Below are 72,089 nucleotides of genomic sequence, written 5' to 3'. Positions count from 1 at the left end.
TTGATTACAGAAGTAACATGACATCCCTGATGCATAAGATGACCCTGAAGACATCTTATCAAACTGTACTGTTCTGCTTTTTTGATGAAACTGTCTAAACCTGAGGTGCTGCATCCAGCTCTTGAACATCCACCTTTCTGCGCAGTGAGCTCCTCGTATCAAATGCTATTAAATCTAAACCCAACAGACCGAACTAATGAACAATGTTTTCAGGGCTGATTTTAATTTCTTTAATTAAAAAAAATTAAAGATGCTTCACATTTAACAACAGATCAGCTATTAAACCAATAAGAATACTTTATTACATGTATATTATTATATAAAATATTACACAATGGATTAAATATTAGCTAAATAGCAGGGGTTATTTTTGTCACTTTTTTAGCATTTTTGTCCTAGCTGACCCAGGTAGTAAGGTAGATCTCCATGAGCAGGATTGATCAGCACTGTTTTTAAAACTAATACATGTAAAAATGATCTATTGATTCAAATTAGAGAGCAAAGAAGCGTTATTAAGATGAGCAATAAGAGGATGAAAAGGTGGTGGGCAGTGAGTCTCAGGAGGCAATCGCTGCTGCTGCTGGGAAACAGGTGGATGAATCCAGCACTAAAGTGGATGAGTATGGGGCCAAAGACTACAGAATACAGATGATTATAAAGAACGACCACTCTGCACGACCCCTGTGGTGGTAAGACTGAACATACTTCATCAGGTTCTGTAACAAAACATTTTTTTTTTATACACATATTGGAATCCGTAGTTAAATAATCTGTAGTTAATGTGTTAAGTGGCAAAATTTTTTATCTTTTTTTTTTTTTTCAAACTTAAGGACGATTCAAGATTACATTTTTAAACGTACTCAACTAAAAAGTAACTACAACATAATTCAAATAACATGTTCTTTATTAGAGTGCAAGGCAACCTGGTTAATGGTTAAAGAAATCAAAGTTATTTTCATTGCACGAGACATAGGTGTGCAAGAAATATGCACCAAAAACTGCACTACACAGGAAATTGTTAACATAATGTATATGTAAAATAAATTAAAAACATATAAACCCAGATGTTGAGAAATAATATTCTAAAATAAGAAAACAGAAAAATACTTATCCCATTGGAGGTATTAATTTGGATCTAAACCAAGTCTATCTAGAAAATGATCTAGAAATCAATGTCTAGAAACTATCAAGAATATCTTACAAAGATTTGATGCCATTAACCTGGCAAAATCCAGTGCATCCTCAGACTTCTCAAAGTTCTGTACTGCCAGCCAATCAGACTGAAACTGTTGAATTCACAGAGTACTTGCCATTTTTGTTTGCAGTTATATGAGACTAATGTGTCAAGATCAGGAACAATAAACTATCTGTCTCATTGTCTCTATGTTTGATTGTCTTGTCGGCTCCTGATGGTCATATCTTCCTGGAGGCTTTCTCTCCTGTATATAAATATGGTCAGGACTTCCTTGTAGCCATAGCAGAGCCGGTTTGCAGACCCACACATGTGCACGAGTGCAAGCTGACAGCGTATTCTCTTTATGCCTCTATCAGTGTTGGTCTGCAGACTTCTCCATTCGAAGCAGTCTGACCATTCTCTGTTGACCTCTAAATTCTAGAGAATCCCTTCCAACTTCCTGGCTTCATTATGGTATGTAACAGTCCATTATCACAATCCAAGCAATTCATGATCTTATCAATTCGTACTGAATGAAATCAAGTTTTGTCCTGCATTTATTTTAGGGATGCATCGATTTGAACAAAAAAACCATATGCTGAAACCGATATTTCGCCACTTACCTAATTTTGTCATCAGATCAATGTTTTACTTTCGAATTATGCTTTAAAAATTTACAAAGAGGTACAAAAGCCTTTTCACTTTTCTAACAATAAATAATTTCCATTGAACATAGATTAGATCTGTTGAACACATGACAGGCCAACATTTTAATAGAGCCACAATGAAAGAAAAATAGATAAAAGTTCAAATGAAAAAAAATAAAAATATGATAACATGATGATTGATATGAAAAAAGGTTGTTTTTTACTTCTAAAACATTTTTGCACTTCTGATATTGCAGTTCAAATCAACAGAAATCAAAGGAACAAACCCCACTTAAATTCTGTATTATAGTGGAATAATGGACAATGCCATCCAGACCGCTAGAGGGCAAACTGACATGCTGAATGCAAAAATGCAGCCTTTTAAGTTTTATCAAGCAAGGCCATATTTTGCTATTTCAATCTTAATTTAATCAGTCATGCAGCAATATTGGATATCATACTTATATCTCAGAAGTCAAAGTCTGCTAGTTTCAAAGCAGATTGTACATTTAAATTCACAGAGTTTTTACAAAGTGTGATACAATTAATTAAAAATTAACCAACGTTTTGTTCCTATTGCCATTTTCATGCTTATAACCGATATTATGATGGTTCTAATTTGGTCAATAATTGGGCGAGAAATATCTGCAGCCGATACATCGGTGCATTACTAATTTATTCTCATTGAAAATCCTGTTTCACTTACAAATGACAAGTGAAATAGGTTGTAAACGCAGATTCATGTTGACTTGAATGTACTTTCGTCTTTTATTATTGTCTTGATTTATCCTACTGGAGCTGGTAAGTCACTGGTGGACGTAACCGCTGTATGTATAGTTTGCAAGCGCTGCCTGGTGCTGGGAAACTCCTCCTCAGTTTAAGATGTGGTCCACCATTGATGACTCCCAGATCTGTTGCTTTCTTTCCGATGCAAAGGACAAGCCCACTGGCTGCTCCATGTTTGGTCACACCACTAAATGCTCATGGGAGGCAGAAAGGGTCATGGAGTGGATGAAAAGTCAGGAGTGGGGTCATATTATACTAGATGAGGTGCACACTATCCCAGGAAGGTTGTGTGGGTTAGTACTGTCTCACTCCTAGTCTTTTTGTCGAAAGTAAGCCGGTGCACAATCTGCAGCGTTTCCAACATTGAATATGTTGTTCAGAGCTGGAAAAAAATAAATCCACATTGGCCTCTAAAACCTGTTGGTCTCCAATAGGTCTGCAACTAACGATTATTTTTATAATCGACTAATCTAACGATTATTAGAACGATTATACGACTATTCGGGTGATTAATGCAGCGATTAATTATTAGCTCTTAACTGACTATTCAGCTTGTGCCCAACTTTAAAGTTTGTATTAAACATGCTTACTAACAATAACAATACTTTGACAGGCAAGTTCTGCTCAAGTGGAACACCAGGTACGGCTTGCTCTATTTTACAACGACACTGCTACTGTATTTACTTATTTAGCATTTTTTTGTATTATAATACTCTGCAATCTACTTCAACTTAATCTGTTTGGAAAGTTTGGAGTGCATCTGGAATGTGAGCTGTTCTTTCTTCCTCTCCTCAATCAAGTGCGAGCTGAAGTGCTGCTCTCCCGCGTCATCATTAGCATTTCAAATGATCTAATGTTGTGTTAAATTAAATCGGATGACTATTCAACACTTTTTTTTATTGTTGACGTTGTTGATAATGTCGACTAATCGTTTCAGCCCTAGTCTCCAACCAGAAACTTAACCAAAAGTTTGACAAGACTGATTTAGAAAACAAAGCTGCCTTGCCAAAAAACAATAGCACACTCTAATATTTTGTTGGACTGCCTTGGCTTTAGCTTTGGTTATGGAGCGCATTTGTCGTGGCATTGTTTGGACAACCTTATGCAACATCACATTTATTTCTGTCCAGAGTTCCATACATTTTTGGCCAAGATCTTGTATTGATGACAGGAGAGTTGAACCACTCTGTAAAGTCTTCTCCAGCACATCCCAAGGAGTTTCAATGGGGTTAAGGTCAGGACTCTGTTGTGGCCAATTCATGTGTGAAAATGATTCCTCATGCTCTCTGAACCACTCTTTCACAATTTGAGCCTGATAAATCTTGGCATTGTTGTCCTGAAATATGCCCGTGCCATCAGGGAATAAAAAAAATCCATTGATGGGATAACCTGGTCAACCAGTACATTCAGGTAGTCAGCTGACTTCATTTTTATTGTCGCATAACATTGCTAATCGTAGGCCTGAACAACCCCAGATCATAACGCTTCCTCCAGAGCCTTGTACAGTGGGCACTATATCACGATCCGACGTCTTTGAAAGTCGTGTAGTGTGTTGGAGGCATAAGTATCATGGAGTGGTGGTGGTGTAGTGGGCTAAAGCACATAACTGTTAATCAGAAGGTCACTGGTTCAATCATCATCGATCACCACCTTGAGCAAGGCACTTAACTCCAGGTTGCTCCGGGGGGATTGTCCCTGTAATAAGTGCACTGTAAGTCGCTTTGGATAAAAGTGTCTGCCAAATGCATAAATGTAAATGTAGGTATCGATTTAGTATCAAAGCCAAAATTTTGGTATCAGAGCAACCCTAGGCCACACAGCTGTTTGGCCTCAATCCTGTAAGTTCTTGTCGCATTGTGCGTGTGCAAATGCTCTTTCACTATTTAACATAGTAATGAGTTCTACTGTCGATTTTTTTTTTTACGATGACACTTCAAGCGTTTCAGTGATCTCCAATCATGATCATTCAATATTTGTGACGCTGACAGTTCACTTCTATCCTTCCAGGTTTTAATAATGTGTTGGACAATTCAATGGATTTCTGCAATCTCCTTAGATGTTTTCTTTGCATGATGCAAGCCAATAATTTGCCCCATCTGAGACACAGTAATATATTTTCCATGATCACGTGATCGGTCTACCGACATGGTTGTTTAATAAATGAGAAGCTACACACTGCTTCAGTTAGGATTAAAATAATTTTTGCCAGCTGAAACATATTAATCCAATTATAGGCTCTCAAGATTCTGCTTATTTAAATCCAAACAGTGAATTTGTTTTTGGCCAGGCAGTGTAAATTGCTCTCATTATGCCCTTTAAAGGTACTATATGTAAGTTTGACAACAAGCGTTTTAAATGGGTACTGCAGTCCAAATTCAATATATTGGTGAGTTGTCTACCCCGCCCCAGACTTGAAGCTCATGCAGGTTGCCAGAATGATGACATGCAAATTAGCCAACTCCGCATCCGTTTTAAAGGATTTCTAGGCTTTAAGCTGTCTCCATCTTCCAAAGGCATCTCCAATATTTATCCTTGTTTTACTACACCTCTGGTCATGGTGGTTTTTAGACAGATGGCGAGGCTTTTTAAGTCGGGTGGAATCTGTTATCTCTGATCCAGTTCATTTGGTGGCTTCCATGGCTGCAGCACGCAGTGTTGCTTACCTGCAAACTTGTTCAAATCTGGCAACCCGGTGGTGTTGAAATACTATTGGTGAGTAGGCTGTAGGCGGGATCACACAGGCCAAAACATAAACAGGAATTCTGGCCCAGAATGGAAACTTCAAAAGTAGAATATACTGGCTGTAGCATTGTTATCAGAGAAGCTAGTATTTCAACTTAGAATGTTTCCTAATTCTCTAATGACATATTATGGTCATTTTATGATTTAGTACAGTAAAAATATTACATATAGCACATTTAAATGTGTTCTTTTTGCCTGTGATTCTCCCATCATATTACTTAACGCAAGGACAAATGATTTATTATTAATTATAAATTAATTATATGCCACTGAAACTCTTCAAGTTTGTGAAGAGCAACACATATATTGTAAAGAAAACATGCTGCTTCTTGAGTGTCTGTTTTTGTCTTGCAGCAAAGATGTTTTGTCATGTTCTAATGATAGTTCAGGCTCACTGTAAGCTGGGTCTGACTGCCACACTAGTGAGAGAGGATGATAAGATTGTCTATCTAAACTTCCTGATCGGACCAAAGTTGTATGAGGTGAACTATATGGAACTGCATAACAGCGGATACATTGCAAAAGTTCAGTGTGCTGAGGTGAGAAGGCCAAAAGAGGATAATTCTATTTAAACAACTATATAACATGAAAACTAATTTAAATACTTTCTCCCCAAAGTACAAAAAGACAGCAAACAATAATTTCATATGTGCAAATGATTGAGAAATGGTTCTAACATCTCAATGGGTCAACAGATTTAATGGACTTGTGAACCTGTTTGTTTGTATCAGACAAAAGATTTTGAGCCTACTGTACAAAATAATACGGTTACTCAATTTTCCCTCTAATTTTTGTTATATACTGAGCAAAGCCTGTTTCCATTGTGCAGATCCTTTGTCCACCTGAGCAACAACAAAAAAAAAGCTCAACAGCTTATTTTTTATTTTTTTAATTAGGCTATTTATCACATTCTTTTAAGCTTAGAAACAGACTGCACAAGTGCGTGCAGACCGCCACATTCATGTAACATCAACTATGCTAAGAATTGTTTGTTGTTTATTTCATTTGTTACATACTTTTACAGTTTATTTCCCTCTGTAACTGCTGAGATTCAGAAATACTGAGTACTACCATAAATACTCTGGAAAATGGACACCTTGGTTCATACAAATTTGATAGGCAATTGATAAATACATTTTTGAGGATGAAATCATAACGCAGGCCACTAAAGATGGCTCAGGGACCGCATACGGCCTGTGGGACACAGCTGTACTAAAAGGTTTATAGATTAGTGGCAGTGAGTGTTCATTAGACAAACCTTTGGCTACAGCTTTGAGAAGATAATTAATTGTATTGGTGAAGTAATCCAATAGATCTCATCTGCATGGGTGAATCCTATGGATGTCATATGGAAAATATGTTAAGTGGTCAGTCAGTGTTATTTTTGTGCCACAATAAGCCTAAATACCGTCTTCCTTCTGTGTGTGCTTTAAGAGTTATATTTGACATTTTCCCTACAGGTGCTGGTCATATAATTAGAATATCATCAAAAAGTTGATTTATTTCAGTAATTCCATTCAAAAAGTGAAACTTGGATAATGTATACATTAATTCCACACAGACTGATATATTTCAAGTGTTCATTCCTTTTAATTGATGATTATAACTGACAACTAATGAAAATCCCAAATTCAGTATCTCTGAAAATTAGAATATTACTTAAGACCAATACAAAAAAAGGATTTTTAGAAATGTTGGCCAACTGAAAAGTATGAGCATGAAAAGTATGAGCATGTAGAGCACTCAATACTTAATTGGGTCTCCTTTTGCCTGAATTAATGCAGCAACGCGGCGTGGCATGGAGTGGATCAGTCTGTGGCACTGCTCGGGTGTTATGAGTGCCCAGGTTGCTCTGATAGTGGCCTTCAGCTCTTCTGCATTGTTGGGTCTGGCGTATCGCATCTTCCTCTTCACAATACCCCATAGATTTTCTATAGGGTTAAGGTCAGGCGAGTTTGCTCAGATACTGATTTTGGGGTTTTTCATTAGTTGTCAGTTATAATCATCAATTAAAAGGAATGAACACTTGAAATATATCAGTCTGTGTGGAATGAATGTATACATTTTCCAAGTTTCACTTTTTGAATGGAATTACTGAAATAAATCAACTTTTTGATGATATTCTAATTATATGACCAGCACCTGTATATCTTCACACTTAGTGTGTGTAGGTGTGGTGTCCCATGTCTCCTGAGTTTTGTCGTGAATGCATGGCCATAAAGACGAAGAAGAGGATTCTGCTCTACAGCATGAAGCCCAACAAGTTCCGTGCATGTCAGTTCCTGATCTGCTTCCATGAGGGAAGAAATGACAAGATCATCGTCTTCGCCGACAACGTCTTCGCTCTGAAAGAATACACTATCTGCCTGAACAAGTAATGCTTTATTTAGTTTGTACACAAACACACATACACATGCAGTAGTGCCTTAGCATAACAACATTGTGCTCTGCAATTTCTGTTTTTAATTAAATCGTCCTATTCCACCCACCACAAGTATTTTTCCCATTCATTTTCTCCTTTGGAATTAAAACAAATTATTTAGTAAAGAGGTTAAGCCATTAAAGGGATAGTTCACCCAAAAATGAAAATTCTCTCATCATTTACTCACTCTTATGACATCCCAGATCTGTATGACTTTTCTATGATTTTTAGAAGAATATCTCAGCTCTGTAGGTCCACACAATGCCAGTGAATGGAGACCAGACCTTTCAAGCTCCAAAAATCAAATAAAGGCAGCATAAATGTAATCAATCAGACTCCTTGGGTTAAATCCATGTCTTCAGAAGTGATATAATAGGTGTGGGTGAAAAACAGATCAATATTTAGGTCCATTTTAACTATAAATCTCCAGTTTCACATTCTGAAGTGAAAGTGAAAGTGGAGATTTAGAGTAAAAAAGGATTGAAAGATTGACCTGTTTTTCACCCACACCTTGATTTTCATTTTTGGGTGAACTATCATTTTAAACAAACTAACCAGCTCTGAGATGAACCATAATATTACAAACTTTGAACCAAACAAATTGCTATTAATAAAAAATCTGAATAAAGACAAAGATACAAGACAGTTTACTTAAATTCTTATATGAGTAAAATAACTGCTCATCCCATGAAGCATTGCAAATAACATAAACCATAGGCAATGCTACAATATAAAACAATTGACTGTTAAAGTGTAAAATACAATATATTTGAAGTGTATATTCAAGTGTATATACACATTAAATATGTTGTATGCAGAGGTGTCAGTGACTTTTCTGGTTGGTGGATTACTCTTCAGGATTATGGGTTGTGTATTTCTTCACTTAAAATAATGATATAAAAGTATTGAATTTTTTTATTGAAATCACATTGAAATACTGCTTATACAGAAGCATACACTCACCTAAAGGATTATTAGGAACACCATACTAATACTGTGTTTGACCCGCTTTCGCCTTCAGAACTGCCTTAATTCTACGTGGCATTGATTCAACAAGGTGCTTAAAGCATTCTTTAGAAATGTTGGCCCATATTGATAGGATAGCATCTTGCAGTTGATGGAGATTTGTGGGATGAACATCCAGGGCACGAAGCTCCCGTTCCACCACATCCCAAAGATGCTCTATTGGGTTGAGATCTGGTGACTGTGGGGGCCATTTTAGTACAGTGAACTCATTGTCATGTTCAAGAAACCAATTTGAAATGATTCGAGCTTTGTGACATGGTGCATTATCCTGCTGGAAGTAGCCATCAGAGGATGGGTACATGGTGGCCATAAAGGGATGGACATGGTCAGAAACAATGCTCAGGTAGGCCGTGGCATTTAAACGATGCCCAATTGGCACTAAGGGGCCTAAAGTGTGCCACGAAAACATCCCCACACCATTACACCACCACCACCAGCCTGCACAGTGGTAACAAGGCATGATGGATCCATGTTCTCATTCTGTTTACGCCAAATTCTGACTCTACTATCTGAATGTCTCAACAGAAATCGAGACTCATCAGACCAGGCAACATTTTTCCAGTCTTCAACTGTCCAATTTTGGTGAGCTCTTGCAAATTGTAGCCTCTTTTTCCTATTTGTAGTGGAGATGAGTGGTACCCGGTGGGGTCTTCTGCTGTTGTAGCCCATCTGCCTCAAGGTTGTGCGTGTTGTGGCTTCACAAATGCTTTGCTGCATACCTCGGTTGTAACGAGTGGTTATTTCAGGCAAAGTTGCTCTTCTATCAGCTTGAATCAGTCGGCCCATTCTCCTCTGACCTCTAGCATCAACAAGGCATTTTCAGCCCACAGGACTGCCGCATACTGGATGTTTTTCCTTTTCACACCATTCTTTGTAAACCCTAGAAATGGTTGTGCGTGAAAATCCCATTAACTGAGCAGACTGTGAAATACTCAGACCGGCCCGTCTGGCACCAACAACCATGCCATGCTCCTAATTGCTTAAATCACCTTTCTTTCCCATTCTGACATTCAGTTTGGAGTTCAGGAGATTGTCTTGACCAGGACCACACCCCTAAATGCATTGAAGCAACTGCCATGTGATTGGTTGATTAGATAATTGCATTAATGAGAAATTGAACAGGTGTTCCTAATAATCCTTTAGGTGAGTGTATATCATTGTTTTGAAAGGTTTAAACATTATTGCTAAAAATCCATTTTACTCTACTTTAGATGCCTTCTTAAATGTTTTTTTCTCCTTTTGTTCAAATATTGCTATGTCTGGTCAGGAGCTCAGAGGACTTTAGAATGTACAAGTCATGGACTTTATAAAGCTGATAAGGAGCAGCCTCTCGCTAAAGAGCTCAATGCACCACATGAACTCAAGTGAGCCCAAAAAAAAGAATGGAGTGCATTTCTTTGGGTACTTACCGAAACCTTGTATTTTGCAAGAGTGTCATGCAGGGCCAAACCTGGAATGTTTACAACTAGGTGCTTTAGAATGTGCCAAAAATTCATACAACTGAAACTGTCCCAGACACAGCTTGTAATCGGATTTACTTTGCTGTTTTGTTAATCACCATCATACTTGCCAAATGAAAGGGCTTTTCCTTGAATGCACTTTGCTTTAGAAAACTTTCAAAGAATTTAAGAAAAGGCTACACACTAAACCCAACAAGGCACACCTACTCCAGGGGTTATATTATGAAGCTGCAGGGCTCTGAGGGCTTATGAGGTAAAATTTGCCAACTGTAAACTCCATCTTGAGTGTTTGATTTGTATTTATTTATCATATTTTATATTGTTTATATATATTAAGATATTAGGACTGTCAAATAAATAACTGATTAATTCATATAATTTAATTATTAATATTGAATACAATTTTAGTAGTTAACTCGTTAAAACTGCCTTTTTTTAAGGACAAAAAACATAATATGCGGGTTTGACAATTTGTCTATTTCTTTAAAAAACTTCTTTGGACATACATACTCATTCTTTATTGGCCATCAGAGTATTTTTTCCATCAATTGTTTACAGGCCGATTGTTTCACTTTTAATTTACTATATCATAATTCCAATAGGTCAGAAGTTTACATACACTAAGTTAACTGTGTCTTTAAGCAGCTTGGAAAATTCCAGAAAATTATGTCAAGCCTTAATGTAATTAAATTCTGATAGGAGGTGTACCTATGGATGTATTTTAAGGCCTACCTTCAAACTGCCTCTTTGTTTGACATCATGGGGAAATCAAAAGAAATCAGCCAATACCTCAGAAACATTGTGGACCTCTACAAGTCCAAATGCCTGAAGGTACCACATTAATCTGTACAAACAATAGTACGCAGGTATAAACACCATGGGAGCATGCAGCCATCATACTGCTTAGGATGGAGACGCATGATGATTCCTAGAAATGAATGTAGTTTGGTGTGAAAAGTGCAAATCAATCCCAGAACAACAGCAACTTGTGAAGATTCTGAATGAAACAGGTATACAAGTATCTATATCCACAGTAAACAAGTCCTATATCGACATAACCTGAAAGGCTGCTCTGCAAGGAAGAAGCCACTGCTCTAAAACAACAATAAAAATCCAGAATACAGTTTGCAAGTGCACATGGGACAACTTTTTGCAGAAATTTCCTCTGGTCAAATGAAACAAAGAATTTAACCGTTTGGCCATAATGACCATCTTTATGTTCGGAGGAAAAAGGGTGAGGCTTGCAAGCCGAAGAACACCCTCCCAACTGTGAAGCATGGGGGTGGCAGCATCATGTTGTGGGGATGTTTTGCTGCAGGAGGGACTGATGCACTTCACAAAATAGATGGCATCATGAGGAAGGAAATGTATGTGGATATATTGAAGCAACATCTCAAGACATCAGCCTGGAAGTTAAAGCTTGGTCGCAAATGGGTCTTCCAAACTGGCTTAAGGACCACAAAGTCAAGGTATTAGAGTGGCCAACACAAAGCCCTGACCTCAATCCGATAGAAAATGTGTGGGCAGAACTGAAATAGTGTGCGTGAGCAAGGAGGCCTACAAAACTGATTCAGTTACATCAGTTCTGTCTGGTGGAATGGGACAAAATTCCAGCAACTTATTGTGAGAAGCTTGTGTAAGACTACCCAAAACATTTGACCCAAGTTAAACAATTTAAAGGCAATGCTACCAAATACTAACAATGTGTATGTAAACTTCTGACTCACAGGGAATGTGATGAAAGTAATAAAACCAGAAATAAATAATTCTCTCTACTATTATTCTGACATTTCACATTCTTAAAATAAAGTAGTGATCCTAACTGACCTAAGACAGGGAATGATTTCTATGATTAAATGTCAGGAATTATGAAAAACTGAGTTCAAATGTATATGGCTAAGGTGTATGTAAACTTCTGACTTGAACTGTAAATAAATTAGCAAACAAAATTTTTTATATATTATTAGGCGCTTTTCTATTATTGCCCTTTTTTATAAATTAACTTGCCCTAACTGACCTTTATATTTTCTTTCCACATGTCCAACACATTAGCGTGTTATCTGGACACATGCCTTTTTAAGATTCCACAACAAACCTTTGGTCATGGCAATCACCTCCCCACTCCCCACGTTCCTCTACGCCATCATTAATTTTCAATATTTTTGTTGAACACTGCTTAATATGGTGAATTCTTGCTGCATTATGGGCTGTTAGCAGGTGTTGTGCTCTTGGAGTGTTAGTGGAGTGCTCTTAAAGCAAGAGAAAACAATGCAGTTCCAATTTTAAAAAAACCCACTCCTCCAAAATCATGCTGCTCCGCTCGCATACCTTATGCTTTATTGCTAACATATTGTGCAAAGGGACAGCAATGGTTGTCCAATTGGTTAAGAATTTAAAATAACATTCTTGTAAGCAAAATATGAAAATCTCTTCAAGTAGGCCTACTGTTAACCACAGACTCGTAAATCAAATGGCCTTAGGGGTTATTTATGGTGGGGACAAGTGGGGCATTTCCCAAAATTGGTAGTGAAATCACAAAACAAAATGCAACAAAATATGCAACATTAAAACTACTGACAGGTGAAGTGAATAACATTTATTATCTTGTTACAGTGGCATTTCTTGAATTTCATGTGTTGAAAGCAGGAAAAATTGGCAAGCATAAGGATCAGAGCGATTTTGTCAAGGGCCAAATTGTGATGGCTAGATGGCTGGGTCAGAGCCTCTCCAAACTAACTACTGCATACTGGGAACACCCCACAAAATGGCAGGTCTTGTGGGGTGTTCCCAGTATGCAGTAGTTAGTACCTACCAAAAGTGGTCCAAGTAAGGACAACCAGTGACAGGGTCATGGGTGCTCAAGGCTTATTAATGCATGTGGGAAGCAAAGACAAGCCCCTCTGTTCTGATCCCACAGAAGAGCTACTGTAGCACAAATTGCTGGAAACTTAATGCTGGCCATGATAGAAAGGTGTCAGAACACACAGTGCATCGCAGCTTGCTGATCCATGCATTAATTCACTGATTGGAAAATCCCAGGACAGTTCTAGGCTATTCTAAAAACCAATTGGAAATTGTTGAGATAATCCATGATACATGAACCAGGGATTTTTGCAGATTTTCACAGAATTCCGTTTTCTCCAACCTAAAATGTGACACATGAATTCTCTATAAGCTGTGCATTCTGTGCATTGTCTGTAAGCACTTAGTAAGCACCCAAACAAGTGTCATTCAACCTTCCCTCGGTTGGAGCCACTGCTTCTGTGTCATGTACATACACTTCAGAGTTGAGATCACGCAAGACAGATGTTACTGATTTTCACTGACATAACTGTATTCAAATAATTCAGGTTTACATTAATCCAGGGAAACAAAAGCTTATAAATGGTTGGATAAAACAGTTTAAACTGTTGCCACAGATGCTGACAGGTTAAAAATCTTAACGTTAAAATGGCAGTTCAAGCATTCTGGACGTGATATTTGTTGTGAAAATGTGAAATTTAACTTCACATATAAAGTACTCCGTACCATTATATCAAACCATTTGTATGTATAATCATAAACCTCAGACAACAGAAAATGTTAGATAAGTCTAGGCAAGTTTTTTTTCATGAACTTGAACATGCTTTATGGATGTGATAAAATGTTTGTTCCCCTTCTGTCGCTCTCTCCATGTTGTGTCGGAGAAGCGACACTAGGGGTCTCTCTTGAGCGCCGATATCCACCTCTGATCTATGAAAAAAGGCCAATGAGAGTTGGCAGCCAGTATTTGCATGTCCCGCCCCCGGACATACGGGTATTTAAGCGGCGCAAATACGGGAGTTCATTCAGAAAATTTCTTCAGAGCCGATGGTCTGTCTGCAGTTTGCTGCGAGTTTACACACCACTATTACGTTCCTGTTCCTCTGGCGATCTGCATGCTGTTGGATTTGGCGGCACAACAGCGGCTTTCTCCTACTTTGCACGGCGTGCATTGTTGCCCCTGAGCGCTTGACAGCGCAGACACACACATACTGTGTATTAAAAGAGTTATTTCCCTTAAAAGAGTGAATTTCTCTAAAAGAGCAAAACACAGCGGCGTTGAATGTCCTTTTCAGGACGCGTCTTTTTCAAGATGCCCTTCCACCCCTGTGTTGTTCCTGGATGCGGTAGCGTGCTCTCCGCTTCAGACGGCCACAGGCGCTGTCTCGTGTGTTTGGGCCTAGGATCACACCGTGGCGGCGTTTGTGGATGGCTCATGTTCTCACGGCGAGAACACGACCATGACCACGTTGCGGTCGCAGCTTACTTTCAACAGAGAGCAAGCCACCCCAGCTGCACCCCGCATTGCTCCTTCTTCCCACGGGATTGAGGACGATGCGGTTGGCGCTGGGGGCGATTTGGGGGCTGTGGTACCCACATTCTCAATAAAAGAGCTATTTCCCTTGCCTCTGGGTCACCTGGCCCGCAAATGCCGTTCTCACGACAATCTGCTTTCAGATTACGACAGTCCGGTACACGGGCCGGCGATCCGCCTTCCGCCTGCCCACGACTGTCCCCGGCCGGCCGGTTCAGGCGAGTCCAGAGGGCGCCAGCATCGAGACCTCCTCCTCAGTCACGAACCGCCCCTGCGGGTGCGCGGAGCAAGGTAAGTGCTTTGAGTCTATTCTCAGCACCTCAGCCTCAGGCCGCAATGAAGCCGCCCGGCGCTGCACTACCTGTTCCGCCCCACTGTGAGGCCCGCCGGATGCGTCCAAAATACTTCGTCCCTTTGGTGCCCCTAAGCGTAGAGCTGGGAAGCGTGGCTTTACGCTTCCCAGCGCATCACGCTGGCTGCACCGGACCATTCGACTTCGGTTACGCAATTCAGTTTGCCCGGCTCCGCCCCCTTCAGTGGCGTCCGCTTTCCGCAGTACATTGCGAGCATGCCAGTTCCCTGCGCACGCGAAATCGCGACCCTCTTAGCCAAGAGCGCGGTAGAGCCCGTCCCTCCAACCGAAATGAGGAAGGGTTTCTACAGCCCTTACTTCATTGTACCCAAGAAAGGCGGCGACTTACGACCAATCCTGGACCTGCGAGTTTTCAATCGGGCCTTGTTAAAACTCCTGTTAAAAATGCTCACGCAGAGAAATATTCTGGCTGGCGTTCAGCATCTAGATTGGTTACGCAGCGGTAGACCCGAAGGGCAGCGTACTTCCACGTCTCAATTCTGCCACAACACCGACCCTTCTTCACGGTTCGCGTTCGACGACCAGGCGTTTCAGTACAAAGTCCTCCCCTTCGGCCTGTCTCTGTCCCCTCGCATCTTCCACGAAAGTCGCAGAAGCGGCCCTTGCCCGCTCACGGTAGCCGGCATCCACAGAGACCAGGTGCTCCGGCACCTCAGCCGTTTGGGGCTTCAGGTCAACTGGGAAAAGAGCAAGCTCACTCGGTTCAGAGCATCTCTTTTCTCGGGTTGGAGTTAGACTCAGTCTCAATGACAGCACGTCTCACGAGCAAGCGTGCTCAGTCGGTGCTGGACTGCCTCGCTTCCTTCAAGCCAGGCACAGTGGTCCCTCTAAAACTTTTCCAGAGGCTCCTGGGGCATATGGCATCCTCCGTGGCGGTCGCGCCGCTGGGGTTGATGCATATGAGACCACTCCAGCACTGGCTCCAGACTTCGAGTCCGAGACAAGCATGGCACCACGGCATGCATCGGGTAAGGATCACCCCGCCTGCCTCAAAACACTCCGACCCTGGACAGACCTCTGCTTTTTACGGGCAGGAGTGCCCCTGCAGCAGGTGTCCCGAGCGTTCTGGTCACAACCGGCGCCTCCGGTCGGGTGGGGTGCCGTGTACAGCGGGCACGCAGCAGCGGGCCATTGGAAAGGGGCCCCGCTTTGTTGGCACATCAATTGCCTGGAGTTTCTGACCGTCCTTCTTGCTCTCAGGAAGTTCCTCCCGTTAGTTCGGGACAAACATGTCCTCGTGAAATCGGACAGCACCACGGTGGTGGCGTACATAAATCGCCAAGGCGGCGTACGCTCCCGCCACATGTCACAACTCGCCTGCCGTCTCCTCCTATGGAGCCAGCAGCGACTCAAGTCAAGCTCAACGTCGTAGCGGATGCGCTACCAAGACAACGCCTGCCCAGTGGGGAGTGGAGGCTTCAACCCCAGTCGGTCCAGCTGATTTGGGAACGGTTTGGCAAGGCCCAGGTAGACCTGTTTGCCTCCCAGGAAACCTCCCACTGCCCGCTCTGGTACACCCTAACAGAGGCTCCCCTCGGGACAGGCAGCTGGCACACAGCTGGCCCTCGGGGCTGCGCAAGTCACGCATTTCCCCAGTGAGCCTTCTTGCACGGTGCTGTGCAAGGTCAGGGAGGACGAGGAGCAAATCACGTCAGTGGCCCCCTACTGGCCCACTCGGACTTGGTTCTCAGAACTCAGACTTCTCGTGACAGCTCCTTCCTGGCAAATTCCCTGAGAAAGGACCTCCTCTCTCAGGGGCCGGGGCACGCTCTGGCACCCGCGCCCAGACCTCTGGAACCTCCACGTCTGGTCCCTGGGCCGGGATCTGCGGAAGAGCTAGCCCGGCTTACCGGCGACCGTTGTGAATACAATCAACCAAGCCAGAGCCCCTCTACCAGGCACCTTTACGCCCTAAAGTGGCGCTTGTTAGCAGATTGGTGTTCTTCCGAACTGAAGACCACGCAGAGATGCTTGCGATCAAGTCAGTGCTCCTGTTCCTACAGGAGAGGCTGGACAGGAGGCTGTCCCGTCCACCATCAAGGTGTATGTTGCCGCCATTGCCGCCCACCACGATCCTGTAGGCGGCAAGTCTTTGGGTAAGCACGACCTGATCCTCAGGTTCCTGAGAGGCGCCGGAGGTTGAATCCCTCCCGGCCAGGCCTAGTTCCCTCCTGGGATCTCTCGGTAGTCTTGGCAGGACTCCAGAGACCTCCCTTGAGCAGCTTGAATCAATTGGACTCAGGGCCCTCTCTCTCAAGACGGCCCTGCTGATCGCTTCGCCTCTATCAAGAGGGTCGGGGGACCTGCAAGCGTTCTCTGTCAGCGACACTTGCCTGGAGTTTGGTCCGACAGATACGTCTGTGATCCTAAGACCGCGACCGGGCTATGTGCCCAAGGTTCCTACCACACCCTTCCGAGATCAGGTAGTGAACCTGCAAGCGCTGCCCCGGGAGGAGGCTATGTCCAGTTTCGTTGCTATGTCCAGTGCGCGCCCTGCACATTTACCTGGACCGCACACAGAGCACCAGACGCTCTGAACAGCTCTTTGTCTGCTTTGGGGGACGGCAGAAAGGGAATGCCGTCTTCAAACAGAGGCTCGCCCACTGGGTTGTCTCACTCAACAAGGGGTGTTGCGTCCTCGTGGGCACTGGCCAAGGGCACCTCCCTAGCAGACATCTGTAGAGCCGTGGGTTGGGCAACACCCAACTCCTTTGCGAGGTTTTACAACCTCCGCGTTGAGTCCGTTGCGTCTCGTGTTTTCTCAGGTCCGGGCCCGTAGAACTCGGTAACACGTAGACCGACCGGCCGGGTGGATCGCTTGCGCCCAGTGCCATTTTCCTGACGTCAAGGTAAAGTAGTCGCCTTCTTCCCAGAGCCCCACTCGAGTCAGGCCCCTGGTCGATTCTTCCCCAGCCCTCCGGGTCAGCGGTTCAGCGGAGGAACTAGCCGACCCAAGCCACTGCGGGTACCCTGATGGCTACCCTGTACTGGTATAGGTGCTCCACAGGTAAGGCCTCCTGCGCGGACTCCCCTGTGTGTAATTCCACGGTTCTGTCCCCTTCGAGCGGACCCCGTGTCTCCCTTAGGCAGTTACAGCTGCCCCGGTCAGCCATTCTGTAGCAACTCCCCTTTCGAGGCTGGATCTACCACAGCACCATACTTTCCACACGAGCCCTAAGGCGGCCGTGTGGCGTGTCTACCACTTTTCCTCCCCAAGAAAAAGGGCAGGTGTGGTCTCCGCGAGGGTCTGGGTAAGACCCCTTCCCTATATGCGTGTAAGGGCCCCAGCCGTGATTGCTCTATGTGAGAAACATAGAGAGAAAAGAGGCCCAGCCAGGCTGGCCCGTTCCCATGTTGGCAAACATCACCTTGTTCCCCTCCCAGGGTAACTAGAAGGATTCCGATGTTCTTATGGGGCATTGGGGAAGGGTATGTGCAGCCAGGTACAGACGATGCGCGGCACTGGATGAAATCCCTGCCCGCCTCTGTATCGGCGGTTCACGTATATGGTTCAGCGCATGGCAAGATTGGAATGGGTCCCCTAGTGTGGCTTCTCCGACACAACGTGGAGAGAGCGACAGAAGGGGAACGTTTGGTTACGTATGTAACCTCCGTTCCCCGAGGGAGAAAACGACACGTTGTGTCTTTCCTCCGCCATGTCGCTGAACCGAGCCACTGTTGTGGCGGACCATTTCGGCTCCTCAGAAAAATCCTGAATGAACTCCCGTATTTGCGCCGCTTAAATACCCGTATGTCCGGGGGCGGGACATGCAAATACTGGCTGCCAACTCTCATTGGCCTTTTTTCATAGATCAGAGGTGGATATCGGCGCTCAAGAGAGACCCCTAGTGTCGCTTCTCCGACACAACGTGTCGTTCCCTCCCTCGGGGAACGGAGGTTACATACGTAACCAAAAGTTTTTGGGAGACTCTTTAAAATTGTGAATTGAAATGCAGAATCCAGAAATAATAATAGCCAAGGTTGGCACTCCCAAGAACATGTAATAGTTCATTTAAATTCATTGTCATTTTCACATTAATGTGGAAAAACCGGCATGACAGTTATAAAAGTGGCACTTACAGTAGATGTTGAGGATAACTATCCAAAACGCTTTGAAACCTCAGACTTTGACTTGAAGACGTGAAGTTCACCAATAACGATAGAGGGACAGCAGTAGGGACACTTACTAGCAACCTCATAGTACAGAGACAGAGGCTTGTGTGAATGGGGCTTTATACTTGAGCTTCAATGATAGTTATTTGTCACCATACAAAGATTGCGAACGACTGCAAAAGCTAAATGTCCCATCTTGATTTGACGAACACTTGTGCTGGTATATGGACACAAATAATTATTTTTTTTATTATTATTTTAAAAAAAGAAGATTTTTTTGTCTTCCAAACTCACTGTACTACACAGCTATTACCACAAATGAAAAGTCTGCGCAACAATCAAATTGGATCATGATGATCAGTAATGCAGTTGATAATACAATGGTTTAGTTTTGACATGAGACCACAAGACCACTTTAACTTGTTTCTGTGAGACTAAGTTTACCTCAGGCAGAGTTCAGTGGAGGTGATCACACTGATCTGATTAACAAATGTTTTCATCCATGTTCTAAAAAAAAAAAACATGTCTCCAAAGTTTGGGTGATTTGGAAATCCTAATAACATTGTTTATAACATATGCCATGGCCTCAGAAATCTCTCAAAAACAGACCAAGTGTTCTTTATCATAACCTAATTTGTTAACCCTTTAAGCTCGGATTGGCCCTCCAAGAAATGAATAATTATCAAAACATGAATAACTACACTCTTGACCAACACATAACAGGTATCATATTAAAGCTTCAAAACTGTAATGTAAAATGCATGTAGGCATTATAAACAAAATTTAAAAAGTGCTTTGAAATGTGCAGACAAATATAAGTGCTCCATTTTGATAATTGATTAATAATTATGCACTGTACATATTATTGTTTTCTGTAAAAATCTAAATCTTATAAAGTAGAAAAAAAAAAAACGAAAGACATTTGTATAATATCCAAAGACAAAAAGCTCAATTTGGCAGGTTGCATATCTGTCACAATCTGCATTTATCCAATCATTGTTATTGACAAATAATAACATTAACAAGATCAATTAAAGGGATATTATGGGTTCCATGCAAGTTAAGCTCAATCGACAACATTTGTGGCAAAATGTTGATTACTACAAAATGTATTTTCACTTGTCCCTCCTTAAAAAAAAAAAGCAACAATTGATGTTACAGTGAGGCACTTACAAAGGAAGTAAATGGGGCCAATCCATAAATGTAAACCATCACTTACTAACCTTTTCTGTGTAAAGTTTTACAACTTTATTGTCATGACTTTTAAAGTCAACTAACCCTAAAATGACAGTAAAAATAACTATTTTAACTACTTTTCAGCTCAAATATCACATTAGTTTTAACAGAAGAATTAATGTAAGTGCTTTTATCAAATTATAAGCTTCACTTTTCTGCCTTTAAACCCTCCAAAAATTGGCCCCATTCACTTCCATTGTAAGTGCCTCACAGTAACCTCGATTTTTACTTCAAGAAAATGAGGGACACGTCGAAATACTTTTTTGTGGTAATCAACATTGTCACAAATGCTAGCGATCGAGCTTAACTTGTTTTGAACCCAGAATATTCCTTTAACCTAGTTTAAGTATGAACAGTGTGAAACAAGATAACCCAGGATTTCATTTACCCAGGGTAAAAGATGACCTGGGTTAACAATTTGAAGTGTTAAAAACCCTATTGATGTTTCAGGAATTTTCCTTCATTTTCAACAGTTTTGATTAGATAATCATTGTAGAAGATCCTCTTCCTTTCTCATTCTGTCTTAATCTCTCATTCTCACACTTTGTCAGGTAGGAGACACTTCATTTGACCTGCCTGAGGCAAACGTACTGATTCAGATCTCTTCTCATGGTGGTTCTCGCCTCAGGAAGCTCAAAGACTTGGCAGTCTTTGTCTAGGTCCCAAGAAAGGTAAACAGCCATGGGAAATCAACACCTGCAACATCATTATGGAATAGCTGGATAGATTGCCTAAGTTTATAGTAAAGCAACTGAATCGAAAGCCCCCTTGTGGTGTCCTGGGGTTGTGTCAACTGTCTATTGCATTTGGCATTATGGTTGTAGAGCATAATTGTGATCGTCAAAACTATTAAGAATAAACCATTCTCAAATTCATTGCAATTTATATAATGAAAATAAAATTTTCTGTTGATGCTCCGCTCTAAAATATTTAATTGAGTGAGTGTTATCATAATGATTTTAAAGAATTGTTATCTAGTAATCTGAACGACTGAAAAATCATGGAAACTTCATGGAAATATCTTGGAAGTTAATTGGTTGAAAGTGTGGGAACCCTGTGTGAAGAACAGACCAAAATGTAATATGTTAGTTACTGAAAATCTCTCTGCCAAAGGTTTGAAAAAAGTTGTGTTAAGAAAAGCTGTTTTTTTTTTTTAATCATGTAATGATAATCTGAGCAGTTTTTGAAATGAAATTTAATGCATGAACTGACACGTTATTATCTTTTTGCGCAGGTATGGTCACATATTCCACCAAGAGATAGCGCTTCCTGGTGGACCAGGGCTACAGTTTCAAGGTTTGCTATATTTAAGCTGCAAATACTTAAATATGCTAATTGGAAATTATAGCAAAGTATAGCAAAGAGTTTGAGCTCTATATTGAAATTCCTCTTACTTCCTCATACTTAATTGCATTTCTTCTCCACAATTTCTACAACAGTCTGATTTGCTCAAAACAAAGGCTCAACTAGGGATGCACCATTGTTTTGGCCGCTGATATTACCTAATATTAGCGTCCTAAAATTTACCAAAGTAAAACCATCAGCAAATCACTTTTAAGCATGAAAACAGCTAAATGAAACACAGATGATTAATTTATAATTAATTATAATCACACTTTGTTAAAACTCTGTGAAATGTTTTTTGTGTTGTTGATTCAAACGTTCAATCCAGTAACAATGATAGCCACAGAATGTATAAGGGTTGGCACTCCTTAGAACATTTAATATTTCATTTTAATCATTAACGAGGAAAACCCGGCGAAACAGCTGCGATGGTGTAAGCGGCATTTACATAAACTTTAGTTAAAACTATACAAAATGCTTTAAAACCAGCAAACTTTGACTTCTTAGACATTGGTATCCATTAATTCTACACGATAGTTGAGATTTAAGATTGAAATCGCAATATAGTCTTGTACTATTACTAAACCTTGAAAGCTTAAAAATAAAATGCATTCAGTGATTCAGTCAGTGCTTCAGTCATCACTGTGTAAGCAAGCAGCACCCTCTAGTGGTGTGTATGGCATTATCCATTATTTATTGTACCAGTCAAGTCATTTTTATTTGTTTAGCCTTTTCACAACACACATTGTTTCAAAGCACCTTTACAGAAAATCTTGCATTAACAGAAAATGATAACTAATATCACCACAATAGGACTTTTTGTTCCTGTTGTAACTTGTTATTTTTCCATGATGTGGTTGACATTTCTTTGGAATTGCCCAACATATGCCTAATATTTGTGATTTTGTACTATATACAGTACAAACATGTTAAATGTGAGTTCTGTTGTTTTTAACTGCAAAAAGAGCAGAAGTGCAAAAATGTTTAGAAGTACTAAATAACATTTTTCACATCAATCATCATGTTTTATTATTTATATAATTTTCAATCAGTTTTTATAATATTATTTTCTATTTATCTTTCATTGTGGCTCTCTTTAAATTTTGGCCTGTGTTCAATAGATCCTAAGTTGAATGGAAATTATTTATTTTTAAAACAATAAAATTAAATAAGCTTTTGTACCTCTTTATGCATTTTTAAAACATAATTCCTGAACTAAACTAAACATAAGTGGCAAAATATTGGTATCGGCCAATAGTTTTTTGTTAAATAGGTATCATATCAGCCAAAAAATTTTATATCGGTGCATCCCTAGGCTTAATTAAAAAAAAAAGATTGAACAGAACACGGATGCAGCTAATTACACAACCAAATCCTAAAACTTCGAGTGCTTTGAAAAAGTATTTGCCCCCATTATTATTATTTTTATTATTTTTATGTTTTATTATGAATGTTTTTTTTTTTATTGAAGCAAAAAAAGTTATCCAACACCTATATCACCCATGTGAAAATCTATCTGCTCCCTTCAACTTAATAGCTGGTTGTGCCAACTTTAGCAGCAACAACTACAACCAAACACGTCTGATAACTGGAGATCAGTCTCTCACAATGCTGTGGTGGATTTTTGGCCCACATTATCTTGCAGAACTGCTTTAGTTCAGCCACATTTGAAGGGTTTTTTAGCTTGAGCTGCCTGTTAAAGTTCCTGCCACAGCAACTCAATCTGGTTCAAGTCAGGACTTTGACTTGGCCACTCCAAAACTTAAATTTTGCTTCTTTTGAGCCATTCTTAGATGGACTTACTCCTATACTTTGGACCATTGTCTTGCTGCACAATCCAGTTGCGCTTGAGCTTCAACCCATAGTCTGATGACCGGATGTTCTCCATTAGGATTTTCTGGTAGAGAGTAGAATAAATTTTTCCCTCAAATATTGCAAGTCGACCCTAGCCCAGCAAAGCATCCCCACACCATCACAACTACCACCACCATGCTTGACCGTAGGTATGATGTCCTTTTTGTGGAATTGATGAGTTGTTTGATTTACGCCAGGTGTAAAACTGTGTCTTCCAAACAGTTCCACTTTCGACTCATCAGTTCACAGAACATTCTCCCAAAAGCCTTGTGGATCATCAAGGTATTTTTGGGCAAAATTCAGATGAGCCTTTATGTTCTTCTGGGTTAGCAATTGTTTTCGCCTCGCCACTCTTCCATGGATGCAATCACCTTTTTCCTCATCATTTCTGGAATTTCTTTCGACCTTGGCATAGTGTGCTTCTGGGAGCTACTGAGACCATTTAGCCAACTTCATACTGCTGGAAAAAGTTCTATATAGGTGTTGATTTGATTGAACAGGGCTGGCAGTAATCAGGCCTGGGTGTGTCTAGTCCAGCTGAACCCCATTATGAATTCAGTTTCATAGATTTGGGGATTCAGTAACTAAGGGCAAAACCTTTTTCACACAGGCCTAGTTGGTATTGGATAACTTTTTTACTTCAATAAACAACATTATAATTTAAAATCTGTATTTTGTTTACTCAGATTGCCTTTGTTTTATGTTAGATTACTATAGTTTAGTTTATTTTTGAAACAATTTAGTACGAGATATTCACAAAAACAGAAGAAATCAGGATGGGGGCAAATACTTTTTCACAGTACTCTGTACATAAAACCTTATGGTATTTTCATCTCGAAATGCAAAACAAAAAACTATTTATTTATACAATTCTTCTCTCTCTCTCTCTCTCTCTCTCTCTCTCTCTCTCTCTCTCTCTCTCTCTCTCTGTGTTGCTGAGTGTCAGAAAATCTATTTTTTTCTATCTCTTTCTATGTGATCACAAAGTTGGCTGGGATGGAGGAGGAAGACCTGATGTTCTCCTCTCGAGATGAACAGCATCAGGTCTTACAGAAGGTTCTGTCAGCATCAGATCTTGATGCAGAGGGGGAAGTGGTGATTGGAGACATGGGAGGGAAGCCACAGGTATTATTCTTCTCAACAATTCTTCTCTGCCATATCATTAGTTTCTCACTCTTACTTGGTAACACTGAGCCAGGATAAGCTTGTTTTTTGTGCTGAGCTTGGTAATTATCATAGAAATGGCAAAAACTGGTCTCAGTTCAGAATGAAACCCATCTACTTGCACTCATGTAGTTCCAAAACTATATGACTGATGTATTTCTGTGGAACACAAAAAATGTTAAGCAGAATATGAAAGTGAATGGGAACTGAGGGGTTTAAGCACCATGAAAAGCAACAAAGTAGTTCACACTACATTTTGTTCTAAATCCCAAGTATTCAGGAGCCATTTTAAGATTGTGTGACGAACCGACCAAAAATAAGTTATTCACTGAAAATCATTCACATTTGTGTGTATTCAGTTATGACAATTTAGGATGCGTTGCGCCAGTCAATGATGCTAAATGACAAAGGTATCCACATTTCTCGTTACAATCATAATGGGCATGTTCGAAAAGTTCAAATCAGAATTGAGAGCTACAGCAGAGGACAAGATTTTCAGTGAATGACCATTTCAATTTCAGTCTGTTCCTCACACAAAGCTATTATATGGCATTTTGTCTTAATTAATTGATTTTATAACTCTGTTGGCTCTGTCAATATGCACTGACTGAGCCTTGAGGATTTTTTCCTTGTTTTACATTGATGTAGATCAAAGCATAATAATGATTGATTTAAGCTGCATTTACATTATAGCATAAAACCATTTATGCTGACCTGTTTATCTTGGGCCTATCAGTTTAATAGGTCAAGATATAAATAAATTAATTTCTTTAGTTTTCTTGTCGAATGGGAACTATGAGCTCCATGTCTGGCACAGATGATACAGTCTACGTGGAATACCAGATGCCCCACGGATGCAAGTCTGCAGCCAGCAAGAATGTCCACCCTCTGTTTAAATGCTTCCACAAGTGAAGACATTCACAGCCTGGCTGCTGCATTGAAAACACCTTTTGAGGCTGTATTAGCTGATCGAATCCCAGCAGAGCCACTGAGAACAAGGGGTGTAATTGGACACACCATGACCAAATATTGATCTGAATCAGGGTGGCCAACAAAATGTTTCATGGATGCTTGTGTATGATGGAGTTTGATGTAATTAGATATTATTTGATTTTTTTATATGTAATTGAATTTAAAAAATAATTAGTCAATATATTAGGTATTATGAACACAATGAGCAATATTTTTCACTGGTAAACGTTTCCATTTTTAAATGAACTGTTGTTTATTGTTAGGTTGTGTTAGTTCACAATGCATTTCCTAATGTTAATGTATACTACTTTTAGTGTTAAAAATATATTCATATATGTAGAAATCAAAATTAACAAAGATAAATGCTGTGACCATATTGTCCATTGTTGTGTGAAGTTAATTATTGATTTAACGTATTATAAGTGGTTTTATAATACACTTTTATTTACATGGGTGGAATAAAGGCATCTGCAATGAAGCTTTTGTATTTTGTCCATCTCTCTTTCCCTCTTGCAAAAACAATTATATTTCCCATTGAACTTTGTTGACCTCTGTAGTCTGTTTATAATCCTCCTCACACAGTGCTGTTAGGGGTAGCCCACTTCAGCCATCACGGTCCTGTATCCCCGTGTAACTTCATGTGATTTGCTGAATCATGTAATCCTCTATCCCACACATGAGGGGGCATCCCCTTCCTAGCATTCATGTCTTCATTGTGCAGATGAATGTCTTCTCAATCTCTGAGTTTGTAATCATATTATAGATAGATATTAAAAGAACAAAGTTTATATCTATAGGGAGTGACTGTACCAGGCAGTTGAATTTTGGAATACAATACATTTTAATAACATTAACCTTCCCAATCATTGATAAATGTAATGAAGCTCACCTGTCCACATCGCTCGAAAACCTTGTTATTAAAGGGTCAAAATGAACTAACTAAATCACTCAAATTTGCAGGAAATAAAATACCCAAATACTTAATGCCCCATTTGGGCCACTGGAATGCACACGGCTGAAAAGTCATTATCGGGCAGTACGCTGTCAGAGCCAAAGCTTTGGATTTAGACCAATTAACTCTGTATCATGAGATCTTAGAAATGGAATTAATAATCTGTGGAGGCAAGGGATAGATCTAGTAGGGTCAGAGACGAATAATAAAATATTGTCTGCATAAAGCAGATACCTCCTGCCATCAACCGCCGCTACCGTGTGTCTATAAAATAACTTAATCCATTCAATAAAAGTATTCCCTAACCCGTACATTTCCAAAATCTTAAAAAGATAACCCTTTCTACCATATCAAAAACCTTTTCGGCGTCAAGTGAGATGGCAGCAAACGGAGTCTGGTCATTCACCACTTACCACATGATACTGATGAAATGCCTAATGTTATTAGAAGAGCTGCAGCCCCGAATGAACCCCACCTGATCTGTGTATAAGAGATGTCATAACTTAATCGGTTAGCCAACATTTTTGACAATTTTAACATCTAGATCAGGGTTGCCCACACTTTTTTGTGTGATGATCTACTTTTAAATGACCAACTCAATAAGATCTACCAACTAAAAAAACAGTTTCATTTAAAATAAGAAAATGCTTGTTGGGACTACTGCATGTATCCCAACATGGAATTCATCTTCTAATTAATAAATATATATATATAATAATGTTCAATGTTGATATCATTCAGTTTTAAAACTAAACCCAAAACACCTACAGCACAATAGATTACAATAGCCTGGGCATTTACCTTATTCTGATGACTTGCACTGATTGGAATCAGACAGTTTTGCGGCAATTTCGCACTCTGTTCTCAGAAGTCCTTGGAAGGCGCATATGCGCAAACCTAGTTGTCATGGCAACTGAATAAACAAAACCTCGCCTGGTCAATATTTACTCGTCAAGTGCAAGTCAGACAGAAACTAAAAGAAGGAAAGACATTATATTTATTTTTATTAAAATTTAACGAAAGTACATTTAAATTTTGTGCGATCTACCAGCATTGCCTTTGCGATCGACTGGTAGATCGCGATCGACGTATTGGGCACCCCTGATCTAGATGGATCAGGGAAATTGGATGGTAACTCTTACACTCGCTTTGATCTTTGTCCTTTTTAAGAATCAGACTGATTCGGGCTTGTGTCATGGTTAGCGGAAGCTTTCCATTCTTCAATGATTCCGTATAAACTTCTAACAAAAGTGGAGTCAGTTCTGTAGCATAAGATCTAATTCAGCTAAAATTCAGTGGCAAAGCCATCTGTCCCCAGAGCCTTGCCAGAAGGCAAGGCCTTAATTACCTTGCCAAGATCCTACAAGCTTACCTCAGAATCAAGATAATGTTTTTGCACAGTAGTTAGTTTAGGGAGATCTAATGATTCCCTAAATGATTCTCAGGAATTCCAACAATTCGGACGTTTTTTCACCAGCTACGATTCTCAAGGTCTTCCAACTTTTCCAAAACACGTTCCAAGTCTATCTTGGTCACTAGTGGGTTAGCAGCTAATTTCTCCTGCCGCACCGTCCGAGTCTCTGGTCTGCGGGCCTGTCAGAGGTTTCAGCTTGAGCACGTAAGTGTCCTTTAATATCTCCAGAGCCCAAGGATTTTGAATTCTTTGCCATGTTGACTTCAAAGGACAGTTATGTAGCAGGATGTATCGAATCTCACCGGTTTATGACAAAAAAAAAGAAAAGTAGCAAAGTGCGCAGAGCTCACCGTTCGTTCCTCACATGGCATCAAGCGACACCTCAGTATCATTGTTTTTGTTTAAATTATTTAAATTGAGTTATAGCACGTCTTATACAGTATAAGAGAAATTATGACTGAAATCTCGGTTAGCCATATAGCACTTTGGATTGTACTCTGTACTTCTTAGTGCGCATAAATCTGCACTTTTGTAAAGTACAGTTGAGAAAAGAAGAATGACAAATGTTCACCGGAGGTAACACTAATCACCTTAATGGTGACTTCACACAAATTACAAATATCAACCAGCTACAACAAAACAACAACAATAGTCATAAGAATGAAAACTATGTACATTTTTAATTAACAGTTATGTTTCTTCATAAGTTTCCTTGTTTTGACCAAACATACATAATTTATTCAAGTGCAAGGGCTTATGGGTATTCTCAAAGCCATAATTTAAAGAACGTATATACAGTATTTGAGTTATAATTCCAAAATGTGACATTTCAAGTACTGTTTAATTACCACTTAAATATTTGTATTAATGACAACATTAGGATTTAGAGAAAAACTGTATCTTAATTAAAACTAGTGAGAATAGTAAAAACTTAAGCTTAAGTTGAGAAAACAATATTTTTTTTTTTTTGCGATTTGAGATAGCTATTAGTATTTACAGTAGTTGTAGTATAACAGGGAAAGTTACATCTAACAACTGTGTAGTAGTGATATATTTCTTTTATTTTTTCAATTTAAGTTGAGCTTTAATTTTGGTGTGAAGCCCTTTCTGTTTCTGTGTGTTTTTGACGGTAGCTTCTCACCCCTGGAAAAGTTAGTTGCTACCGGTCTTTCAGAGCTCCATGTTCGCTACATGACTCAATGTGATTATTACTTGCTGAGCTTCCCAGGCCCCACAGTTTTAATGCTCTGGTTTCTTTTACAGTAAGTCTTCTCTCAGGAGAGGAATATCACTACCACAGCCGCTCCATCCTCTCAATCGTCACACATCTTTGGTCCGCTTTTCACGCGATGTAATATACACCAAGCACCAACAATATTAAAACCACATAATATCATGTAGGTCCCCCTCGTACCACCATAACAGCTCTGACCCATCGAGGCAAGACCTCTGAAGGTGTCCTGTGGTACCTGGCACTAAGTCGTTAGCAACAGACCCTTTAAGCAGTCCTGTAAGTTGCAAGGTGGAACCTCCATGGATTGGACTATTTGGTCCAGCACATCCCATAGATGCTCAGTTGGATTGAGATCTGGGAAATTTTGTGGCCAAGTCAACACCTTGAACTCTTTGTCATGTTCCTCAAATCATTCCTGAACAATTTTTGCAGTATGGCAGGACGCATTATCCTGCTGAAGAGGCCACAGCCATCAGTGAATAACATAGCCATGAAGGAGTGTACATGATCTGCAATATTCTTTAGGTAGGTCTTATATGTCAAATTAACATCCACATGAATGCCAGGACCCAAGGTTTCCCAGCAGAACATTTCCCAAAGCATCACACTGCCTCCGCTGGCCTGCATTCTTCCCATAGTGCATCCTGCTGCCATCTCTTCCCCAAGTAAACGATGCATATGCACCTGGCCATCCACATGATAGAAAAGATAACATGATTCTTCAGACCATGCCACCTTCTTCCATTGCTCCATGGTCCAGTTTTGATGCTCACATGCCCATTGTAGGTGCTTTCAGCAATAGACATGGGTCAGCATGGGCACTCTGACCGGTCTCTCTAATCAAAACAAGCAGAAACAACACAGAGATGTCATGCCCACATTTTGAAAGCAACTAAAAATTTTTTTTAATGATGTCCCTAAATAACAATGCTATTTTATTGAGAATTTAAACCAGAGCGTCACATAGATCAGCAGCAATGACAGTGTCTTTGGATTAAACAATATGTCCCATTCTTAAAGGTATAGTTCAATCAAAAATTAAAATTCTCTAATCAATTACTCAACCTAATGCCATCCCATATGCAGGGTTGGGGAGTAATGGTATACATGTAACAGGATTACGTATTTAAAATACAAAATACTGTTTTCCACTACAGTTACAATTTAAATAGTTGGTAATTAGAATAGAGTTACATTCAAATCGTATTTTGATTACTGAAGAGGTTACTATGCATTTTATTGTCATTTGTTTCATTTAATATTTAGTCCCTTCAGATGGAAAACATTTATACATATAAATGATGCGATCCAAAGTGGGTTTGAACAGCGGTGAAACACTTTCTCTTGATATGTTACATTCATATGAGCAGACAGAGAAGTAAGTTTGGAGCACAAGAAATAGAAATAAACATTGTGTAAATAGTCATCTTTACGCTAAGCTAAAATGCTATGTCTCATGCTATGTTACCAGGCATGATCATATTTTTATCAAAACAAATTCACGTTGGAACATAATTTCTTTTTTTCTAGGAGGACCTTTGATATTAGGGCAAAAATCATATTCTTGATGATAATTTTTGTATTGTTTTCCTGTAAAAATATCTAAAATCCTTAAAACAAGAATAATTTGATTTATTTTGTTTTAGAAACAAAACTGCATAAGATATTTAGGTTTTTCAGATAAATTATTTTTAACATGTGTATTTTGTCTTACTGTACTGGCTGAGTTTTTATAGTCAAAACAAGTGAAAGTAATCCAAAGTATTTAGAATAAGTTTCTGACCTTGAGTAATCTAACAGAATACGTTACAAATTACATTTTACAGCATGTAATCTGTAGTGGAATACATTTCAAAAGTAACCCTCCCAACCCTGTCCATATCTGTATGACTGACTTTCTTCTGCTGAGCACACACACCATTTTTAGAAGAATATCTAAGCTCTGTAGGTCCACACAATACAAGTGAAGGGGTACTAAAATATTTAAGCTCCAAAATGCACAAAGGCAACATAAAAGTAATCCATATGACTCCAGTTGGAAATCCATATCTTCAAAAGTTACATAATAGGTGTGTGTATGATATTTAAATAATTTTTACTATCAATATCCACTTTCACTTTTACATTCTTCTTTTGTATTTTTTGGCAATTTTGAATTCTTCATGCGTATCGCTACCTACAGGGGATGGAGGAGAATTTATAGTAAAAAAGGTGTTTCTCACCCACATTTATATCACTTCTGAAGATATAGATTTAACCACTGGGGTCTTATAGTTTACTTTTATGCTGCCATATGTACCCTTTATTTGCATTGTGTGGACCTACAGAATCTTGTGTGAGCTCAGCAGAAGAAAGTAAGTCATGCACATTTGGGATGGCATGAGGATGAGGATGAAACTATCTCTTTAAGATCCTAAACTGCTTGATTATCATTCCAGACTGACAAAACAAACAGAAGTATAAAGTTCTCAGCCATGGTCTTAACATAAAACATTTTAGTTCTCTCATTATCCATTATTTATGTTTAAAGCAGTATCTTTCAAAATGCAGCATCAATGTCCTACTTTACATAATCAAGCATTTGAAACAATATTTAGCTATTTCTTTATTTAAATTATTAAGCATAAAGTGTGTATGACCTCATTAATTGTGAGTCTACCTGGAATAGTTGTACTTTACACTTTAAAATTCCTTCATATCTTTGTATTTCTATTATTTCACGGCAAATCTCCATTTTCAATCTAAGTATGCAGATGATTAAATATGTTGGTTTTAAAATAATAACAAAGTACATTTCTGTGGTATGAGAGATGTAAATAAAATAGCAAGTGTAAATAAAACAATGTTTTTTAAACAATGAGAGGAGATTGAACAGAATGGATTTGGCATGGAATATGGGGTCAAAAGCATCAACCTCATGCGCCAATGGCCGCCAAACACTGGCAAAACAATATTTACTAAGTACCTCAGAGCAATAGAGGCTAAACATCTTTCAGAACACAAGTGGATTGGCACTGGTGTTTGTCTTCTGGCATTGCTGGTGCTTTTCCTGTGAAGTTGCCAATAAGCGCCCATGTGAATTTTTCAAAAAAGGATAAGCAGCAGAGGGTTTTCCTAGAAGAAGAAAAAAACTACTTCCAGGCCATCAACATGTTTGTTTGCATGTGCAGTTGAACGTGAGGACATCTAATATCAAGTTATTAAAAGGAGTTCCAGAAAAAAAGAGGAGATTTAAATGGAACACAAAAGTTCTTTTCAATCTAACAAACACGGTTCAGATTTACATGATAAAACATGGCTTAAAGTCCCCATGACGTGCCATAATGAGCACAGTTTCTTTGGTCTGTTTACGTACTTCCTACTGAATCATGAATTTGGGGTGGGACTTGTATAACGACTTGTGCCTTCTTTTTTTCTTTTTTTTAAAATAGACATTAGGGTTTAGTTTACATTACAGCCCCTGGCAAAGCTAAACACATACCCCTACTGCTTCTCATGCCAGAGCCGGAGTTCAGATGGGGAAACTGAGAAGGGATCTCAATACCTAGTCTGTACACTTGAGAACCAAACGATGATTTAACTGAACATGTTACTACATTACCAGGCCACAAACGGTCTTACAACGAGGCTGGAGCCATTGTGCCAGTCAATGCAGATGAATGAGAAACAAGACAGTAAAAGAACAATATATCAGTGTGTAAAGGGATAAATGGAAAGGAGGAGGCGAGAACCGGCTTTTCAATATAAATAATAGTTTAATGATAAACTTAAAAGACAACATAAACACACACGACGGACATGTCCGTAAACGATCTCTCTCTCCCGCACGATCCCCTGCAGTCGACCTTTATCCCTCGGAGGCTTAATTAGCCTAATACGGGACCGGGTGTGTAGGATCAAGACCCGGCCCCGCCCTCCGCCCTGCCACACAGTGTTTCGAATCACAATACACTAAACATACAGGAAAGAATAAAGAGCACTTACTTGTGCTGATCACAAGAAACCACTGAAAAATGGCTGCATTTAAAACTCCAGCAACTTTTCTCGCATCCAGCTACCGTGTGCGTGTTCCATTCCCAGATGGCACACGTATATCTCCGAGATGTCCGTTTTTGATCTTTTCAAACCTCACAATCTAATTAACATCTGCTAAACATCTTAAAAAGGTCTCCTACAGCAGTTTTTTTTATTTATATTATTTTTGTTTGTCTTGCTTGTTGTATTGTTTGTTTAAGCCACTGTCTACAGATAATATTATATCTAATAATGTTGTTTCTGAAACCTCTGATCTGACTCAACAAAACTGCTTTTGACATTGACCCCACCTCTATCCCCAGTTGGCCTTGTTTGGCGCAAGGGAAATCGGCGGGCCAAAGAACATTGGTGTTTGCAACGAGGAAGCCACAATACAGCATAGTTAAGCCCCGGACGTGACAGTGGCAACGTAACTGTCCCTGGCACGCACTAGCACAACAGTGGAAACGCGGCCAATGACTCCCTACTATGGTTAGGGGTGGGTGTAGGCTTGGGGTTTAGGGATTAGGACCAATCAGTATTTTTGGCACAACACCGGCTTTAATCGGATGATTGACCAGATCATAAACAAATTGAAACTTTAAAGAGAGTACGGGGACCATAAGACAAACCCAAGCAAAAGCAGCAATGGAGAGAGCAATGATGTCTTCGATAGCGACCCGTCAACTAACTAACCAGGGCATTGAGTTCAGTCAGTCAAGCTTGAGATAAACACAGAATTGCCGGTGTCCTCTGAAGCTGATCTTGGTAAGTTATTATATTTGTATATGTATGAAATGTATGTAATACATTTTATTCAATTTGTTAGCTTTCCTTACACTCCTCTCATGTTATTTTGTGCATGGTTTTGTTCAGTAAGGAGACTACTCAGTTAGGTCTCACTTAACAGATAGTCACTGCTATCTGTTAAGTAAACTAGTGGGTTTCTCAATCAAGAGGTAAACATAATGTTATTTGCTATGGCAAAAATCCAAATATAACCATCTGCTACACCAATGTTAATATCCGAGAATCTGGCATATACACACTTCTCCTGAGCTTGATGTGATCCTTTCATTCAAAGTGAATCAAATAGAGGGATTGAATAGAAGAGGCCTCATATAGACAACTCCTTAAGTCCTTTCATGCAGCATTATTTTTCCTTATTTGCAATAATCACACAATTTAAATATTTTTGTGATGAATTATTTATTTTGAGTTGTGTATATTATAGGAGTATTTGATGCATATTTAATTTAATGCATTTTAGATAATGCAGATTGCAGTCAAATGAAAGGGACTATACAGAGTTACGTAACAAGCCTTACAAGAAAAGTAGGAGGACAGAGGAGCATGTGTAGATGTGTGTGTGTGTGTGTGTGTGTGGGGGGTTATTCTTTGTTGTGCTTTGTTATGCTGTTACATCCCTCTAGCACAACATAAAGGGATTCCAAAGAAGGTGAACCCCTCAATTTGCCAGGACTGCTTAAGAGGCTTGTGGGAAAGTGCCCAATAGTGTACCCTGCCCTGAGCTGAATTTTCTGGCAAGATTTATAATTCATGTACAGTTCTACCTTACCCCAGGAGCTCCTAAACCACAAACTTGTTCATTTAGAACTGCCAAAGGAAACTACCTGGTGTGACATGGACAAAATCCAATCACATTTGAATGCCCAAATAAGGGAATTCAAAGCTAATGGTAATATACTGTATGAGATGAACGTTTTGTGTCATTCTGTTGAACTCTGCGTCCGAGCATCACTGAGTCGCACTGCGGAGTCCTGAGTGCATTAAGTGCTCTGCTGCGCATGCTGTCTGCAGAGGCACACACCAAACTCCCACAAAAATATAAACAAACAAGTATACAATTTGATAGTGAACTCAAAGTGCTCCGGATTCACTTTAAACGATCAAGTATTGGCAAATGTTCCTGGTTCATACATGCAGTGTTAATGACATGCAGTGATACAGAGAAGGCACACACTTGTGGGTTTAATCAGAGCAAGTACAAATCATGTGTGAAGGTGAAGAATTTAGGAAAGATATCTATCTATCTATCTGTCTGTCTGTCTGTCTATCTATCTATCTATCTGTCTGTCTGTCTGATGGTTTATTTGACTATCTGTCTGTCTATCCATCTGATGGTATATCTATCTAGCTATCTGTCTGTCTGTCTGTCTGTCTGTCTGATGGTTTATTCGACTCTCTCTGTCCGTCCGTCCATCCGTCAAATTTCAATAAAATCAAATTACAGTCATGGGTTAAATGAGAACTAAGTAGTATTTTGGGTGAGCTGGTAAACTTATGAACTGCCAGACACAATCGAGGCAAACCAGCCAAATGCTTGATATAATCCTCAATTTCTTTTGCAACAAAAGAAAATCCTCATACTAGGTATTTCATCCGTCACGCCCTATATCCCTCGTGGGGTATGACTGAGGACCACTATTCATCCCAGTGCCAAACTCCAATGTCCAATCCCCTTCCCTCTGTCGCAGCTCTACTGTGGATCTTTTAAAAGCCCCTGCGCTCCACACATCCAGCACACATTCGCTTCTGTCTGCAAGCGGTGACACACCTCAGCTATTAGAAACTCGTAAATTTATTACTTTGACACATTAAAGATGGTTCTTCAGTGCACTATTCTGCACATGGGCCGCAAGAGTCTGCTCCAGGAGATGTGTAAGCAGTTTTTCCTGCAAGCCCACGGGCTGCACAAGTCCAGGGCGAGCGACTCTCTGGATATCGTGGCGCACAGTCCGGCGGCTCTCAAGGAGGAGAACATGGGGCGCCCTGCCGAGGAGGCACAGAAGGTGGAGAGAGTAAAGACGCTGCAAGAGATGCCCGGACCCAGCACGATCTCCAACCTCATGGAGTTCTTCTACCGGGATGGCTTCAGCCGCATCCATGAGATTCAGGTGAGTTGAGATGTTGTCAATTGGAGTTAATTTAACATCCTGTCCACACTGCAAAATAATCGCCCAATATTAATAAACTGACAGCTGTTGTATGATGGGAACGTTCGCCAGAGCTCCAGAAATCCACACCGACTGTCGCGTCGGAGTTTAGATGGGCTGTTGAATCTACTTTGCAAATGTCACCATATAGTGCTGTATTACACTCAAAAACAGTAAAGGTTATTTCAGTTAAATGATATCAGAAAATTGAGTGTTTGATGTTTTTGATGAATTTACAGCTTAACTCAAATGGTTATCAAGACAAAGACATTAACTCTTGGCACAAAACGCAACAATGGTGACAATAAACAAATAGGTTTATGCACAAAAGTAAAAGCTGAACATTAAATTACAAGTAACTTAGACTACAACAAAAACAACGTCAAAATAAACCAGTAAATAGTAAAAAAAATCGAAGTAAGTTCTTCATGACGCAGTGCATGCTGGGAACATAGCTGTTATTTTCAACAACAGTCGATAGTATGTAATTTATATGCTGCTAAATTACAGTTGTATACTGTAGCTATATAAACAATATACAGCCGTTAATTTCAGCAACAGCAAGACTCCAATTTTACAGTAACATGCTGGCAACCCTGCTGCCAGCTCTTTACTGTTTTTTGACAGAAAATCTTTAAGTGTAAATTTGGAGTTTTGGAATTTTATTTAAGTGCAGTCTGGCGAGGGGATCATTTGCAAATTATATAGCAAGCAATAAGGTGTCTCTGCCAAAAACTTCAGAAATGCCCTAATATAAAGGCTAGATTATTAGAACTTCTCTAAGAAAACTGGCCCAATGGAGACCAGTGCTATTCCATCAGCCTAGTTTCCATCCACTTTTCGCTCTATTTTGTTATCGACAAAGTGAAAATGCGTGAAAAGTTTTGGCCGAAATTTGCCGTCTTCTGCCTGTTTCCATGCAAATGGCCTTTATCGAAAATCGGTGTGCATAATAACGTCACACCTTAAAAAAAAACACATTGTCGCATATGTTTTTGTTTATCGCAACAGAAATCTGCCCTTAAGCCGTTTCAATATAGAAATGTATGTTTATCGCTGATTCGCCTCTCAGATGTCCCTAATTTTTTTCACTCTGAAGTTTTGGTAAAATGGGGAGAGTATTGAGACAATTCATAGCAGTTAGCCAGCTTAGACTACTGTCATTTTAATTTCACAAATATATGCAATCAGAAGATGAGGAATTGCAATCAAAAAGGAGCAGTTGTCCTTCTGATAGGACTTTATTGGTCCTGATGTTGCGCATATCGCAGGTTGCCATCGGTTCGAACCTAAAAGCGAATCGCAATGGCCCTGTTCAAGCGGGATACCTGCACAAAGTAGTGGGGGAAATTTTCAGTCTTAGTGTAAGGACCATCCATCCGAAAAAATTATGCGGTCTAATATCAGGGTTTACATATATGAATTATTACTGATATTAAATAGGATATTTTGAACAATCATCTAATCTAAAGCATTGCCAGCACAACTGCATTATGTCCCACATATCTGTCCAGCAACTTTTAATGACCAACGACCAGAATTTGACTGTAATCTAACATTTTAGCATCATAATGTAATTTACAGATTTTGGAGAAGCTCAGCAAATGCGATCCGAGGTAAAGATGGTTAGATTTAAAATATTTAAACGTTTAAAATGTTCAAAAGCTCATTTTCTGAAATTGAACTCAGCATTGGACAAATAGTTCTGATAGTTTATAAACTTGAAAAAATTGCAGAACATTCTGATAATGTCATTCAGCTGACTTTTTTTTGTCTACAAAACAGGGTAAGGCTCATTTAAGTTTGTGTAAAGAAAAGGCATTAATAGGTCAAAAAGGTTTATATGTTTTTTAATTTGGTAATTTATTTAATTTCATACAGGGAATTTTGCCAGCATTTGTTCAAAAGTAAACTAAACAATAATTCAATAGAATTGGGTTATATGTTAGTGTTCCAAAAAAAGCACACTGATGTTTTTCCTCCTAGTATTGTGTAATTATTTTTAAATTTTAAACATCTTTGTGCACATAAATGATATGTTTTTTTGTATCGTGGGCTGATTCTGTGACTGCCGTCTATTATTTTGAAAGTTGTGTAAAAGCAACTTTAATAAATAAATGGATGGATGTGACAGGGCGGAGGGTGGGGCCATGTCATGATTTTACACACCCAGTCCCTTATCAGACTAATCAAGCCTCCAAGAGGGATAAAGGCCGACTGCGGATGGTGGTGCGATAGAGAGAGAACATTTACGGGCAGCTGTCCGTCCTATGTGTGTGTTTGTGTCTTTTGGTTTATTTCTTCATTAAACTATTATTTATAATGTCAAGCCTGTTCTCGCCTCCTCCTTTCCATTGAACCGCATTACACTGGTGCCCGAAAACCCTGGAAGGAGGAGGGATACGCCGTAGTGGAGTTATCGCAGCTACCATCAACCCCAATGGAGCAGACCAGTAGTTTCCTTTGGCAGTTCTAAATGAACAAGTTTGTGGTTTAGGGGCTCCTGGGGTAAGGAAGAATTTTACATGAATTATAAACCAGTTATTCGTGACAATTGAAGTATCGACTTCAGATTATACAGAAAAATATTATGTCGACAATAGTGTGCATCTATTTGTTTTTATGTTGTATTTTCTTATTATACTCTAATTATTCAAGTGCAATTTTTGTTGTCAATTAAAAAAAAAAAGAAAAAAGAATGAAGCTATTTCGCGAGTTCGAGTCACGCCATTCGCTTAATTCACGGCGCCTGGCTATTCCCGTCTTTGCATTGACTTTGTATGTATTCACGCCGTGCAAAATGCTCGTTTTGCATTGTATGTGAACAATGTAAGTAAGTCTTAGCACAGTGAAATGTCTTCCAGGATACCTCTCGCTAAAGCAAACAGTAAGCGGAGAAAAGCACAGAGTTGTCTTTGTGTTGTCTTAACATGAATGGGTACAGAAGACTTGAAAGGAGATGAAAATGGGGCAACCTCACTCAGATGTCACTACAAGGACTGCATTTGCAAACAACCTCAAGTATTTGCAAATGGGCCATCCTTCCCAGGAAATGTGCTCTCAAACATATTGAAACAGATGACTAACAGTCATACAGTTGTGGAGTCATAGAATGGTCAGTCAGGAAATATGTGATTTGGGCGAAGAAGTTTTTGTGCTGTATTAGCGTTTTGAAAACTGTTTCCTCATTATATATAGGGTACAATGAAGTAAGGCACACCTTAAGGAAAATTAGCTTTTTTTCTGGTCACAAAGTGTATAAAAATATACATAACTTTTTTTTTTGGTGTCAGCGTAAGTCCAAAACGACATAAACAAAACAAAATAAATTACTCCGTGCAACCTTCAATTCTTCAAGGAAGCTACTTTAGTTTGTAAAGAATTTCATAAATGGGCACAGTTTATATTTGTCTATAAAACTAATTTGAAGCATTTAAGCATATGCCTTTAGATCAAACATTTTTTATAACCATGAGAAATGTAAATCCAAAATTCATTAGTCAAGTGTGTCCAAACGTTTGACTGGCAGTGTATATATATATATATATATATATATATATATATATATATATATATATATATATATTCATAGTAATCAGTGATGATGACCTTAATGCAGATTAGCAGGAGCTCAGCTTCAGATATCCAGGCTTTGTTAAGCTTTAAATCTGAAGTATACTTGACTTATTATCAGTAATCCACTTAACCACATGGAGAGTGAAGTGAATTGGCAATTTTATCGGCTGTAAGAAAAACATTTAATTAAAAGTCAACTACAAGGAGGTGAGAGGTTTAAATGATTACATGTCATTGGCGAGACCCACATAAATCAAGTGTGCAAAATAATTCATGCTCTGCCCTTTCTTGTAGATTGAACACTCTCAGAAGTATGGGAAGATCTTTAAGTCTCGATTTGGACCTCAGCTGGTGGTATCCATCTCTGACAGAGACTTGGTTGCTCAGGTTCTCAGGGCTGAAGGTTTGGCACCTCAGAGAGGAAACATGGAGTCCTGGAAGGAATATAGAGACCTGAGGGGGAGATCCACTGGACTCATTTCAGCGTAAGAACCTTCTAATGTGCTGTCTGGTGGAGGAGTGAAGTAGTTGAGTGGTTTAAGAACTGTGCTGGTAACTGAGAGGTTGTAGGACTTTACAAGGAGTTATTCATAAATGCATCACCACTGTGCTTCGTTGGTACTTCCAACTTGGGTTAGAAGTGTCAGGTAAATTACAAAATAGTAGTGCCCCTACTAAAAAGACCAGCCATTAGACCAGGAATTACAATTCCATTGTAATATAAAAAATGTTTGTGGTTTCTCAGTCTCTGCTTACAAAGATCGACAATGTATGACTTGTTTTCCCTAGCGAGGGGGGCGAGTGGCTGAAGATGCGCAGTGTTCTTCGTCAGCTTGTCATGCGCCCAAAAGATGTAGCCGTTTTCTCCCCTGATGTTAATGCCGTGGTATCTGACCTGGTGGACAGAATCAAGACACTGCGAAGCCAACAGAATGACGGCCTAACTGTCCTCAACATCAATGACCTATTCTTCAAATATGCAATGGAAGGTGAGCCAGATGTTTTTGTGGTAAATCCAAGTATATTCCTTTAGCTCTTGCGTTGATCACAGATCACGTTTTGGCATCCCTTCAACATTACTCAGGGTTTTCCATTCATGTTTTTTTAATTTCCACTACCATTATCATAGAGATGTTTTTTTTAATTAAGTGGAGAATCAGGTAGCACTGTATAATGGTCTTTCTGAATTTATCTGGAGTGGAATTTCAGGGCTTTTTATAAATTAAATTAGATCTAGCTACCTGGGAAGTGTGAGTAATCCTCCTTGTCTATCATTTATAAAATTAAATAGAATTAATTATTTATTCCACAGACAGATAAGGCTTAGTTTTGAACAGTGACCGAATTGAATTTATTTAGCATCAGATCTAAAATGTTTGTATTTAGCATCAGATCTAAAATGTTTGTATTTAACCAGTTTTTTAGAAAGCAAGTGCTATTATTTGATTAAGACATAATTTGTAATCTGCAAAGCACATACATATAAATCTATATAATACCAAAAGTGGATGTGGTTTGATTTCAATGTTAACTTTGCTAGGTGTGGCAACCATTTTGTATGAGACTCGACTGGGCTGCTTGGAAGACAAAATTCCCAAGATGAGTCAGGAGTACATTGCTGCACTGCACCTCATGTTCAGCTCTTTTAAGACCACCATGTACGCCGGTGCCATTCCCAAATGGCTGCGTCCCATCATTCCCAAACCCTGGGAGGAGTTTTGCAGCTCATGGGATGGCCTCTTTAGATTCAGTAAGAGCATGGGGAACCGTGTTGGGGGTTCAGTGGCCTTTTAAAAATCTGTTTGCTTCAGTGATGTGTGGTTGTGTTTGAATTTTGTATGTTTTTTTTAGGCCAGATCCATGTGGACAAGAGGCTTTCAGAGATCAAAAAGAAGATTGAGAAGGGCGAAGCGATTAAAGGAGGGTTGTTGACTCATATGCTTGTCACCAGAGAGATGAATTTGGAGGAGATCTACGCAAACATGACAGAAATGCTCCTGGCTGGGGTTGACACGGTAAGCACACAGGCTTCTGGGAAGATTTAATTGCTAAGAGGTTGCTCTTTCATAGATTATTAGACTTAATGGAGATCTCAGCTTAATTTTAGTATCAACTTTGTCTTGGATGTTTCTCCTAAAATTCCTGTGAAATTGAAGTTGATGCAAACAAGACGATTGTTGACATCAGACTGATTCCACTGTTAATTCGGGGACAGGAGGGTGAGAGTTCTGCTGCTGAAATTGGTCTGTGCTTACCAGAATTCAACTGCCCCCAGTGGCAGAAGTTGGAAGTGTTCAAAGGGTGGTGCCCAAAGCCACTTGTATTATTAATTGTACCTGACGTAATTCAGTCAAAAAGAATGCATATTTTATTAACCCTACTTCTTAATCCAAAACCTAACCCTGAACCTCACCGTCAGTGGAGTAAAAATGTCATTTTTGAGTAAAACTACAACACTTGTCAGTAATTCAGGAGAATGAGGTCGATTTCAGGGTAAATCAACTAGAGGTCGACCGATATTGGATTTTGCCGATATCGAGGAGGTGGAGGAAGACCGATAACTGATTAATTGTCCAATCGTTTAATTTTTATTTTTATCAATGTATAGAATTATCAAAAAAGTATTTCCTTAATATGAAGCTGCAAACATTGAGGCTGCAAAAGTCCAAAATGAATAAAATCCCAAAAGCTATTTATTTCGAACCAATATTTCAATAATAACGTGGAAATTTAAGATTGTGTGCATTAGAGGGGACCAAAAAAACACCAGAGATTCTTATTTTGAAATGACAGAGACTTGGCTAACTTACAAGGCTCTAGATGCAAGTACTTAACAAATTTAGCTTTTTATAGCCTATATATTCACCTGATGAAGAGTTTTTATGTATGTATTTAAATATTCACCCACAAAATTGAAAAAAATTTAAAATATCGGCATAGATTTTTGCAGATAACCGGTAGTTCTAAAAAGCTACTGTTGGCACTGATTAATTGGTAAAACTGATATATTGGTCTACTTCTAAAATAAACATTCAGAGGATGCATGTCGATTTTCCCATGTGATCATGTTGTTGACATACAGTACGAGAATAGAGCTTTCAAATGAACATGGATAGCGTAGTTTAGATAATTAGGTCTTGTAAGAATTTGATGACAAATGTGTAATTTTATTTAGAAATCTCTGACTTTTGATAGCAGCCTTTATGTTGGCAATACAACATTTTTGAGTTCTCTTCTGAAACAGAGAAATGTGAGGTTATTGGGGACTTTTTCTCAGGAGAAACATTTTAGAAGCAGGAGATGCAAAGCTCTTCGTTTAATCTCATTGCTGTCTAAAAGAAACATTTGAGGAATTACAGAAATCTAATTTGTGACTTTTCTGTCCCATGAAGCCAGTTTACATCAGGCCATAAGATTAAATATATTGTCATGGTAGATTCAATTATACAGTGTGAAATATGACCTGTTGGCTATTCCTGCACTGACGTGATGCTTAGTTGTAGTTATACAAAGCCTCCAAGCTGCGAGTGTGTGTGTGTGTGTTATAGTTGTGTATTGAGACAGCTGGTGAAGTGTTTGCCTCTAATGATGATGACAAACGAACTTTCTCATTAGGATGGTGTCACCGGGCGCCTTTTTTTCTTACCATGAACTCTTTTCAAATGGTCAGATCGAGACGGGTGTCCAAGGTCTCCATGGAGATCTCTGTGTTCACCTGACCTCACGCTGACCTCTGCCCATAAGTCTTACCAACAGCTATTCATAATAAACTAGACGTGCCAAGACTCTCCTGTTTCACCGATGTGTCTGTTGGCATCTGCTTCCCTTTGATCTCTGTCTCTTTGTTTTTTCAACTGTAGAATCACGTCTTTTCATCTCTGGGAGCCAGGTGCCTGTTTTGGGTACCTTGTAAGGAATTAGTCACCTAAAAATGACAGAGTATGGTGTAATAAAACTTTGTTCACACTGCACACAAATCTGATTTGGTTTTCAAATTAAATCTTTAGGATAATTTTGCAAGATGTGAAATTTGATCCATTTGTTCCACTATATCAACACCGTTTGCTAAATTAATGATGCAGGAAGCATTATGATGCCTTGAAATTTTGTCCATTAACAGCTGTATGTGTGGAGAGAGAGGACTGAACATTTTTTAATTGACACTTTGCTGTTGTATGAGAGAACATGTGTAATGGATGCATTACTGTAGTTACACGTTCAGACATATTCTGTGTTCAATACATTTACATTTCAAACCAATTATGGACATGGGTTGAATTGGGTTTGCAAATATTGGACTTCTTGTGGTATTTTGCTGTTCAGACTACAAAAAACTAAACATATTTCAGTAAGATATGCCCCATAATCATATTTTTGTCGCCGGTCTGCACAAAGCCAAAGAGTCAGCAAAGAGCTGTGTGATCACTGGAGCTAAACACACATGGCAGAAGCATTTTTGGTTTTGGTTGAGGATGAATGGGTGTAAGTGTGGCAGCTGTTTGATCATAAAAATATCATGGAGGGAGACACCAACATGGGAGTGATCGATGTTGACTGGGTAATCTTTGAAAGAAACTGGAAAAAGCACCATGGGGGATGGTGGATGGGTTTTTAGGCCAGGGACCTTAGAGTATCAGTGGCTATATAATGGACCATCATATGCAACACTACAATACATAGTGGTGAAAATTTTTCTACGGGCTGAGGTATTAGATAATGTAAATATTGCTATAAATCTTCAACTTTCTTTCCTTTTGTGTCTCCTCCTCTTCACCTCCCCTCTGCAGACCTCTTTCACACTGTCATGGAGCGCATACCTTCTGGCAAGACATCCCATGGTACAGCAGGAGATCTTTGAGGAAGTGGACCGTGTGCTGGGTGGACGGGTCCCTACTGGAGAGGATGTTACTTCTTTGCCCCTGATTAGAGGGCTTGTAAAAGAAACGCTCAGGTAGGCTCCGCCCACTAATGGTCAACAGGCATGTTTCTAGAAGACATCTTAAATGATCGGAAATCAGAAACATTTGTGAAGTTTGACAAGATGTCTTAACAAAGCCTGAAAGTTTGCAATAGTTTTTATAGCTTGAGAGTTAAATGGTTATAGTTTAAAGGTTAAACGGGCCTTACGGTGTTCTGGGTGGCTTTAGGCAGTTGCGATGTAGTTCTGGTTGGTTACTTGGGCATTGCTAGGTGTTTGCTAGATAGATGCATTTTTATCTATCTGATACTCTTTTATTACAGTTAATGGCAGGTGCATGTGCTGGCACTGATCAGCAACACGGACAACCGAAGTATATGTAGGCTTTAGTCAGAACATGTTGCAGGACTGTGCCGAGTTTGGAGGATATGGCTTGAAAGCTTTAGGAGGAATAGAACAGTCATAGGTTTTCAATAGAAGTCTACGGGTATGGGATTTTTGATTGTTTGCTATGGGAAGCTACTGATCAGAAAGTCTAGTCTTTCTGAAAAGATATAGCACACTTAGTCAGAAAAGGCTGTAGGACTGTATTAAGTTTGGTGGATGTAGAAAGCTGTTGGAGGAGTTAGAGCTTAGGGTTAGGAGATTTAGGGGTTTACCAAGCCAACATATTTTAAGGAATTGCAGAGTTTATTCAGTTAATGACACCTAGACAGTGATCTTTCAAGAAACAAGCAGTTTTTATTACAATTTACAGAATGTCTATTCTTAAAGATTCTGGGCTCATTCATCTCTCTCTTATGCCTGCAGGCTTTTCCCTGTTCTCCCTGGAAATGGCCGTGTTACACAGGATGATTTAATCATTGGAGGTTATTTCATCCCTAAAGGGGTAAGAGCAGATATTGTGTGACTGTGTGCATATGCAACAGTACAAATATGCCTTTGTATTAATAGAATGAATACATTAATTTTGTATTAGTAGTATTAATATGCAATATGTACTGTATATACTATCAGAACTTGCCAAATGCTACTATCTTTCTTGCAATTCTAAATATATTCATTACCATGGCCAAAATATATGTATAGATAGGGTGTGGCTAGAAAAATTACAGTTCACTTGTGTTGTCAGTGCAATTTAAAGAACAACCAAAATCAAACACTCACCAATGAGTCATACCATGAAAAACGAACAACTTCCTCTATTCACAGACTCAGCTTGCTCTGTGTCATTACTCCACCTCCATGGAGGAGGAGAACTTCCCCCATGCTGATGAGTTCCGTCCAGACCGCTGGATCCGCAAGTATGCCTCTGACCGCGTCGATAATTTTGGCTCCATTCCGTTTGGTTACGGTATCCGCAGTTGCATCGGTAAAAGAATAGCAGAGCTGGAGATGCATCTGTCTCTTACACAGGTGTGTGTGTGTACGTGCATTTACATGTACAGCTGAATAAATGTAGCATATTCATGCAATTATTTATGTCAAAAGTACCTGTTCTTCGGGACTAAGAACTAAGTAATTACTAAAATTAAAAAGGTAACAATACCAGCGTTTCAATTCGGTCCTCGCACACATTACAGCTGCTTACAAATGCTTACACTCTCATTTGAGTGCGTGTTCTGATACTCCTTTAAAACATAAATCAAGTTAAAATTATGATATCTCCTAGTGTAGATTACAGAATAAACCGCTCGTTTTCTGTGACATGTGGAGTAATTGTAGACCACATATTTATATAATTAAACTAAATATATTCAATAATATAAATTAAATAATCACACTGGTCCATAAAACCAAGCCCGTTGTACATGGAGGCCTCAGTTTATTCCTGGGAGGCAGCAGATGCGCTAAAACTACAGAACTATATATAGTAAAATGTATTTTATTATTATTATCACCCTCAAGATTGCTGTTGTACTGAATAGAAGTTTTCATTATTTAGTTTGTTTATAATGTGAAGCTGTGTTGTGGAGCTCTTTATTTGACGTAAAACAAGAGTAATGTTGTGTTTTAGATTATTTTGTGAGGATCTTTACTATAAAATATATTGTTTTGTTGAAAAGTAACAGTTCTATTTTCATTTGATTCAAGTTCGGATTAATTTGATTAGACACATTTTGATGATGAAATTTAATTCAACTTTTAAAACATGGAATTCTGAAAAAGGGGGAAATATAGAATTTGGGAAGAAATGTAAAAAAAAAAAATAATAAAATTCGTAGGGTCCTACTAAAAAAACTTGAAGCAATTTTTACTTAATTGACAAACACTCAAAGGAAACATGCTATTGTTTTAATTCATCTACATTTAAAATATAACATTTTAATAGGCTAATGGAGTGTGTTTAATAGCATATTACGTATTTTTTCTGTGATATAGAAATTGGTATCGACATATGTGAAAATTAACTGGTATCGGTACCAACTACATGCAGTATATAAATATAGTGTTTGAATTAATTTGTCTAATGGTATGTTGCTATTTTTCTCTATCATAGATCCTTCAGAACTTCCACATTGAGGTGTCTCCCCAGACCACTGATGTTCGTGCTAAAACTCATGGCCTCCTCTGTCCGGGAGCACCCATCGACCTTAGATTTGTGGACCGAAAGTAGACGACCATTACACTATGTGTAAATACAGTATTAAACTTAATCCACCTTGTGCTTCTAGAAGTCCAAAGATGGTTAGTGTCATTATGTATTACAGTACTTTTAGCCCTTATATATATATATTTGGGCTGCCAATTTAATGCGTTAATTCAGTGCGATTAATTTTACAAAAAATAACGCGTTAAAAAAATTAACACAATTAATCGCATGCCCCCGGACCATAATAGGTAATATTCCTGAAAATGCAAGCTTGTAGTACCACCTGTTTACTCCAGAGGGCAGTAAGTGAAATTTCAGCTGTATGAGCAACGTGCAGTTTATACAGTGAAGAAAACACTTCAGTAGGCAGAACAACACAAACATGGGTTACATTCTTGCGTTCAAAACACTTGAAGGATCTCACTTGAAGGAGATGTGTTTAAAGATTGAGTATTAAACTATATTTAACTTGACACAGTGACCTAAACATTTTATGTTTATGACAGAACACACCCGAGAAGCTACAAAAGCATGTCTTGACGCAGGTGTAAATTGACGGGCTCTTAAACAAGCCCTCATAATAAATCTCCAACTGATTGACAAATTCACTTGTGTAATGATTGACTTATGATCAATATAATATGGTAGTAAACAATACATTGTATTCTAAAGCCGCTTTTTGTATTGTCTTATCAATGATTAACTCTTCTGCTACAGGAATGTAATGCATTGTAATTATCTGAATATTTTTTTAAATATAAATTTATTATCGATTGACAGCCCTAATATATATATTAGTTTTAAATAGAGTTTCTCTTTGGTTGGTAGTTTTAGTAATTATTGCTGCTAAATAAGAATGTACAGATCCAAACAGATGACCAAATATTTTTTAAATGTTTAGAACTGGTGTTCTTTTATAATATAAAATCAATACCAATAACTTTCAGAATTGTGTTTTAAATGGCTCATCTTTTTTTTAAATTAAAATTTAATTCAAATTAAATTAAATAACTTTTTTCCCTCTTAGCTTAAAAATGTATGTGGTCAAGAAAACTTTGTATATAGAAGTTTTACAATTGCATTAGATTTAGCATTAAGCTCCTCATTTATTTAACATGGATACTTGCACTTACTTGTATATACACACTTAACACTAACGTCATAAAATATTGTGTACAGGAAACACTTCTAATTAGAAAGATGTTCATCTTGATTTTAGAGTTACTGTCATTTTCTTATGAATATGAAATATGTCTTTGTCATCTGGGATTTTGTCATGTGGGAAGTTTTTACTCTGAGGAATACATTTGAATGCAAAATACAAACTTGTGCCTCTTTGTTAGTGCATTAGACTTGTTGGCAAGAGATGGATAATGGGACATGTTGAGAATGAACTACTTCAAGAAAAAAAGGTGAAGCCACTCAAAAATGCATTGTCAAGTTTGGAAGGGTTTGATATGTTGATACTGTTGAAAGAGTTGCTGAATTTTGGAAGAGAATAAATAAAATGAATGAATTGCATTTTATTGCATCGGTTTTATTATTAATCTGCTATTAGTCTTCCTCAATTCCCTGTTTTCCCACAGAGCAGGAACACGATGACTAAAAAGAAGAGAAAAAGTTAATAATTGTCTTCATTATCAGGTTTACCTATATTTCATGAAATTAAATGATACAGACTAGATTTTTGCCTTTCAGAATCATTGCACTAGAATGCCTTATGTAACATTGACTCAAAGAGGTCATTCTGAAAAAGTTGTGTGGGATGATGCATTTAATCTATTTAACACCGATATGGCAAAAATGACATATGATTCTTCACACATTGCTCACCCCATTATGTTCTTGTAAACTCTATAACTGAAGGTTTGACTGAAACATGATGGAGGGTTTTCTGAAATAGAGACCATAATGTTACTAATGTTTGGAAATACATTTGGAAATTTCAAGTTTTACTATGGCAAAAAAATTTAATTATATATATGTCTCATTACCATAATCAGTAAAGACATTTTACTTTTAATATTTCTATTTTTAAATAATTATTCTTGTTGTGTATTGAACTAGAAAGTATATAACAATTATCATAACCATAATACAGTAATATTTACTCTATTACAATGAAGATACTGTTATACAACTATTTTTTTTATTAAATCAGCATAAATGAAAGACACTAGTACAAATACTACCATAATACTATTTAAGGAGATTGTTCAGCCAAAAACTTTACAAATTCTCAAATTAGATCTGAGCATACTGGAACAGACACACTACTGTAAAATTCCCCCCTGGAACTTTAAAAAACCAAAAATAATCTTAGACTTAACAAGAAATAAAAAATACAAAAATCACACAAATGTCTTTCAACTCCTTTTCATTAGAGAAATATTTCCATCACATATCCCAATATATGCAGATGGATCAAAACCTGAGGATCATGTATCAGCTGCATTTGTGATCAACCATAAAAAAAGGAATTTCCATCCCCAATCACAGCTAAATTTTTGCAGCAGAGACAAACGCTATGATCTTAACACTGGACTTCATAAAGACTATGCAATAGAGAAACTTTCTGATAGTTACAGATTCAAAATCTTGTCTTCAAGCAATGTCATCTTTAAAAAATGGTCACCCAATGCTTGTAAATATTCTATGCAACTGCTGGATTTGGAGGCCCAACATTTTTATTTCTGCTTCTGCTCGGTACCTGGACACTGTGGAATTCCAGGAAATGAGGAAGCAGACACTGCTTCAAAAGAGGCTTTATCAGCGGATTTCCAAAAGTGTCCAATACCTCCCACTGACCTAAAACCCATAATAAATTCATATATTAAACACAAATGGCAAACTGAGTGGGATCAATGCATCATTAACAAACTCCATGAATTGTTGGCAAAAGAAATTCCTCTCTGTTTTCAAATCGCTGGGACCAGATTGTTTACACCCACTGTCGTATTGGTCACTCCAGGTTGACACACAAGTTATTAATATTAGGAGAAGATTCACCAAAATGTACCTTCTGCCAGAATTCATTATCCCTAAAACATGTTTTATTAGACTACTGCTCTTAACCCCATGAGAAACCATTTTTATTCAGTAAACACTCTGGAAGAAATGTTTAACAATATCAAACCGAACGCAACTTTAGAGTTTTTAGGAAGAACTTAAAATCATTACACATTTCTCTCCACGGAAATGGCAATAGAAGCTGGCATGACGTTAAAAAACAAACAAACAAACACCCAAAAACTTTCACTTTCAAATTCTTTCACGGTTTGAAAGTGAAAGTAAAAATGGAGATTGATAGTAAAAAAGGACTTAAAGGGTTAGTTCACCAAAAAAAGAAAATTCTCTCATCATTTACTCACTCTCATGCCATCCCAGATGTGTTTGACTTTCTTCTGTTGAACACAAACAGATTTAATAACACTGTTAGCAGTGTAAATATGTCAGCTCTTTAGTTCCATAAGTGAATGGTGACTCCAAAAAGCTACAAAACTTAGATAAAGTCAGCATGAAAGGAATCCATAAGACACCAGGGGTTTAATCAATACCTTCTGAAGCGATCCAGTTTGTTTTGGGTAAGAACAGACCAAACTTGGTGATACTATATACCATCTATCAGTCTGTGCATGTGTCAAGCACTAGGAAGTGTAATCAAGCTTGAAATCATGATCAGGCCTAGAGAATTTGAGCAAGATGTAAAGAGAAAAAAATCTCCATTTGTGTTCTGCAAAAGAAAGTAAGTCATACACATCTGGGATGGCATGAGGGTGAGTAAAAGATGAGAGAAGTTTCATTTTTAGATGAACTATCCCTTTAATAGTCACTGAAACCAACTATATCGATCTCTCGATTATGTAATCCTCACCTCTCTCCACCAGATGGCAGGATGATATGAAACAAATGGGGCAAATCTCAAACCTCAATACCTATAAACAAATGAAGAAAAACGAAAAATGCCAATACCAAGTGCGGTTTTGTTAGGCGCATTGGCGCACGCAACAAACCTGTGCCTGTCAACCAAAGAGGAGTAAGCATTTAAATTCCGATTGGTTGAGACAAAACGAGCCACGCACTCTGATTGGCTAGAACTCGACACGAGTCGAGTCTGGCCATCCGCGCCATTATTATTCTGTGACAGCCTGTAGATGGCGCTGTGGACTTGCTTGCATTTTTTGAGCGAAAGGGCATCATTGCATTTCACTGAACTGAAGTAGCGTGTCTGTGTGTACAGGTTTTTTTTTTTAAAGTGTACTTACTTCCTAACATTTTTCGCTCAATGTGTCGTTATGCTCTCTTTGATTCATTTAATCTCCAGACCATCTATGTTTTCGCGCTATTATCGTTCAAGTGCTGGTATTTTATATATTATTATTATCACAGTAATAATTGACAGCAGTTTATTTTCATCGGGTCTCGCGCGTTGAGCCTAATGTAAACAAACCCCGTTTCGGAAGTCGCAGATTAAGTGAATTTAATTCACGAATTCACCTGAAATCACCGTCAGAGGCTTGAACCGTGTGTCGGAGTCCGTGGGAGATGTCTTGACTGTGTTCCCAGGCTTTGGACTGAAGTTTAAGCCGTTTATTTGAGTGTGTGATTCTGTGTCTGATTCGTCTCGAGGCCTCAGATCTGTGGATGAGGAAGTGAACGGACCGAGCTCACCCAGGTGATTTAATGCTGTTTTTTTATAACGGTATTATCAGACGAGTGCTTGATTAAGACATTTTAATCTTTTTAAATGTTCTTCTTATATCTCTGTTAGCTGGTAAAGCGGGACGTGGCTCTTTAGCATGTTAGCACAATGCTAATTTTGGCCTAGAGTGCTAAGCTGATAATTCATAAATGTTATTTATCAACCTGAAAACTGATATGAATTATTGATTCATGGCACCATCGAGACTACGTTTAGTAAATAAATTCATCTCTGCGCTTATTTTTGTGTTAAAGTCTAAAAAGAGTTTTTAAACGGTACCGTACTTTTGACAGTACTTTTGACAGTACGTTAGCGAGTTAAATGATTAGCTACATGAACCATAAGAGTAAGACGATTGTTTTTGGCATTTGTTATTTACTTGTACTTGAGTTGTCATATGATTTAAGGAGTTTAAAAAATATAACCTCATTCATTTAAGATTTAGACAGCTTGAAGGCAGCTAACTAGACCTTTTGATTGTGAAACTTTATTATTCTGATGTCACGAGACTGTCTAATCATAAAGGTGTCTTTCCAATTGTACGTACGGTAAACTTTTTACTATTATTGAAAGTCAAAAGTTTATGATTAAATAGCAGTAATATTTGCACACCTGTATTTATTACCGTTTTATGTAATAAAATAATATTCTCCTTGCCTAGGAGAAAGGATCTCCTTTTTCCTTTGCTCCTGGGTGAATCGGTGATCTGTCAAAATGGGTATGTTGTCAATCAAAACACCTTTGTAAAGAATTGTAATACAAAATATGCTAAAACAATCTGACTCTTGTCTGTGTATTATAAAAACTAATTATAGATGTTGTCTGTGTTTAAAAAGCTAGCTTTAACATGTTTAATTTAAATGCTCATAATGATTGTACCCTATAGATGAGCAGGAGGCCCTGAATTCCATTATGCAGGACCTAGTGGTATTGCACCGATCCAGCCGACCATCCGGTCTGTCTGACCTGGGCAAACCCAAAGCCTCCTCCCCCAAGAACCAGGTCTGACTATGCACTCTTTTGTAATCCACACAAGCACCTGTCACCTCACTAAAACATGCTTGACACCGTAGTTATGGGGGCTCTATTCAGAATTAATTGTTGTGTGACTGAGAGCAAGGCTGTTATTTTACTGTAAAATATAGCTCTTATTTGTGCATCTCTTCATACTTCATATCTGTTTTATTCACACACACACACACACACACACATGCACAGAGCCTTTACTGTAAATGTAATAATGACCACAGTTTAATATGACATCACTCAAAGAAGCTTAACAGTTTGTGCTCTGTTTCCTACTGTTGTGATTACACACAACTGTACTTTGTGATATGTGTGTGTGTGTTTGTCCACAGAATGATGTAAGGGTGAAGTTTGAGTACAGAGGAGAGAAGAGGTAATGACCACAATTCCTGCTTCTGTTCTACATCACTTCCTATTTTTAGCACTTCCCTCTCAAGTTTTCTCTTAATTTAACCTGTCCAACTGAGCGCTGTGGTCGCTTCGTAATGGATGTTTTGTTAATTTCTCTAAACCGGCATTTTTATTCCCAGTCCTTAAGGATTACTTCATATAATATGTTTTGTTCTGAGCTTTATGATCGACGGGGCCTTATTTAGTTACCGGTAAATTAAATTCTACTTGTAATGCATGTGTATACATGCATCCGTGAATATGTATATGTGTATACAAAAGAGGAGTGTTTGAAAGAACACCTGCACATCAAAAACAAACTTTGTAAGGTGCAGAGTCTAAAAAAACAGTACTATCAAAAACAAAAAACGTACAGACTTACTCACTGGTCTAACAACAATTTTACATGGTTTTGGATTAAACATGGTTTTGGATTAAAATTATTTTTGTAGCAGTAAGTCTGTACATTTTTTGTTTTTGATATTATACAAAAGAGGTATCTTAGGATTGGAAATATTGATAATATTCTTAATTTTTCCTAGTAATTTACTTGTGATCACTATAACTGAGAAAAGCTTTATAAGGAGCAGTGTACCAGAGAATGAGTTTGGAGGAACTGTTTAGTTTTTTCTGTTGAAGTACTATATGATGGTGTGGTTAATATTGCATTGTCTGTTACTTTAGGATCCTACAGTTCCCACGACCCATTAGTCTGGAAGATCTGAGCACCAAAGCTAAAGTAGTGTTTGGGCAGAGCATGGACCTGCATTACACCAATAATGAGGTAACCGAAATGTTGCCTTTATCACATTTATGATTATATGTATTTGAATATATTGAGAGGTTTGTGTTTGTGGGTTATATTGCAGAATTAATTATGCAGTCACATCTATGCCTTCCCTTACTCTTGTTTGCCTTATCTTATTTATTTTTTTATCTTCATTCTTATAGCTTGTGATTCCGTTGAGTACGCAGGATGATCTGGATAAAGCCGTGGAGCTGCTGGATCGCTCAGTGCACATGAAAAGCCTGAAAATCCTGCTGGTGCTCCCTTCCTGCACTCAGGTCAGAGAGCGATTTAGATCTTACACATTATAAACCATCCTCAGAGGAGGGGGTGCTGATGTGAGGGCTGTTATCATGACCAAAATTACAAAATCTTTATCTGATAACTCATAAAAACTTTGCTGGATAACTATATTAGTTGTGATATTAAATGGCTGTGGCATTTAGTACTGATGCTGTTTGACCCCCTTCCTATAGCTGTGATGATAAAGAAAATTACGTGGTGCTTTTCGGTTGCGTTTGTAAAAACTGCTGAAACTGTCCATTACTTGTGTTGACTACACGTGTCCTTACCTGTCCAAAAAAAAAAAGAAAAGAAAAAAGCAACATTGGCGTCACTACTCCGTTATTCTCCGTCATCAAATCTTTCCTCCTTGTGTATGCCGTACCAATGTTTACTGTACATTTTCTTTTACCTTGCTTCTTGTTTCAGACTTTTTTCACTTCTTCTGCAGTACAGCTACTAAATCTCCCATTGACTTCGCTTCTAAAGCATGAAAATAAGTATGTTCCATTGTGTTCTTTTTGCTCTTTGCATCACCAAACAACACTACGCTAAGCATAGCCAAGTGTTCTGTAATGCGTTTCCAAAGACGAGATCCACACAGCCCATTTGTCATTGAATAATGTCTCTTTTAATACACCTTCTGTTCTCTACAGTCAGTTGTGAATAAACCTTTCATTGTAATCATGCATGACACAGATGATATAAAGCCATGTGAGTCCACTCTCATAAACATGCGCTCATCTACAGACACTCTTTACAGAAATGGGTTTGTTAAACAGACAGGACTGGTTTTAGCACATGTTCAACTAATCAATGTAAATACTTGTAAATAATACAAATGATCCAATTAAACAAACATGTAACAAAATTATATATGAAATATAATATCTTCTTTATTGATTGAATACATTAATTTGTTCATTTTCAAAAAGACAAAATGTGACCAAAATGATTAAAAACTAAAAAATATATAATTGGTAAAATAATTATTTCATAATGTACCTAGTTAGGCAGTCTCCTGTACAATTAACAGCATTAGCTGGGGAAAACAATCTTTCATATGTAAGCAAAACGGTCATAATAATTGAAATATACCCATTTGAATCAATATTGATTTGAAATTGGAAACGAATCGAGAGCTTGTGAATCGGAATTGGAGCGAATTGGGAAATCCGTACCAATGCCCAGCCCTATCGAATAATACTCATGTTTTACAGAAGAATAAATGTAAGTGTTTTTATTAAATTATAAGCTTCAATTATAAGATGTCTAAATAATTTTTTGTGGTCATCAACATTACGCCACATATGTTGTCGATTGAGCAGAAATATTCCTTTAGTCCTTGTACTGAACTGTATTTCCACATGGTGGCCTAACATCAATGAAATTGTATGTATTCAATGTTATAAATGCTATATTGTAACTGCTGCTTTTTATGTTGTCTGTTTTTATATTCTTGGGTTTCTAAATGTTTTTTGTTGTTGTTTTCTTTTTTTTTTACGATGTTCTGCCCTTTGTTCATGGAAGCACTGTTGTAACCCCCATTAAAATTAATAACGTTCCAACTTTTATATGCTAAATGCCCTTAGTGTAATTTAGACTGGGTTTTTGCTCTTTCAGAACTCCAGTAAGGACCTGTTGCCTGCTCAAGAGAACTTAGACAACACAGACTTAAGAACCACAGATAAAAAGAGCATGCTGGCACCCATAGGTGTGTTGCAGTGTCTTTAAATTATTCTTTTCACCTAATATGTGCACTCTATTGATTTCAGATTATTTGATACATTATTGCAATTTAGGAGTATGTGAAATGTATCAGGAAGACCTTTATCATCACAGTCACATGGCTTTGGTGATGTTTCTATAAACATGTAAACCTTTGACAGCTTAAAAATTTTATTAAGCCAAGTTGATTAGTTATATATGAATGATTAACCAACTATTTTAAATGGCTCTCTGTCCGTGTGTCCTCCTGCTCTCTCTCTAGGTTCTCAGTCAACAGATCGCAGTTCCCCTCCTCCAGGCTATATTCCTGATGTCCTGCAGCAGGTGGCAAGAAATGGCTCATTCACCAGCATCAACAGTGAGGGCGAGTTCATACCAGAGAGCATGGACCAGGTACAAACACTGATAACACATACAGACATATCCTGGCTGTAGCAATTTTATCATATTTTGTGTCCTGTTTGCTCAGTAATTTTTTCCTGTCTCTCTCTAGATGCTGGACCCTCTGTCTATGAGCAGTCCTGAGAATTCTGCATCAGGCAGCTGTCCTTCCCTGGACAGTCCACTCGATAGGTGAACTAACACACAAATACTACTCCTTACTTATGCAATCCCACATATTCACACTTCATGTTATTACATTGTGATATTGACTTTGCAATAATCTTTCACCCTGCAGTGATACCTATTCCAAATCACATATGCCTCGAGCCCTGAGCTACCCGGATAACCATCAGGAGTTCCCTGGTAAGCCCTCATTCACCTTTATGCTTTGATGTAACCTAAAACCTTGCATTAGTTAAACATTTCTCAGTATTGTAGTTAAAGTGGGTTTTTTAATTGCTGATGCTGATACAAATATCTAGTGATTAGTGTGACCAATGTCTGATGAAATGCCGATATATATAGATGTGATGATGGGCTTGGGTAGCTCAGCGAGTATTGACACTGACTGCCACCCCTGGAGTCACGAGTTTGAATCCAGGGTGTGCTAGCCAGGTCTCCTAAGCAACAAATTGGCCCGGTTGCTAGGGAGGGTAGAGTCACATGGGGTAATCTCCTCGTGGTCGCAATTAAGTGGTTCTCGCTCTCAATGGGGCATGTGGTAAGTTGTGCATGGATCGCGGAGAGTAGCATGAGCCTCCCGTGCTGTGAGTCTCTGTGGTGTCATGCACAGCGAGCCACGTGATAAGATGCGCGGATTGATAGTCTCAGAAGCAGAGGCAACTGAGACTTGTCCCCCTGCCACCCGGATTGTGGTGAGTAACCGCGCAACCACGAGGACCTAGTAAGTAGAGGGAATTGGGCATTCCAAAATTGGGGAGAAAAGGGGATAAAATAAAAAAAATTATAACAGATGTGATGTAAGCACATTTTTTAAAATGTAAATAACTTCTTATTTTGAGCAATATTTACTCAAAGATTTTAGATCTGATACTATGTACACTCAATTAGACAAGCAGGTGGTGTTATCATCAAAATTGCCTTAATTGCCTCAAATTTCGATGCGTAGTGTATTCTGTGATGCTATTCTGTTCACTACAATTGTACGGAGTGGTTATCTGAGTGAACGTAGCCTTTCTGTCAGTTCGAACCAGTCTAGCTATTCTCCGTTGACCTCAACAAGATGTTTCTGTCCACAGAACTGCCGCTCACTGGATGTTTTTGTTTTTGGCACCATTACGAGTAAACTAGAGACAGTTATGTGTGAAAATCTCAGGAGATCAGCAGTTACAGAAATACTCAAACCAGCCTGTCTGTCACCAACAATGATGCCACCAACAATCAGTTGAAATCACTGAGATCACATTTTATCCAATTATGCAGCATGGTTGAAATTTTGGTCTGTCACTTTTAATGATTGTTTCCCCATTGCAAATGTAAAAGTGTTTCTGCTGTTTCTCAGAGTACGATATTCCAGTGTTCGAGAAAACGGCGAAGGGAGGCACCTACCCAAGGCGATATCACATCTCGCTTGGTCTGCAGGACTACAGCGATGGTGAGATTTGGACCATGGTCATGAACAGATTCTTTGGCCGTATTTCCAACAAGCAAACATTACAAAACTAAACCATGCTTTCATGCATTTTTAATCATTTGAAATAGTTCCTACTGTTCCTTCGTTGGATTACTCATTCTATCTTTCTCTTACTCCACTCAGGGCGAAAGACGTTTCCTAGAGCACGACGGACACAGGCTCACGGTTTTCGTTCTCCGGTGAGTTTCAGTCCAACAGAACAGCAGAGCCCCAGCACCAGCAGTGGAAGCAGTATCTTTACGCCTGAGCTAGAGGAACCTGGACGCAGACGGCGTGGCAGCGATATAGAACCCAGCTCCATCCCCACACTATCAGTGATGGACATCAGCCCTCCCAGCCGCTGTAAGTGGATTTACAGCTTTGCAGAGGACATGCTCTGTTGTAATTGTTCCCATAGTTCTATGGGAACTCTGTTGTAATCGTTCCTATATTTTTCCCATTACTGATGTGACCTAACGTTACCTTTGTATTGATGTGCCTTTGGGCCTGTGATCACTGATTGGTGGTTTCCTTGAAACTGATAGAGCTCAGTCTATTACTAAATGCCCTTTGAGTTTGGATAATCACCATGAGTATTATTTATTATTTTGCACTTCAGCTGTAAATATTTGTTGCTTTCTAGTAACCTAATATTCTTAAGACAATTTTTTTTTATTAGTCGTACATGAAAAGAAAAGCATTGCTATTACTTAGTGCTGCAATTAACAATTATTTTGATAATCGATTAATCTACCGATTATTAGGTGTTTATTACAATAATTAATCATTAGATCTTAACCGATTATTTAGCTTTTTTAAAATGTAAATAACTACTTATTTTGAGCAATATTTACTACAATTATTTTGATAATCGATTAATCTACCGATTATTAGGCGTTTATTACAATAATTAATCATTAGATCTTAACCAATTATTCAGCTCGTGCACAGACTTAAAAGGTTGTATTAAACGTGCAAACTAAAAATAACATTTTAAAATACCTCTAAATGACATTCACTGAATTAAAGGGAAAAATACTTTTTTATTAAGTTTAATTCAGTAAAGAAATTCACTGCAAATGTCCTATATCAAGCGTTTTTGTCTTGTTTTCCATTTAAAGTAAGTCGCGAGACATCACTTTTTAAACTAGCTGCATTACACGTGCATGCTCGAGGGATGAGCATCCCCGAAACAGAGTCAGAGTCATCTCAGCCGGGTGCAGTTTCAATCTCTACCCCTCAGATCGGGACATTCACGCAACTCATAGAAGAGGCGCTGACCACACAGAGAAATGCCAGTTTTGGAGTTTACAGTTATTTACATGATCTGCTTCTATATTATTTGAACTTTAATAAAGCTATAATGCATTAAATATAACTGCATTTAAGATGTAACGCCGGGGTGTTTTCTTTAAAGACGCTCGACATGCAAGTTTTGCTTCAGCGGAGCGGCAGTTGCAACTCCACTTATTCCATAACGAGAGAACTTCTGTATTTACTTATTTTGTGTTTTTGCATTATAATGCCCTCATACTTTGCGATCTACATAACCTGAAGCTGTTTGGAAAGTTTAGAGTGCATTTGGACTGTGAGCTCCTCAATCAGGCACGAGCTGCAGTGATGCACATCATCATTAGAGTTAAATGTGATCTCTCGTTATGTTAAATAAGATCAAACGTCTATTCGACAACGAAACATTTGTCGGCAATTTTATAACGTCGACTAATCGTTTCAGCCCTACAATTATTAGGGATGGCACCGATACGATACCTGGATCGGTATCAGGTCCGATTCTGATGTTTTTACCCAGATCGGGTATCAGTCCGATGAGCCCGATTCAAATCTGTTACCGCATGTTGGTCATTTACATTACTGTCAAGCTCAAATATTTTCATAACCTTCAAATCACCATTAAAATAGTCCATATAACTTGTGCATTTTTTTCAGGCTCTTACAGTCATCCAAAAGCTTTGTGAATTACAAAAGGCTGTGTTTAATAATAAATAAACAGTCAGCACGCACAGCTAAGTAGTCTCTTTCACCACGCTTTACTAAACAAGCGCTGCTCAGCGCAATATGTGTATGCTCCACACAAACTCCATCTCAGATGTACATGATCAATAGTTCAGTCTGCCTATAACATGCACTGAGAATGGCACCAGACAAGCATTTTACCAGATGCTGAAAGTGAAGCGTTTTACACTACTGTGAATTAGCCTACAAACAAAAAGAAATTACAACTCAAATGTATTACAAATTTATTGTGAAATTATTATTATTATTATTATTATTATAAATTACAATTAAAACAAATTGGGTTCCACAAATTACTGTGTGATTGGAAAGTGGATATAGTAATAAAACTAAAATTAAATAAATAAATAACAGAGAGAGAGAGAGAGAGAGATACAATTAAAAATGTGTAAAGAGAACTGGCTTCTTTTTTACTGAAGAATTTCACAGGAAATACTGTTATTTTTGCAGACTAGTTAACAATAAAGTTTTGCACATGCTCTTATGTAATTGTTTTTTTTTTTTTTTCGATAATGAAATAATATATTGTTATAGGTTTTTGTTTCATGCTATTACTATTGCTTATATTTGGGATTATTAGTGGTGCTTGCTAATTAGTTCTGTTCTAAACCTCTAAACTTGTGTTAAACTTTGGCATCCCACCCTTCTAACACTCTAGCACCCAAAAAACCCAGTATTGTGGAAGTGAGTTACGCACAGGCAAGTGTTGCTAACATAATCTTCAGAAAATGACATAAATATCCCTTGTCTTATTGTGCATGTGGTTCTATAGGAAAAAATATCCCTTCAATTCTTAATCAAATTGCAACTATTCACCTATTAAACAACGTTTCTGCTGATGTAACTAGTTTACATGTGGGAAATGCAATGAACTAATAATATTTTAGCCCATGCCCCTGTTTTCACCATGCAATCAAATCCCAATGGATGAAGAGCCACTCTACTGGATGTTACATGAAATTGCAAATGCCATTTGATATTGAATTAAATCAGTTACAAAGACTTTTTGAAAAGTTTTCAACCTATAACTCCTGCCTCTCATATTTGTCTACAGCTCCTCGGGCCCCAACAAACTGGCGTCTGGGGAAACATTTGGGACAAGGAGCATTTGGACGAGTATTTCTCTGCTACGATGCAGACACTGGCAGAGAACTCGCCGTTAAACAAGTCCAGTTTGACCCGGATAGCCCTGAGACCAGCAAGGTAAAGCAGGTTTTTCAGTGTAACGGAATGCAGATTTTTGGATTTTACATGGATCATCTTTTTTTATCATTTTTGGGTGAACTAACCCTTTAATAAACCTAGTAAGTGTTTCCATTGTTTTCAATGATGTTCAAACTGTTCATATCTGTTAGCTCAAAAACAAAATTTGTTTTGGGGTTTTTCTTGCCTTTAAGCCATCCCAGATGTGTATGACTTTCCTCATCAGTAGAACCAAAGTGAAGATTTTTTTATGAGCACATTTCGGCTCAGTTTGTCCATACAATGCAAGTGAATTGATTCCATCGGTTTGCTGGCTATTTGATGGTCCAAAAGGCATATTTAGGCAGCATAAAAGTAATCCACATGACTCCAGTCGCTCCATGTCTTCAGAAGCAAATCGATTTGTGTAAAAAATAAATGAATTATTAAAACTTTATTCAGAATTGTCTGTACCGTTGACATTTTATTCAGTCTCCATGATATATATCTCCATACGGCCCGGCCCTACTGGATAAATTTACACAGACATGGTTGGTAAGCGGTTTTATCACACTAGAGTCATGTTAACACGATGAGTCTGTAATTATTTTCTGTATATATTCTGTATATATTTTTTATTATCACATTTGTTTTGATATTTTACGCCCCTTTGAGCCTTTTTTTCAGTTTTAGTTGTGAACGATTGGTGCTGAATTAGTGGGGCTTCATGACACTAAAGTCTAGAAAAAGAGTCTAGTGAGCCTTTGCAATTATTGTGTTGTGTGTGTGTTCAGGAGGTGAGTGCCCTGGAGTGTGAGATTCAGCTGCTGAAGAATCTCTTCCATGAGCGCATCGTACAATACTACGGTTGCTTGCGAGACACACATGAAAGAACGCTCTCGATTTTCATGGAGTTCATGCCTGGGGTGAGTGAGAGTAAATGCAGAATTGAGCACACGTGTTCTCATGCACTTATTGTTTCATTCAGCCTTCTGTGCAATAGGGCTGAAACTAATGATTATTTTGGTAATTGATGAATCTAACGATTATTATAACGATTATTTGGGCGATTATTGCAACAGTTAATCATTATCTCTCAACAGTCTATTCAGGTTGTGCCTCGACTTAAAAGGTTTTATTAAACGTGCTCACTAACAATGAAGAGGACAGAATCATCTTTTAAAAATACCTCTAAATAACATTCACTGAATAACACGAAAAAAAAACTTGGTAAAAACAGGGCAACTATACTATTTATCAAATCTACTTTAATTATGTATCAGATTTCAATGAGAATATAATTCATTACAGCTGACAGTTACATGAGCAAACAGGGTTGAACATTAACCATAACAAGATCAAACTGAAACTGACAGCTTTTTAATCTGTGTACAAATTTGAAGTCTGCTTATTGGATCAGTACAGATAAACATCAAATTATGTGACTTAGCATTACTTTAAGGAGAGCTTAGGACCTACTAGTTAAGTCTTGCCTTAAGAACAGATGGTGCAACCAAATTAAGCACTGACTTAGTTACAAACTAACTAGTAGTTACTAAGCCCTTAGTGTGAACTTTACGTCTCAACTTTAGTGAGACCTTATGCACAGCTGGTGCAGCCCTACCCAGGGGACGAGCGTCCCTCTGCCAGTGTGTGCATCAGTCAGGAGAAGATTACATCTCTCCCCCTTTGGGTCACTTCACGGGACTCATAGAAGCGGCGCTGACCGCACAGAGAAATGCCAGTTTCGGAGTTTGTTTTTGACCCACTTCCTTATTATTTGAACTTTAATAAAGGATGCATTAAAGATATAACGCCAGGGTTTTTGCTTTTTAGACGCTCTGACATTCAACTTTTGCTTGAGCGGAATGCCATATCCGACTCCGCTTTACTTCACTATGACTGTGCTTCTCTTTTTGCTTATTTTCATATTTTTGTATTATAATTCCCTTTTACTTTTCTATCTACGTCACCTTTTAGACTGTTTGGAAAGTTTGGAGTGCGTCTGGACTATGAGCTGTGTTTTCTTCCTCTCCTCAATCAGGCGTCAGCTGCAGTGCTGTTTTATGGAGTTTATATGATCTCATGTTACATTAAATAAGATCAAACGACTATTCGACAACAACAACAACACATTTTTGTTGACAATTTTTATTGTCGACGCTGTCTATAACATTGACTAATCGTTTCAGACCTACCTACGGTGCAACCACATAAACATCTTAAGTATTTATCTAATTTATCTTGAAAGAAACTTTATGACAGGATTCAGTCAGGACACTAGTAAATGTCTTGTGCTTTACTTTACATTTTTAAATGTATTTTTCATAGGGCTCCATTAAAGACCAGCTGAAGTCATACGGTGCTCTAACGGAGAATGTCACGCGGAAATACACACGGCAGATATTGGAAGGCGTGTGCTACCTGCACAGTAACATGATTGTCCACAGAGACATCAAAGGTGAGATCCAGCAAACTGAATATTTTTTTTTCACAACAATAGCATTTAGTCTTTTACCCAGGCTACTTCATTTGTGGCTGTCAGCTGCAACAGCAGCAGTCAACATTTTTTTATTTGTTGTACATGTGAGCATATCCAAGAATTTGTATTGTTGGATTTTTGACTTTAAATACAATTTAAAATCCTATATGGCCATACAGGTATCTTTCTATACCTTTCAAGTTTCCAAAGGTGTTTTCTCATGTCATAATACCCCACATCCCCCACCCTCCATTTTTATCCACAATTTTTAATCTACAAATCCTATTATCTCCTCTCCTCCTTTCCTGTTCTCTCATTCATGTAGGTGCCAATATCCTCCGAGACTCTGCAGGTAACGTGAAGCTGGGTGATTTTGGAGCGAGTCGGCGACTCCAGACCATTTGCCTGTCTGGAACAGGCATCAAATCAGTGACAGGAACACCTTACTGGATGAGCCCTGAGGTCATTAGTGGAGAGGGCTATGGAAGGAAAGCTGATATATGGTAAGGCAGAGACCCCTTAAATATTCAAGCATCTCAAGTTAACAAACAAAACTCAAAATCGTAAAAAAATAAAATAAAATCCATATTAAGAATGATTAAAAAAAGGATTGGTTTTGTGTATGCCACGTTAATAATGATGGTAATTTCGCCACGGTTCAAGGAGCATCGGGTGCACTGTAGTGGAGATGCTGACTCAGCGGCCACCCTGGGCAGAGTACGAAGCAATGGCAGCCATTTTCAAAATCGCCACACAGCCCACCAACCCCACTCTGCCACCTCATGTGTCGGACCACTGCCGTGATTTCCTTAAACGGATTTTTGTGGAGACAAAACAGCGACCTGCTGCGGAGGACCTATTACGGCACACTTTTGTCCACTAGCCACTCCCCCTTCTATCTCTGACCAAGCAGAGACTTCCTTAAGTGTCTGTTGGATCGGCGCTTTTTGAGACTCCTCCCAGCAGGCTTCAGCACCCTTACTGGACCAGAGCACGTAGGGGTGGCAAACAAGATGGCAACGTCTCAAATCTCACATCTCTACTGGGGCAGGAGGGTGATTTGAAAAAGCTTGATTCTGTATGAAAACATTGCACCTTATTTTCACTTTGGGGTATGCACCCCTTAAGACAAATGGATATCGGTATTGCTAAAGACTAAACGTTTTTCTTTTGTTAAAATGAACTGATATTCCCCATGATTGTGGAGAGAGAGCCTTAGCTCTGGGGAGTCTAGTTGGATTCTGGATGCACTGGGTTAATGCAGGAAGATCTTGGAATGTCAACCCCAGAACAAGGCAAGTACGCCAAAACGCTGCTAACGGTTAAATGGAAAAAATAAGAAATGACAGGATGTGTGGGTTTCTCCAGCCCAGCTGTCATGGCGCTTCTGTAAGTTCTCATATTCTTGCACAGTCCTCATAGAACATGTACAGTAGGGTCCAACAGTCTGAGACTACATTGAAAATATGGGATTAAACAAGAATAAACATGGATATAAACTATGTTTAGGGTTTTTTTGTGCATTTTAAAACAGAGAAAAGTAAAATTAAGAAGAAATATTTTAGATTTCCACCATTTCTATGTCACTAATCAATTGTAAGCAAATTTGTGACAATGACCTTTGTAAAAAAAAAAAAGTTCAGATTTCCTTGCTTCCATTGAAGCACACAAAATGCTCTTTGGAACATTCTCAAATCATTCTGGGTTAACATGGGTCATCAGGTTTTGCACAAACTTGTAGAGTTCATGCCAGCTCAAGTGCAATCAAAAGGGGGGACATTATCAAATACTAAGAATAGCTGATATGCTAATAACAAAATTTGTAATGAAAAAGATTGTATTAAATTGTAAAGTGCAAAAAAGAAGCATTTTCACTAGTAGTCTCAGACATTTGAATCCCTCTGTACAAACACTGATCAAAGGTCTTACTATACAATATGTATTCACTATGCTGTACAAACATTACGTTTGCTGGACTTTCTCCTCACTCTGATTGCCGCCACATACCATAGTGTACATTCTCTACAGCTCTAGAACCGTCAAGGTGTAGTATCTCTCTGTTCTTTTCTACCGTCTGATTTGTTTCTGTCTTCACTGCGTGCCCTTTCTTTTTTTAAACGTCCTTCCTGGTTTTTGTATTCTGCTCTGTCATCCGTATCCAATCATTTTTCTAGAATTTTAGAGGTTTAATGTACAGATACTCACAAGTCTTTCTGATTTTGGCCTGTACAGGATTTAGTAATGCTGTTTCTAGGTCAGCATAAGCAACTCCGCTCTGCCTTCTTTCCCCAAGGTCCCTCTGCTGGGTAACTGACCTCAGGTCAGATTCACCTGTGCATTCTCTCAACAAAATACCGTACACTTCAATCTGATCAAATGCAGGTTGAATACACACACACACTCACCAAAGTGAAACACCCAGAACACACAGATAGTGTTTAGTGCCTGGACAGAACTGCCATTCAAAGCCAAAATGCAGTAACTATGCCAACACTGAGACTGTGGAAAAATGGTTTCAAAGTGTGTTTGTCCAGCCAGAATATAAAATATTCTCACTTTCTCTGAATGTGAGCAAAGTTAAGCAAAACCTGTGACAGATCATAGTCTTAGAGACCTGATTTTGGTCAGAGCTCATAAAATAACTCGAAAAATTTTGCTAACACACCATATGTCGGAGCACTGGCCATAAACACAACTCATGGTCAAAGCTCAGTTTTGACAAAATTTGTAGTTAATGCATTTTGCTTTTGCAGGACAGTGTAGATCATCCTATTACAGTAAGAATCGCTCAAATTCCAGTGTGATCATAAAGTGGTAGATTGTACTGGAGAAATGGATTGCTCTCTTTATAAAAATGGCAATGTTCCTTTAAGTGCATTTCTTGTGAAGACTACACAACTAGATAATTTTCAGTTTATATTCTCTTTACCAGAAGTCTTATAAGTTTCCTGCTGAGGTTCCAATTCTTCAGATGACAGTGTTCGTGTCAGAGGTTCACACTCTAATGTATTTTCGTAGAAGTCAGCATATGCAGAATTTCACAGTATGTAACGATACTCAGCACTTAATAGTACTTAACGGTCTGCCTATGAATTAGCCTCACTATCCCACGATGCCTTGGGACAGGACATTTCACCCGTTCACACACTCGGTTACACACTCCGCTGCAGTGCGAACACTCCTGGATATTTGAGTGAGCTGTCTTTCACATTGCTGTTTTAGATACGCTCAAAGATCTCACTATCTCTCCTCCATGTACTACTGTAGTGTCTGCCTTCAGACGTAGGTGAATACATTTTGACGTTACATTTTTTCTTTCCCATAAGTCAGTGGGTTTATGATTTCTTATTTTCTCATGAACTGCCATTCATAGTTAGAAATAGATTAATTGTACCCCTCCTATAAAGAAGATGGTATGGCACGGTACTTGTATGGTACGTGTAGTATACATTCCCATAAGTATACATGAATTTAATAATCATATAATAGACACGCAGACATTTAAAATTCAATTCAAGCAGTAATTTAATGTATTGCTTGCTTGCTTGTCAAAAATACTGTATTAAAACAATAAACCTTGATGTATAATAGGATGAATCTCATGAAATCTTTTTAGGACTATTACAATGTTTTTGCTGAAATCTTCTGCTGTTTTAGTGGACTTTTTTTAATTATGGGATCAAATTGGTAGATTCAATTTACATCAAGCTTTATTAGCAAGATAAATTAAGTGTAGGCTACATTGCCATTGCATTATAAGACACTATACGTGCAGATATAAAACACTGAATGCTGAAATTATTTTGCTGAAGTTAAAAATCTCAAAACTATTATTTTCTTTGCACGCTCTCACATGGTTTTGCTTTTGATACTGGTTCAGATTATAGTGCATGACCATTTTGGGGTGAAGCAGAATGGCGTCTTTCCCGTATCTGTCTCACACCTGGTTCACTGCTTGTGGGTTAAGTCTTCATTTTCTGTACAGTATACCTGTTCCTGTGTTTATTATGCCCCAGACATGAGTTGCACATAATAAGCATGCACTGCTCCACAGAATCAGGTCCTGTATTCACAAAATATCTTGAGGCTGAATGTAGCTCAGTGTGGAAATTTAGGGGCGTCACTACAATTGTTTGGACTCTAGGAGAAATTTTCATCTAGGAGTAATTCATGAATCATTTTAAAGCTAAAAGTAGCTCCTAAACCCACAACAGCTTAGAAGTCATCCTGAGGACTTCTAACTCTCTAAGAGAGACTCACAAACGATCCAGAACATGCTGCTGTTGCCAATCCACATTAAATGCAATGCGCAAGAATATTATTATGACATTGACTGTTTAAATACGTATCAACTGAATCACAATTGAGTCTATATATTTTAATGATATAATATAAATATTATAATGTTGGCATTGACCTTTAAAAAGGGTATCGCCTGAATCGCAAGGGTGTTTTCATTATTGTAAACTAGTTAGAGATGCAAATACCTCAGCCACAAAATATAAATACCCAATTATACCAGAGAGAAAGATTTTAAAAACTCTGCACTTCCTGGACACATTTAAATAAAGCTGTGTAGCATGGATGAATTGGGAATTTCTGTCATCCGTCAGCAGAATAATCTAGCCCATCAAACTATAAATGCCCTCTTCAGACTGCGCATCGTTCGACAATTCATAGCGTATTTGTTCCTGTGGATGTGCGCTTGCTGATGAGCAAAAAGGGGGCATACTCTGGAAATCATTACAATCGCAGGGCTACCCAGTGTTTAGATGCTGTTGACGGGATGCAAGCTTGTTTCATTACATCAACACAGGATGAAGAATTGTTCATCAGAGAGAGAGAGAGAGAGAGAGAGAGAGACGTATATTGTTGTCTGTCTTAGCTGACAAATAGCAGTTCCCTGTCTACCAATTTGCTCTGATTTAAAAGAGTGTGAGATAAAAGAGAGAACAGAGATAAAACGTGACATCATCCATAGCAATGAGGCCTTACCCTTATCTTAAGATTTCCTTGCTGAAACTTGCTCTTAGCAGTTTTGTGAAATAGGTTTAAAGCAAAAAAGCAACTCGTTGGAGAACTCCTAGTGGTAAAATAATAATCTTTGTGAATACAGGCCCAGTTTTTGTGCTAGGATGTGCAGTTGAGTCGAGCGTGTGCCTCCTTGTAATTTATAAATGCCAGTTTTAGCCACAGGAAATAGGGAAAAACAGTAGTGAAGTTTCATAATTCTTTTAACATGTTAAACAGTCATAGAAATTAATTTATTTAATTTCCCATCCCTAATAATTATTTCAATTTTAAAGTGCATTTGTAAAATACAATTGTAAGTATACATCATGGTAGTATTTGTTGAACTAAATTTAATTTATGCAGATTTTAACTGAAAACATAAAAACTAAGCCTGTCAATTTAACATGGTAATTCAGTGCTTATAAAAACTAATCTTTTAAAATGAAAGCAGTTGATCATGCCCCTTGATCACAGTCACAATGAATGTTTCAGTAAATATTGATGTGTGCGATTATTTGCGATTTTAATTCCATTAATTAATCAGGATATCATGCAATTAATTCAAAAGCCTTAATCAATTGACAGCTCAAAAATAAATGTTTCTAAACAGGATCATTTTCATTACTGAATTTAAGTAATTATGATTTTTTCCACATTATAATTACAATTTGGGGGGAAGTTTGTTTAATTGTCATGAAAATGATCTCAAGATACAAAAATGCTTTAATGGTCCTAAAAATATTCTTAATTGTCTTCATGCAAAATATAATTTATTATTTATTTTCCTTTGGTGTTAGGGGTGAAATATGACCCTGACATTTTCTTTCATGAGATTCATGCTATGACGCTGTCATTATAGCAACATAAACAACCTCAAGCCAATTGAATGTGGCCACATGAGTGAAGTTGTCAGTAGGGGTTACTATAGCAATGTCATGTGGTACTTACCCGTCAGATGGTATAATTACACTCCAAGCAAACGTTTGCAGTTTTGTTTACTGATGGTGACTGAAAGTCTACCTCCATTGTGTAGTTAATTTGGAATGATTTCATGAGACATGGAAGACCTACTCACAGATAATAAACCTACTATATTAGCATTTCTCTTTCAGTCACCTTTGAGTCGTGACGTCACTTGACTTGGCCTATAGTCCTTTAAACATGGGCATGTTCATTTGTAAGCCTCTTCCAGCTCTTTCTTTAATGTCTTCATTTTATTTTGCCATGTGATGCAGACCCGCTCTTGCCAGCCTTGGGTTGCTGTGGCAGTATTTGAAGGAATTTCTCAGCACCCAGTGTAATGAGCAAAATTTCTGGTCCATAGAGGTTTTAAAGTGCCAGTTCGTAGAACTAAACAAACACACATTTGTTTTCCTTTGAGTTTATTTAAGCAGCAAAAGCATTACCCATTCAGATGGTGTACAAACATACTACAAGAAAAGTAGTCAGTGTTTGTTTGTAATGTATGTACTGTTTCGATTTTTCTTTTGATGCTGAAATGTTTGCACATTGTGAGACCATGTTTTTTTACACTGAGATTAATACTTTTGCCAGTGATTGTCAGTCAGTCTGTGTGTGTTTGTATGTGTGAACGTTCTTGCGAGAGTCTTGAATGCTTTATTTTCTGTTAAATAGGATCTGAGTTAAAATGGTTGCCCTGGTTACCAGCTTTGTTGGCTAAGTTGGTGACTTGGCCACTCACTGATATAAAGTCTGCTCATCTACCCATGGTAAACTGAAATTCATTGCTGGTGATTGGCAGTGCCAATGTCTGTCAACAAACAGACTTAAGTTAACATTGAAATGATGGCAGGTTCTTTTATGAATTCTGATAATATCATTCTAATGCTGGCAGACTGGTGCCAAAGAATCTGACTTGACCAACGTAACTGGTACCATGGCTAGATGATGATGTAACGTGCTAACGTGCTAGGAAACTTCCTACATGAATGTAAAGTCAGATTAGATTTTTTGTTGCACCAGTAGGTGGCATCATTCAACTGATTGCCTGTATATAAATTCTAGGATTTTTTTTCTTGGAAATACTTTTCCAATTTAACATTAGAGCACTGTAGCTGCAGAACTCGCTATGTTTAATGTGTGAAAGTCACATCTTTTGGCATGCTCAATCCGCACCCCACGTCCCAACATGCCACACTGCTGCCACTCCAGGGTCATGAATGCACTTTGTATTTGTTTGTGTGGGTGGGTATATTGTCTGATAAAAGTGAATGTGTCGGTTTTGTTTTTCTGTAATTCAAATAAAAAGACTTCTTTTCTCTGTGATGGTTGAGTGAGAATATTGCTAGCGCACTCTGGCCAAAATGCGTTGTGCCTCCTACAACTGATAACAGAAAAGTAAAAAAAGATAAAAACAAAACCAGTTTTGAACTCTGAAATCATTTTTTTAGACAATACTCTTATCTGGTACAAAACGTATTTCTGTTGTTTGTCCTCTGTCTATTTTATGAGAAAAGCCATGTTTATAATTCAATTTGGTTTGTGACCAATAAGCCTGTTTATATCAAATCTGTATATCAGTGGTATGCATATTTTTTTATATATATATTTTGTTTATTTTTTCTCTGTTTTTAATCTCAAAATTCTACGCATGATTGGCATCAGAAAGGCCCACTGAGGCCAGTACTGAGCAGAATATGTCCAGGATGAGATCATGAGATTGCCTATGACAGCTGGCACTTTGTAAAGAGTTGCTAATGATAATGAAAATAATAAAAAATATTTATTTCACATTTCATTGTGTTATATTGTTTGTTTGTTTTTTTTGTTACCACAGTGCTGTTTATTGTATTTTTTTTATTTTGCCATATCCATTACAATACTATGATAATACAATAAAAACCTTTCCCATACTGATACATTATACAGCGCAAACATAAGACGAAATTAAACCACTCAACATCATAATAAAATACTTTACCAATAATTTCCACTTCCATTTTAAGGTTCACACAATTAACTTCACTATACTTAAAATTGGATTCTGTATTTTATCAAACTTCTCTGATTGTCTCTTTGCATTGTACATAATGTTTCTGAGCAACAATATTATAAAAGTTAATTCCTCCATCACTGTAAAAACTGATTTTTACATTTAGTTGTGTCAGTGAGCTTTTTT

General features: G+C 38.4%; 2 protein-coding genes, 1 long non-coding RNA gene and 1 pseudogene across 3 annotated transcripts; 3 read left to right on the top strand and 1 right to left on the bottom strand.

Annotated features, from left to right (window-relative positions):
- Positions 1 to 25,589, top strand: part of LOC127646118 (general transcription and DNA repair factor IIH helicase subunit XPB-like) — a 25,764-nt pseudogene extending 175 nt beyond the window's left edge.
- Positions 25,590 to 35,825: 10,236 nt separating this feature from the next.
- LOC127646815 (cytochrome P450 27C1-like) lies at positions 35,826 to 48,828 on the top strand. The gene is made up of 9 exons (XM_052130719.1): positions 35,826 to 36,181; positions 40,091 to 40,281; positions 40,586 to 40,785; positions 41,337 to 41,546; positions 41,648 to 41,811; positions 44,584 to 44,747; positions 45,525 to 45,603; positions 45,927 to 46,130; positions 47,215 to 48,828. The coding sequence occupies exons 1-9, from the start codon at positions 35,888 to 35,890 to the stop codon at positions 47,329 to 47,331; spliced, it is 1,623 nt and encodes a 540-aa protein (XP_051986679.1). The 5' UTR covers positions 35,826 to 35,887; the 3' UTR covers positions 47,332 to 48,828.
- A 10-nt stretch (positions 48,829 to 48,838) lies between these two features.
- Positions 48,839 to 50,719, bottom strand: LOC127646816 (uncharacterized). Its single transcript, XR_007970972.1, has 4 exons — positions 50,679 to 50,719; positions 50,018 to 50,115; positions 49,141 to 49,201; positions 48,839 to 48,909 (listed from the first exon to the last, which is right to left on the bottom strand). It is a non-coding gene; the product is annotated as an uncharacterized LOC127646816 (long non-coding RNA).
- Positions 50,720 to 51,705: 986 nt separating this feature from the next.
- On the top strand, positions 51,706 to 71,696 carry map3k2 (mitogen-activated protein kinase kinase kinase 2). Its single transcript, XM_052130626.1, has 17 exons — positions 51,706 to 51,982; positions 52,671 to 52,727; positions 52,896 to 53,011; positions 53,368 to 53,408; positions 54,110 to 54,209; positions 54,377 to 54,490; positions 56,118 to 56,208; positions 56,485 to 56,615; positions 56,716 to 56,795; positions 56,902 to 56,969; positions 58,129 to 58,221; positions 58,384 to 58,602; positions 61,328 to 61,476; positions 62,250 to 62,381; positions 63,787 to 63,916; positions 64,263 to 64,440; positions 64,601 to 71,696. The coding sequence occupies exons 2-17, from the start codon at positions 52,724 to 52,726 to the stop codon at positions 64,818 to 64,820; spliced, it is 1,866 nt and encodes a 621-aa protein (XP_051986586.1). The 5' UTR covers positions 51,706 to 51,982; positions 52,671 to 52,723; the 3' UTR covers positions 64,821 to 71,696.
- The last annotated feature ends 393 nt before the right edge of the window (positions 71,697 to 72,089 follow it).

The sequence above is a fragment of the Xyrauchen texanus genome, chromosome 7, assembly GCF_025860055.1.
Source record: "Xyrauchen texanus isolate HMW12.3.18 chromosome 7, RBS_HiC_50CHRs, whole genome shotgun sequence".
NCBI classification, from domain to species: domain Eukaryota; kingdom Metazoa; phylum Chordata; class Actinopteri; order Cypriniformes; family Catostomidae; genus Xyrauchen; species Xyrauchen texanus.
Note: the sequence above shows the minus strand (reverse complement) of the source record. Positions and strands in the feature narration are given on the sequence as shown.

What these genes read in the sequence shown, in the direction of transcription:
- LOC127646815 (XM_052130719.1), top strand. Translation starts at nt 35,888, where the DNA reads ATGGTTCTTCAGTGCACTATTCTGCACATGGGCCGCAAGAGTCTGCTC. An exon ending in GGATGGCCTCTTTAGATTCA is followed by an intron (nt 41,547 to 41,647) that starts GTAAGAGCATGG and finishes TGTTTTTTTTAG; the next exon opens with GCCAGATCCATGTGGACAAG. An exon ending in TGCATCTGTCTCTTACACAG is followed by an intron (nt 46,131 to 47,214) that starts GTGTGTGTGTGT and finishes TCTCTATCATAG; the next exon opens with ATCCTTCAGAACTTCCACAT.
- map3k2 (XM_052130626.1), top strand. An exon ending in TGCTCCCTTCCTGCACTCAG is followed by an intron (nt 54,491 to 56,117) that starts GTCAGAGAGCGA and finishes TTGCTCTTTCAG; the next exon opens with AACTCCAGTAAGGACCTGTT. An exon ending in TCTGCAGGACTACAGCGATG is followed by an intron (nt 58,222 to 58,383) that starts GTGAGATTTGGA and finishes TACTCCACTCAG; the next exon opens with GGCGAAAGACGTTTCCTAGA.